Consider the following 72,089-nt stretch of genomic DNA (forward strand, 5'->3'; position numbering starts at 1 on the left):
CTCGAGAGAGGAACCGGAGACCTTCCTTTAAGTTAGCTCCCGCATTTCTAAGTCCTGACTCCACGGTCTCATTGCTTCCTGAACCTATGCAGATAGGCTATACCCGTCTCTCTGAGGAGGAGAGACAGTACAGGAGAAGGGAGGGGTTATGTATGTATTGTGGAGCCAGAGGTCATTTACTCTCGAACTGTCCTAACCGCCCGGGAAACGCTCGCACCTAAGTTTCTCTAGAGGACAGGCCTTGGGTGTTTCTATTTTGTCCTCTACTCCTAATTATAAAGATCACAGGCTTCTGCTACCAGTTTCCTTAACTTGGGAGAGGGAAGTAATAGAGGCTTTGGCTTTGATAGATTCCGGAGCTGCTGAGAATTTTATCGACCAAGCCTTTGCCACTAAACACAATATCCCATCCCAGTTAAGGGAGACACCCTTGGCCGTTGAGGCCATAGATGGTAGACCATTACTGGACCCTGTTATCTTTCGTGAGACCATACCCATTAACTTAAATGTTGGGATCCTACACGTGGAAAATTTATCTCTTATGCTCATTTCGTCCCCTTCTGTTCCCATAGTTCTGGGGTATCCATGGTTGAAGAGACATAACCCTATTATCGATTGGGAATTAGGGGAGATACTCTCGTGGGGTCAGAGCTGCCAGGAGAGGTGTTTACGCAAGGTTTCTCCATTGGCTAATATTAACACACCAGGTAGTTCTACTCAGTCCACAGAGAGACAGATACCGTCCCTGTACCAAGACTTAAAGGCAGTATTCGACAAGAAGAATGCCGATTCATTACCTCCACACAGGTCATTTGATTGTAAAATTAAGCTTCTACCTGGTACTATGCCCCCGAGGGGTAATGTATATCCTTTATCTGTTCAGGAGAACTCTGTTCTAGAGGAATATATTCGTGAGAATTTAGAAAAAGGATTCATTAGGAGGTCTTCTTCTCCTGCCGGGGCTGGGTTTTTTTTCGTTAAAAAGAAGGATGGCACGCTGAGGCCTTGTATTGATTACCGAGGTTTGAATAAAATAAATGCCTATCCTATTCCATTGATTACCGAGTTGTTTGATCGTCTTAAGGGCTCCAAAATCTTCACCAAATTAGATCTCAGAGGGGCATATAATTTGGTGAGAATCCAGCATGGACACGAGTGGATGACGGCGTTCAATACTCGGTATGGCCACTATGAATACACAGTTATGCCATTTGGACTTTGCAATGCTCCTGCAGTATTTCAAGATTTGATTAATGAGGTACTTAGGGAGTTTCAACATGATTGTGTTATTGTCTACCTGGACGACATACTGATACACTCTAGGGAGATTGAGACTCACCATAGACAAGTCAGAAAGGTACTACACAAACTTCTGCAACACGGTCTATACTGTAAATTGGAGAAATGCAGCTTTGACCAGTCTCAGATAGACTTTCTTGGTTACGTGATTTCTGGGGAAGGCTTTAAGATGGATCCTGTCAAACTCCAGTCTATTTTAGATTGGCCGTTGCCTAAAGGACTCAAGGCTATTCAGAGGTTTATTGGGTTTTCCAACTATTATAGGCGCTTCATTAAGGGATACTCTTCTATCATTTCGCCTATTACCAATATGACCAAACAAGGGGCTGATACTAAGACCTGGTCTACGGAGGCTCTTGTTGCTTTCAAGACTCTCAAAGAACTTTTTGCTTCTGCTCCCATTCTAGTCCATCCTGATACGACTCTGCCGTTCTTACTCGAGGTCGATGCCTCTGAGACGGGAGTTGGCGCTGTTCTGTCTCAAAGGTTAGGGGTGGACAAACCGTTACACCCTTGTGGGTTCTTCTCTAAGAAATTATCTGGTCCTGAAAGCAGATATGACATCGGTGATAGGGAACTGTTAGCGGTCATTAAGGCTTTAAAGGAGTGGAGACATTTACTAGAAGGGACATTACACCCTGTTTTAACGGATCATAAGAACTTGTCTTACATTGGGGAGGCTAAGCGCCTGTCCGCCAGGCAAGCTCGTTGGTCCTTGTTCCTCACTCACTTTAATTATGTACTTACTTATAGACCTGGTTCTAAGAACTCTAAAGCTGATGCTTTGTCTCGTCAATATGAACCGTTCACTATAACTGAGCCAGTCCTTTCCTCGATAGTTCCTAAGGGTAACATCATCGCTAACACGAGTCTCAGGATTCACTCTCCGTTGCTTGCTGAGATCATGAAATTACAGCATCTTGCACCCAAACAGACTCCTGGGGATCGACACTTCGTTCCCGGCACTCTCCAACTAGAAGTGTTACGCTGTTTCCACAACAGCAAGGTGGCTGGGCATCCTGGCATTCGCAAGACGTATGCTTTGATCTCTAAAGATTTCTGGTGGCCTGATCTACGGAAAGATATTAAAGAATTCATCGGGGCGTGTGAGGTTTGTACCAAGACTAAGCAACCTCATTCGCTCCCATGTGGATTTCTGCACCCTTTAGAGGTTCCTGAAAAGCCATGGTCCTGTTTAGCTATGGACTTCATTGTTGATTTGCCTATCTCTAAAAAGCAGACTGTTATCCTCACTGTGGTGGACAGATTTACTAAGATGGCTCACTTCATTCCCTTACCTAAACTCCCATCTTCGCCCGAATTAGCAGAGATATTCGCTAGGGAGATCTTCCGTTTACATGGGATACCTTCCCAAATTGTATCTGACAGAGGTTCCCAATTTGTTTCCCGTTTTTGGAAATCCTTCTGCACTCAACTAGGCATCAAATTGAATTTCTCTTCTGCCTACCATCCTCAGTCCAATGGAGCTGCTGAACGCACCAACCAAAAGGTTGAACAATATTTACGTTGTTTCGTTTCTGAACACCAGGACGATTGGGTCGGTCTGATTCCTTGGGCGGAGTTTGCACACAACAATCTCGTTTGTGGTTCTACGCATTCTAGCCCCTTCTTCATGAATTATGGCTTTCATCCTTCCATTCTGCCTTCGGAGGCTTCTTCCCAAGGGGTACCGTCGGTTGATGTTCATGTTGCCAATTTAAGGAAGTTGTGGGACCAGACTCTTCTGCACAATTCTATGCTGGTTAAAAAACACGCTGACAAACGTAGAAGGGCAGCACCGGTGTTTGTTCCAGGCGATAGAGTATGGTTAAGTACTAGAAACATTCGGTTAAAAGTGCCTTCCATGAAGTTCGCTCCTCGGTATATTGGACCTTACAGGGTGTTGACTCAAATTAACCCAGTTGCGTATCGTCTAGCTTTGCCTACTACCTTACGCATTCCTAACTCGTTTCATGTTTCGTTGCTGAAACCACTAGTATGTAACAGATTCTCCTCCACGATCGCCCCTCCTCGCTCTGTTCAGGTGGAGGGTCAGGAGGAGTATGAGGTCAATTCCATCGTCGATTCTCGAATCTCCCGGGGGAAAGTACAATATCTGGTCGATTGGAGAGGATATGGTCCTGAGGAGAGAACTTGGGTACCTCAGGAGGATGTTCATGCTCCCCGTCTCCGCAGGGCATTTCACTCTCGCTTCCCTTCTCGTCCTGGTTCCTTCCGCCCGGTGGGCGTATCTGAGAGGGGGGGTACTGTCAGGGTACCTGAGGTCTCTACCTCCGAGAGAGGTAGAGACTTAGTCGTTCATCCATCCGGACGGCCTGTTTTCCCTCTTCCTCGCGGTCCATCCGGTCATGCAAAGCCGGCCGCGAGGGAGTGACTCCCTTTTATAGCATGACGCCCGGAAGTCGACGTCAGGACGTCAAACCGGAACGACCTGTCACTCAATTGGTTCAGGACCAATCAGGACTCGTCGGAGGTGTGTCTACTTATCTGAACAGGGCATTTAACAGTGCTTCTTTCGTTAGCTCATTGCCCTGTCGTGGTTCTAGCTTGTTCTAGTCACTCAGTGCTCGTGTTTTCTAGTTATCCCTTTTGGTTTTGACCCGGCTTGTTTGCTCTACTCTGCTTATCTCTGTTACCCCTTGATTCGGCTTGTCTCTCGCTTACCTGTCTTCTGTTACCCTCGACCTCGGCTTGCCTTTGACCATTCTCTACTGTACTACTTACGTTAGTCCGGCCATTCTAAGGTCCGGTATACGTATCTGGCTTCTGTTTGTACTCTGCGTGTTGGATCCCTCTCCCGATCCTGACACTGTGGGGTTATGGTATGGGCAGGCGTAAGTTATTGGCAACGAACACAGGTGCATTTTATTGATGGCATTTTGAATGCACAGAGATACCATGATAAGAACCTGAGGCCCATTGTTGTGCCATTCACCCACGACCATTCCCTCATGTTGCAGCATGATAATGCACAGGCCCATGTTGCAAGGATCTGTACACAATTCCTGGAAGCTGAAAACATCCCAGTTCTTGCATGACCAGCATACTCACCAGACATGTCACCCATTGAGCATGTTTGGGATGCTCTGGATCGGTGTATACGACAGCGTGTTCCAGGTCCTGCCAATATCCAGCAACTTCGCACAGCCATTGAAGAGGAGTGGATCAACATCCCACAGGCCACAATCGACAACCTGATCAACTCTATGCGAAGGAGATGGGTTGTACTGCATGAGGCAAATGGTGGTGACACCAGATACTGACTGGTTTTCAGACATACCCTGAACATTTTAGAGTGGCCTTTTATTGTGGCCAGCCTAAGGCACACCTGAGCAATAATCATGCTGTCTAATCAGCATCTTGATATGCCACACCTGTGAGGTGGATGGATTATCTCGGCAAAGGAGAAGTGCTCACTAACACAGATTTAGACAGATTTGTGAAGAATATTTGAGAGAAATGGGCCTTTTGTGTACATAGAAAAAGTCTGAGATCTTTGAGTTCAGCTCATGAAAAATGGGGGTAAAAGTGTTGCGTTTATAATTTTGTTCAGTGTATGAATGAGGTAAATTATGGTTGAACAGGCATATAGCTCAAATACTAGGTTTTGTTTTGATCAGAACTTGTACAGTTGCCTCCGTCCTTAAGGGGTTAAACTAAGGAAATAACAACAGGAAGTGAAGATTTAAAATAAATAAATAAAACACAACCACAAACCTTGTCTAACTTACTTATGTGTCCAGCTCAGCTGCCTTGGCCCAACATTTAAATGTCAATTCCTAGCAATTGCCAGATTAGTGAGTAATGCTAATGGGAAAACACTTAATTGCAAAATGTAGGCTACCACAGACAAACTGTGACTAAAAGTGTGCAAAAAGTGGAGCGCTACTTAATTTCCTAAGGAGGAGGGTATATATAATAGGAAACCTGACAACCTATTGAGTAAATGATATGCAAAATAAGTGAAAAGTATACCCTTTGCCTCTAGAAAAATACACAAATAAAACGTCAATAAAATTACTCATGTAATAAATGCAACAGACTAAATAATAGTACATGAGTAATTTTATTGACGTTTTATTTGTGTATTTTTCTAGAGGCAAAGGGTATACTTTTCACTTATTTTAAACTGTGACTAAAGCCAAGCTGGTGTGTTTGCAATATGACCATTCTTGCTTGCAGCGTTACATTCAATTCATTGGGGTGTTTAATGAGTAAGCTCCTGGCATAATTACTTTATATAATAGATGTTCACTATATTTGTATTTTCCCGCAAACTACTACAAAGAAATGAGCCATTGGCATAGGGGAAATAAATGAGGCATTTAAAGTATTGGAACCCAGAAAAGGTTCTATAAATTGTACTATAATGGTTCCCTAGAGGGCAGTCATTGATTTAAAAAACTGTGACATGGTCTACAAATGGGCTAAATGCTTGGGGCCCTTGCCAGGGGCAAAGGGGCCCTTCAAAAATAAAAATACTAAATAATAATAATAATAAAAGTATCTATTCTGACATGACTTGCAGCCTGGATAACTACTAACTCAATGACATTACATTTATAATCTGATGCTAAACTGTAAATTCCCGTGGCGATTCTAGGCAGGTCTGCATAAACTACTAAAGGTCTGGCACATTGGCACTGCTAGTCAGCATCTTTTTCTGTTATATGCCCCAGTGGCTGAGGGAGGGGGGGGCACTGAAGTAGGGAGGGACCTAAGGACTATATAGTACCAGGAAAATTAGTTTGTTTTCCTGGCACTATAGTGGTCCTATAAATGTTTCTATCATATCCCCCCTGTCTCGTCTTTCCTCCAAGCAATACATGTTAATATCCTTTAACCTTTCCTGGTAAGTTTTATCCTGCAATCCATGAACCAGTTTAGTAGCCCTTCTCTGAACTCTCTCTAAGGTATCAATACCCTTGTGAAGATAGGGTCTCCAGTACTGCGTACAATACTCCAAGTGAGGTCTCACCAGTGTTCTGTACAATGGCATGAGCACTTCCCTCTTTCTACTGCTAATACCTCTTCCTATTCAACCAAGCGTTCTGCTAGCATTTCCTGCTGCTCTATTACCGTACATTGTCTGCTTACCTTTAAGTCATCTGAAAAAAACACCCCTAAATACATTTCCTCAGATGTTGAGGTTAGAACTCGATCAAATATTCTGTACTCTGCCCTTGGGTTTTTACGTCCAAGATGCATTATCTTGCACTTATCCACATTAAATGTCAGTTGCCACAACTCTGACCATTTTTTGAGTTTACCTAAATCACTTGTTCTTGTTATTTTTTTTTAAAGGGGAACTGTTAAATTTCAGAGAAGTGACTGTTCCATGACCCCAGTAAATATTATTTCAATGTTTATTGGAGTAAGCAGAGCAGTTTACTTACGGCCGCTGTATTTCAGGGGCTTTGCCCCTCCTCAGTGCTTTGGGTGTGTGCATATGCATCCCGGCATCTCACAAAGAAAATCTGTATGGCACATGTGCGTTCAAAATTCTCTCTACCAGCGCCATACGAACAAATGTCCTATGTGTGCGGCACTGAAAGTCGAGTTAAGACATTTTCATACTTTTCCCTCCTTGGCCGACAAAGCATAGAAGCTAAAATATAAGGAAATAAAAGGAGTGTTTAAAAAACTTTTAGAACAACCAATTCATAATCTTTAGTCACCTATTTCCATGCATCCCTGTATTTCAAATGGAAAGAGAGACACTTTAATTTTAGGGGTGTTTCAAGGGGAGTCATGGGAGTAGCTGTTCTGAGAAATTTTAGGTGACTTAATAATTTATAGAACTAAACTGTAAGTTAGGACAAGAATGATGTATCTTATTCATACAGACTGATTTCTAAAGAAATGTGTTGCGCTATAAAGACACAATATGGAGTTCCTAGAAAAGAGGGATATTAGAACAGACAGTGCGATTTGGGTCCAACATTGGGACTGTCCATCCTAAATAGGGACACTTGGGAGGTATGCATTTGATTGTGCTTAAAGTGAAGGTGACATTTTTTTCTTTGCGAAGTACGTTGGAAAACAGTACGTGTGTTTAAGTCACACACTATGTTCAGTGACGTTCCTCTGCATACCATTACACAATACTAGAATTTATACTACAAACAGTGAGTTACGGTGAACGTAAAGCAAAATTGCAAAGGTTAGGCCAAAATAATTGCACTGACGAAAAAAAGTTATTTTCTAAACCTAGTCTTTTTACCTAATTTTTGCAATTTGTTTTTCAATTTACCACATGTATGCACGCTTAATTCACAAAACACAGTGACGGATGGTGAAGTTTAAAGATGGTGGGTTGCTCCCCCCTCCGATTTGTTGGGCCCTATTTCCTCAACCCCATGAGATGCCATGCTCTGTTTAAAACCTGGTGCATCTCTACTCATCAATAAATGACCATTTGTAACTGTAGATACAATCATCACAGTTTTATTATTCTAACACACTTATCAGTAGACCTTATAATGCCAATAAATGTGACTTTTTTTTTTTGCAACAAAAACCAGGGGGCGCCACCTCACCTGCTCCTGTGGAACAGCCTCCACTGACCATACAGCAAACCAGCGAAATTAATAGATCACTATAGTGTCAGGAAAACACTATACAGCAAACTAGCGAAATTAAAGGATCACTATAGTGTGTTTTCCTGACACTATGTAACCCTTAGGTCCCCCCCAGCCTCAGGGTCCCCCTCCCGCTGGGCTGAAGGGGTCAAAACCCCTTCAGCCATTTACCTTTATCCAGCGCCGGGCTCCCTTGGCGCTGGTGACCTCTCCTACCCCGCCGTCGTAAGCTCCCAATTGGAGTGGAATGCGCATGCGCGGCAAGAGCCGCACGCGCATTCAAACAGTCCCGCGCGCATTCAAACATTCCACAGGAAAACAGTTCTGCACGCTCTAGCGGCTGACAGGAAGACAGCCACTAGAGGCTGGATTAACCCTGGATTATCTGAAGGCAGGGGTCAAGTCCTGGGGAATAAAGTGTGGGAACTCACTCGAGTTCCACCCTCACCCCACCACCAGAAAAAAACAAAACTTGCATGCATATATAAACACGTACACACACACTCAGGTGCACACATACACTCACAGACACACACACACTCACAGACACACACACACTCACAGACACACACACAGACACACATACTCACAGACACACACGTACACACACACATACATACACTCACATACACATACACTCACAGACACACACTCCCAGACACATACACGCACAGACACACACACACTCCCAGACACACACACACACTCCCAGACACATACACACACACACTCCCAGACACACACACACATACACTCACAGACACACACACACACTCACAGACAGACACACACACACTCACACACACACACACACATCCACTCACAGACACACACATCCACCCAGACACACACACACAATCACAGACACACACACACATACACTCACAGACACACACACATACACTCACAGACACACACATACACACAGACACACTCCCAGACACATACACAGACACACACACATACACACACTCACAGACACACAGACACACTCCCAGACACACACACACAGACACAGTCCCAGACACATACACACATACACTCACAGACATACACACTCACATACACAAAAATTATTTGTATATATTTTTTTAAATTTAAAAATGTCCACCCAGCCTCCCTACCTGAAGAGCTGGCGTGGACCTGTCACTGGGGTCCAGTGGGGCTTCAGTGCGGCCGGCTCTTGTCTCGCTGTCAGACGCGGCGAGGGAGCTGTGTCCTCTCTGCTCCCTCTCGCCGCGCGGGCTGTCTGCTGATGCCGGGAGCCGGAAATTACGTCATATTCCAGCTCCCAGCATCAGCAAACGGCGCGGCGAGAGGGAGCAGAGAGGACACAGCTCCCTGACAGCGAGACAAGAGCCGGCCGGGGGGGATCCTTCAGGTGGCCATTAGGCCACCTCTTGGGCCCCCCATGACAGGGGGAACACGGGGACATTTGGGGGCGGCATTTTTTGAGTGCCTGCAGGACCATCAATGGGAACACCGTTCCCGCACTAGAAAAAGTGCAGGAACGCCGTTCCCATGCGTTCCTGCAGGACTCGAGCCCTGTCTGAAGGGATAAAACCCGGAGGACCTGCCACCCAGACCACTTCATTGAGCTGAAGTTGTCTGGTTGACTAAAGTGTCTCTTTAAACCTGAACTTCAGAATTTATGCTAATATGGTTGATTTGGAAAGTGTAATAATTTTAACTCGAATTTTGGAATTCAACTTTTGTTTCCCTACTATTTCCTGTTTGGTGTTTGAGTTAAAAAAAAAACTAAAGTCTGACTGAGACTGTGGAGTAAGCACATGACAGTCTGCTTTCTTTTTTGAGATGACACAGTTGAAAGAAAAAGATTTTACCCTGTGAAAATGTAAACACACACAGGGATATTCACTAAAATGAGACTTGCCCAAACTTTTAATCTTTTAAATCCTTTTTTTGACTACTGCAGCCCATCTATCCTGCCTTCTCCTTTAAGAGAATCTGGGAGGACCACACTCACTGACTGAGAACAGCAGCTTAAGAACTCTCAGCCAATGAGTGGGGTCCTGGATCGGCCAGGCTTAAAGGTACACTCCACACACATAAAACACTTTAGCTTGCTGAAATGCTTTATACGTGTAGAGCATGTGTGTCCTCTTTATTTGCATTTTACAAAAAGTGCAGATTTCAATAAATTGGCACTTTTATAAATTAACCTTGTTACACCCCTCTGGCATTCAATCAGATAACAAGTCCTGTTTTTTACAGTGTAGCTAAACTCAAGAAGCAGCAATTGCCCAGAGCACCTACCTTGCAAAGACTTCTCATTTACAGTGAAACCTCGGTTCTGGAACAGACCCGTACGCAAACAATTCGGTATTCAAACAAAATATTTGAGAAAAAAAATGTCTTAGTATTAGAACAAAACTCGGTATTAGAACAAAATCACACAGCATTAACCTCGAAGGTACCCCTTTGGAACCTCATTGGTATGACGCATCAGCCTCCTAGCACTAGTCAAAGCGAACATAGCTCCATTCTGTCTGTGAACAGAGCTCCATTCTGTCAGCAAACAGCTCCATTCTGTCAGCAAACAGAGCGGACAGATAACGTGATTTCATTTACATTTGTGTTTATTGGTTTTCTGTATGATTTTATGCATTTAAGGTATTATTAAACTGTAAAATGTGTATTAAAATGGTGTACTGCGGACAGATAACGTCATTTCATTTACATTTGTGTTTATTGGTTTTCTGTATGATTTTATGCATTTAAGGTATTATTAAACTGTAAAATGTGTATTAAAATGGTGTACTGTTGGGGGTCTGGAACGGATTAATCTAATTTACATTAATTCTTATGGAAAAATTTTAAACAGCCTTCTGTAACGGACACTATAGTCACCTGAACAACTTTAGCTTAATGAGGCAGTTTTGGTGTATAGAACATGCCCCTGCAGCCTCACTGCTCAATCCTCTGGCATTTAGGAGTTAAATCCCTTTGTTTATGAACCCTAGTCACACCTCCCTGCATGTGACTTGCACAGCCTTCCATAAACACTTCCTGTAAAGAGAGCCATATTTAGGCTTTCTTTATTGCACGTTCTGTTTAATTAAGATTTTCTTTTCAAATAATTTTTATTAAAGTTTTACATATTTGTATAACAACAAAAATATAAACATTGTATTAGGGGTAGGAAGGGAAACGGAACTTGGAAATGGAAAAGAATAACCATCCAGCATTAAAATAGGCATAACAGTGTATATGGCAAAAAAAAAAATAATAATAATAATAATATGTTTTTACATCAATGCACTTTAACAATAAATATGTCAAAGACCATATGCTGTTTTGATTTTTTCTTCCCACTTATCCCAGTTGTATTTTAATATTGGGAAACCACGCATATTAACTCTATGCGATAATTCGTGTGCCTTGTTTTCTAGAATCAAATTAAAAACTTCTCTGAGAGATGGCACATTTTGGGACTTCCAATGTCTAGGTAAAAAGGATGTAGCAGCGATCAAAATGTGGCCTATGATTATTTTGTCTGATCTATTAATGGACTCCGGGAGTTTTTAAAATAAGGCTAGTTCCGAGGTTAAAATGCTAATGGTTCTGTCCACTTTAATAATTAGGTCGTGAATCATTTTCCAATATTCATTTAGGACAGAACCACCAAATATGGGCCATATTGCCCACACCCCCACAATCTCTCCAACACCGGTCAGAATACATATTGTTCATGTTGTGCAATCTAGACGGGGCCAGGTACCAGCGATATAAAATTTTATAATGATTTTCAAAGTGGTCGGTGCAATACGAAATACCTTTTAAAGCTTTAAAAAAACCGAACCATTTTCTAGATCGTACTGGGCACCCAACTCCGTCTCCCATGACAACATATGTTTTAATTTAACTAGGGGCTTGGCATTATAAAACAAATAGCATAAGGATATCATGCCTTTACTAGTGGGGCTGCATAAAAAAACTTTCTCTAATGGAGATATCTCAAGCGTTTTATAGTTTTTATCTGTTTCAGGTACCTTATATAGTTCTTTCAATTTGTCAATGATTAACATACAATCCAATTCACATACATTCGTTAATCCATACTTAAGTTTCAATTTTTCCAAAGATAGAATAGCATTGCGTAAAAAAAATTGTCAAGATTAGTTATAGAGCATTCCTTCAACAGTTCTATTTTTAAGGATGGAATATAATCTTTCAATAATTCAATAGGCATTGCTCTATATAGGCTGGGAGAATGATCATTTTTAAAAACTATATCCCAGGCCTTAAGCGTAGTCTTGGTAGATAAAAATAACTTTGTAATTCCAGGTCTTTTCTTAGGATTTAACCAAGGTAATTCTGACAATCTAACCGGTAAAATTTTTGATTCTTCTATTTCCATCCATCTGGGTTTATCAACCTGATTATTAAAGCTCACAGCCACTGCAGTGCTAGTGGCGAAATAATATTTGCGTATATCGGGAACACTGATACCGCCATTCGATTTGTGGTGTTGCAGGGAGGTGAGCCTTACTCGGGCAGGCTTGTTCCCCCAGATGAACTTCATCATTGTCGAGTGAACTTTATTAAAAAATGATAATGGGATGGACAAAGGGATGGTCCTAAAAAAATATAGAATTTTTGGTAGTATCGTCATTTTAACAGATGCGACCCTCCCCAACCATGAAAGTTCCATTCCGCCCCATCTCTCCATCTCCTTTTGTAGGTCCGACCATGCTTTCCTCAAGTTGTGATCATGCATATTTACCAATTTTGTGCATAAATTAATGCCAAGATATTCCATATAGTCAGCTCTCCAATCAAATAAATATAATTTCTTAAGGGCAGTGGTTTCCGAATTTTTTAAATGAAATGGAAGGGCCTGAGACTTAGACTCGTTTAATTTGTAGTACGATATCTCGCCAAATTGAGTTAAAATGTCTTTGAGGTGGCTCAAAGATTCTTTTGGGTTTTTGACAGCTAGAATTATATCGTCTGCAAACAGGCCAATTTTGTGAACGGATTCTTTAACAACAATTCCTACAATTTGTGGGGTTGTTCTAATTAGTTCAGCCAGGGGTTCTATTGCTAAAACAAATAGAATTGGAGATAAAGGGCACCCCTGTCTCGTCCCATTGGTTAGAGAAAAAGTTTTGGATGTGAAACCGGAAGCTGAGACATGGGCGAAAGGTGCACAATATAGCGCCTTAATTGCTGTGATAAAGGATGATGGTATGTTGAATCTTTCTAACGTTCTCCATAAATATCCCCAATGAATCCTGTGAAACGCCTTCTCTGCGTCTAGAGATAGAAGCAATGAAGGCGTTTTGGTCATATTGATATGCTGAATCAAGTTTATGAATCTTCTAGTCCCGTCGGGCGCCTGTCTATCCTTTACAAAACCCACTTGATCCTTATTTATTAGCAATGGGATTAATTTGGTTCATCTATTTGCGAGAACTTTAGAATAAATCTTTGAGTCATTATTAATTAGAGAAATGGGTCTAAAATTGTGGCATCTATCAGGAGTTTTTCCCGGTTTTGGCAAGGTGACTATTCGTGCGCACAAGGACTCCTCTGGCATCGTTCCCCCGGACTTATAGGAGTTGAATAATTTGGTCATGTGGGGAATTAAAATTTCATGAAAAGTTTTATACTATAAAATAGTGAATCCATCGGGACCAGGAGCTTTTCCGGATGGCATAAGTTTGATCGCCTCAGCTATCTCTTTTGCTGATATTTCACATTCTAAGCTTTCTAAGTGTCCTGGAGACAGCCGAGGCAATGTCACTCTGTCTAAGAATTTATCAATGGTTGTTGCAGAAGGCTGGGTAAGGTTCGAATCACATTCTAAATTATAAATTTTACTATAATACTCTGCAAACATGTCACTGATTTTAGTAGGATGAAACACTTTTCGCCCCTGATCATCAAGTAAATACGCTATTTTTGATTGGGCATTCACATGCCGGAGTTTGGATGCAAAAAGAGTAGAGGCCCTGTTGCCTTTTAAGTGAAATGTTTTCTAATTAAGATTTTCTTATCCCCTGCTATGTTAATAGCTTGCTAGACCCTGCAAGAGCCTCCTGTATGTGATTAAAGTTCAAATTAGAGATTGAAATAAAATTATTTAAGGTAAATTACATCTGTTTGAAAGTGAAACCAGTTTTGTTTTTTCATGCAGGCTCTGTCAGGGGAGGTGTGGCTAGGGCTGCATAAACAGAAACAAAGTGATTTAACTCCTAAATGACAGTGAATTGAGCAGTGAAATTGCAGGGGAATGATCTATACACTAAAACTGCTTTATTTAGCTGAAGTAATTTAGGTGACTATAGTGTTCCTTTAAGTCTAAGTTCCGAGGTTCCACTGTAGCTCCATTGGGAAGACTGTGATTGGACAACAACAGAAAGTCTGGGCGGGGTTAGAAGGGGAGGGATTGTAAAGACAGAAGACACGAGAACTTCAGCTTTGCAAACTGTTTTTAGATATAACCCCAATGGAAATACGCATAATTAAATGCATGAATATGCTCATTTGGTATATATCTACCAAATAGTGAGGTTTTTTTTTTTTTTGGCAGTGGAGTGTCCATTTAACTCTGCAGTAAAATCTACTTCTTTAGACCAGATGCAGTGCAAATACATTCCTCCCAACATTTCAAATGGACAACGAGGGACAGTTTAAAGGAAAACCATAGTCACCCCGACACGTCATCTCAATGAAATGGTCTGGGCACAATGTCCCTATATCCTTAACCCTACAATGTAAAACATTGCAGTTTTTGAGAGTATGACAGGCACTAGAGGTGCTTCCGCTGCACTGACTGACTCAGTAAAACAAAAAAAAGTGCATTGGGTCCCCAATGCTACTCTATGAAAATTGCCTCTATCAGGACCATGGTACAGGAGGCCCTGTCTCCTCAATGACCTTGCCAGGGGAGGAAGAGGAGAGTGTTGCTGTGGGGAAGTAGGGACAGGAGCACTATAGCAGTAGGAATACAGATTTGTACTCCTAATGCCATAGTGTCCCTTTAAATTTAAGAGTGTGTATGAGAATGTAGCCGGGTGGGCTGTTCTGAGAAATATTTTGTGACTTACTATAACAATTTATGCAACTAAAATGTTATCAGAAAAAAAGAACTACGGTAAATATATTATTTACATATATTAGCCAAATAGTCAATACCCTCTGAAAAATTCCTTTCCACTTAACCAGTCAGAGGCCGGAGTAGTGGAAATACAGGACCATGTCTTTATTGCAAATAGAGAGAGAATGAGTCTGAACTGATTCTGATTCACAGAGCTTGGAATTTTGCATATACACACGTTATCAGTTACAAACATAGAAATGTTTAGCTACCATCCCCTCTCTACCATTTCTCACAATATATTACACACACGCTTTGTTAGCGCTTATCTAGCAAGAAGGGGAGCTGTAGCGTCTGTTGCCCTTGAAAATCTTAGTTACTAACAGCAATAGTTTCTTACAAATTATACAAGCAATTTAAACTGCTGGGCTTAGAAGTTTTTTCTATTAACCCTTCTATTAAAGGATCACTATAGTGTCAGAAAAACAAAGCGGTTTTCCTGACACTATAGTGCCCTGAGGGTGCTCCCACCCTCAGGGTCCCTCTCCCGTGGCGCTAAAGGGGCCACTTACCTTAATCCAGCGCCGGGTTCCCTCGGCGCTGGTGACCTCTCCTCCCCGTCCGATGTCACTGGAGCCGAATGCGCATGCACGGCAAGTGCCGTGCGCGCATTCAAAGTGTCCATAGGAAAGCATTTCTAAATGCTTTCCTATGGACGCTCTGCGCTATATGGATACTTGCCATATGGGGACACCTGTGACTTATACAGATGTCTTGGGGACCCAGTAAGTTGTGTTAAAGAGTATGTGGCTTACCACAGTGGCGTACACACAACCCATGGGGCCCCGGTGCGAAAAATGATCCGTGGGCCCCCCCCCCGCTCTTACTCTGCGCGGGCTGGGGCCGCAGCACATGGCGGCGGGCACCTGGTCGCAGGGCTGCGACCCGTGCGACCGCGGTATGTACGCCAGTGCATGCATAAACACATATACTTAAAGGACCGCTACAGACACCCAGATCAAATCAGCTCAATTAAGTGGTCTGGGTGCCAGGTCTCTCTAGTTTTAACCCTGCAGCTGAAAACATAGCAGTTTCAGAGAAACTGCTATGTTTCACTGAGGGTTAATCCAGCCTCTAGTGGCTGTCTCATTGACAGCCGCTAGAGGATTTTCTGCGATTCTCACTGTGAAAATCACAGTGAGAAGACGCTGAACGTCCATAGGAAAGCATTGAGTAACGCTTTCCTATGGGCGGTTTGAATGCGCGCGTGGCTCTTGCCACGCATGTGCATTCGGAGCTGAGAGGCGGATCCGGACGGAGAGATCCCCAGTGCCAAGGGAGTCCGGCGCTGGAGAAAGGTAAGTGCTTTAGACACACACACACACACACACACACTCTCATGAACAGACGCACACATTTACTGACAGACACACACTCACACTCACTAACACACACACACACACACTCACTAACACACACACACTCACTAACACACACACACACTCACTAACACACTCACTAACACACACACACTCACTAACACACTCACTAACACACACAATCACTAACACTAACACACACACTAACACAATCACTAACACACACTCTCACTAACACACTCTCACTAACACTCACACTAACACACTAACACTCACACACACTCACTAACACACACACACTAACACACCCACTAACACACTCACTAACACACTAACACACTCTCACTAACACACTAACACACTCTCACTAACACACTAACACACTCTCACTAACACACTCTCACTAACACACTCACTAACACTAACACACTCACTAACACACTATCACTAACACACTCTCACTAACACTCACACTAACACACTCACTAACACACTCACTAACACACTAACACACTCTCACTAACACACTCTCACTAACACTCACACTAACACACTCACTAACATTAACACACTCACTAACACACTAACACTCTCACTAACACTCTCTCACTAACACACTCTCACTCACACACTCTCACTCACACACTCTCACTCACACACTCACACGTTTTTTTTTATTTTTTATTTAATCCCCCCAGCCTCCTTACCTGTGGGAGAGCTGAGGGGATTCCCTGGGGTCCAGTGGTGTCACCCGGCTGGCGGGCGCGCGAGGGAGCACTGTCCCCTGAGTGCTCCCTCGCGCGCCGCGTACTGATACCGGAGCCGGAAGATGACGTCATCTTCCGGCTCCGTTTTCAGTGCGGTGCGCGAGGGAGCTGAAGAGGGAGCACCCAGGGGACAGTGCTCCCTCGCGCGCCCGCCAGCCGGGTGACAGCAGGGCCAGCCTCGGGGGGCCCTGAGGTGGCCAGCTCCTGGGCCCCCCAGCAGAAGAGGCTGGCCCTGTGGGTACATACCTGGGTCGCAGGGCGGCCGGGCCCCCTGGTGGGCCGGGCCCGGTCGCAGCCGCGACCCCGGTATGTACGCCACTGGCTTACCATCGGACAGTGCTGGGGCAGTCCAAGCTCCCTAAACACTACAGAGGGTTGCAGTGGTTATGGTGTTTGGAGTATTTACCTTTAATAAACCATACAGATTATATAGAAACACCTGGGGATCTGTAACTTTAAGGTCAATTTTGCAATTTTATTTTGCTAAAATCTGGAGTTTTGTGAATAACTCTCACTAAGGTTAAAGTTGCTGGCAGTTCTAGATACAGTCTAAATTTTACATTTAAGGCCAAAATAGCCAAACTGAAATCAGACTATATTTGTAGAACTGTTCTAATGTGACTATTTTGACCTAATTTTTTAAAATGTGATTTCACGGCAATTTTCGTTTTGGTAAATATAGTTTTGCCGTCCTGATTTGCATTCGATACGAGTCGGAGAGAAGTGACGAGCGTTTTGTTGCCCTTATCCAAGATGGCGGCGGGCAGATCTTTGCCCTTCGCTTCGCAGCAGTCGCCATGATTGGCTGCGCCCCCTGACTGCGCGTCACGTGACCCCCTGTCATTACGTCACCAAGGCTGTGGATACCAGCGAGTCGCAGTGGTTGGTCAGAGCGGCGGCTGGAGCGGACCGAGCACCATGAACCTGAAGCGGACCAGAGACCGTCTGTACAGCACTCGGTGCTGCGGCTGTTGCCATGTGCGCACCGGGACCATCGTGCTGGGCATCAAGGAGATGGTGAGAGCCGGGCAGCATGTCAGGGGGTGCTGGGCAGCGGGCACAGATGGCAGGGCTCGGGGGGCGGTTGTTTGTAAAGAATCCCAGCCAACTATGGCACCCACAGCTTCTATTAACTACTATAGCTGAGCCTGCTGGGAGTGAGGCCAATAGCAGTGTGTCACAGGTGGCTGAGCCTGCTGGGAGTGAGCAGTGTGTCACAGGTGGCTGAGCCTGCTGGGAGTGAGCAGTGTGTCACAGGTGGCTGAGCCTGCTGGGAGTGAGCAGTGTGTCACAGGTGGCTGAGCCTGCTGGGAGTGAGCAGTGTGTCACAGGTGGCTGAGCCGGCTGGGAGTGAAGCCAATAGCAGTGTGTCACAGGTGGCTGAGCCGGCTGGGAGTGAAACCAATAGCAGTGTGTCACAGGTGGCTGAGCCGGCTGGGAGTGAAGCCAATAGCAGTGTGTCACAGGTGGCTGAGCCGGCTGGGAGTGAAGCCAATAGCAGTGTGTCACAGGTGGCTGAGCCGGCTGGGAGTGAAGCCAATAGCAGTGTGTCACAGGTGGCTGAGCCGGCTGGGAGTGAAGCCAATAGCAGTGTGTCACAGGTGGCTGAGCCGGCTGGGAGTGAGGCCAATAGCAGTGTGTCACAGGTGGCTGAGCCGGCTGGGAGTGAGGCCAATAGCAGTGTGTCACAGGTGGCTGAGCCGGCTGGGAGTGAGGCCAATAGCAGTGTGTCACAGGTGGCTGAGCCTGCTGGGAGTGAAGCCAATAGCAGTGTGTCACAGGTGGCTGAGCCTGCTGGGAGTGAGCAGTGTGTCACAGGTGGCTGAGCCTGCTGGGAGTGAGCAGTGTGTCACAGGTGGCTGAGCCTGCTGGGAGTGAGCAGTGTGTCACAGGTGGCTGAGCCTGCTGGGAGTGAGCAGTGTGTCACAGGTGGCTGAGCCTGCTGGGAGTGAGCAGTGTGTCACAGGTGGCTGAGCCTGCTGGGAGTGAGCAGTGTGTCACAGGTGGCTGAGCCTGCTGGGAGTGAGCAGTGTGTCACAGGTGGCTGAGCCTGCTGGGAGTGAGCAGTGTGTCACAGGTGGCTGAGCCTGCTGGGAGTGAGCAGTGTGTCACAGGTGGCTGAGCCTGCTGGGAGTGAGCAGTGTGTCACAGGTGGCTGAGCCTGCTGGGAGTGAGCAGTGTGTCACAGGTGGCTGAGCCGGCTGGGAGTGAGCAGTGTGTCACAGGTGGCTGAGCCGGCTGGGAGTGAGCAGTGTGTCACAGGTGGCTGAGCCGGCTGGGAGTGAGCAGTGTGTCACAGGTGGCTGAGCCGGCTGGGAGTGAGCAGTGTGTCACAGGTGGCTGAGCCGGCTGGGAGTGAGCAGTGTGTCACAGGTGGCTGAGCCGGCTGGGAGTGAGCAGTGTGTCACAGGTGGCTGAGCCGGCTGGGAGTGAGCAGTGTGTCACAGGTGGCTGAGCCGGCTGGGAGTGAGCAGTGTGTCACAGGTGGCTGAGCCGGCTGGGAGTGAGCAGTGTGTCACAGGTGGCTGAGCCGGCTGGGAGTGAGCAGTGTGTCACAGGTGGCTGAGCCGGCTGGGAGTGAGGCCAATAGCAGTGTGTCACAGGTGGCTGAGCCGGCTGGGAGTGAGGCCAATAGCAGTGTGTCACAGGTGGCTGAGCCGGCTGGGAGTGAGGCCAATAGCAGTGTGTCACAGGTGGCTGAGCCGGCTGGGAGTGAGGCCAATAGCAGTGTGTCACAGGTGGCTGAGCCGGCTGGGAGTGAGCAGTGTGTCACAGGTGGCTGAGCCTGCTGGGAGTGAGGCCAATAGCAGTGTGTCACAGGTGGCTGAGCCTGCTGGGAGTGAGGCCAATAGCAGTGTGTCACAGGTGGCTGAGCCGGCTGGGAGTGAGGCCAATAGCAGTGTGTCACAGGTGGCTGAGCCTGCTGGGAGTGAGGCCAATAGCAGTGTGTCACAGGTGGCTGAGCCGGCTGGGAGTGAGGCCAATAGCAGTGTGTCACAGGTGGCTGAGCCGGCTGGGAGTGAGGCCAATAGCAGTGTGTCACAGGTGGCTGAGCCGGCTGGGAGTGAAGCCAATAGCAGTGTGTCACAGGTGGCTGAGCCTGCTGGGAGTGAGCAGTGTGTCACAGGTGGCTGAGCCTGCTGGGAGTGAGCAGTGTGTCACAGGTGGCTGAGCCTGCTGGGAGTGAGCAGTGTGTCACAGGTGGCTGAGCCTGCTGGGAGTGAGCAGTGTGTCACAGGTGGCTGAGCCTGCTGGGAGTGAGCAGTGTGTCACAGGTGGCTGAGCCTGCTGGGAGTGAGCAGTGTGTCACAGGTGGCTGAGCCTGCTGGGAGTGAGCAGTGTGTCACAGGTGGCTGAGCCTGCTGGGAGTGAGCAGTGTGTCACAGGTGGCTGAGCCTGCTGGGAGTAAGCAGTGTGTCACAGGTGGCTGAGCCGGCTGGGAGTGAGCAGTGTGTCACAGGTGGCTGAGCCGGCTGGGAGTGAGCAGTGTGTCACAGGTGGCTGAGCCGGCTGGGAGTGAGCAGTGTGTCACAGGTGGCTGAGCCGGCTGGGAGTGAGCAGTGTGTCACAGGTGGCTGAGCCGGCTGGGAGTGAGGAGTGTGTCACAGGTGGCTGAGCCGGCTGGGAGTGAGGAGTGTGTCACAGGTGGCTGAGCCGGCTGGGAGTGAGGAGTGTGTCACAGGTGGCTGAGCCGGCTGGGAGTGAGGAGTGTGTCACAGGTGGCTGAGCCGGCTGGGAGTGAGGCCAATAGCAGTGTGTCACAGGTGGCTGAGCCGGCTGGGAGTGAGGCCAATAGCAGTGTGTCACAGGTGGCTGAGCCTGCTGGGAGTGAGCAGTGTGTCACAGGTGGCTGAGCCTGCTGGGAGTGAGCAGTGTGTCACAGGTGGCTGAGCCTGCTGGGAGTGAGGCCAATAGCAGTGTGTCACAGGTGGCTGAGCCGGCTGGGAGTGAGGCCAATAGCAGTGTGTCACAGGTGGCTGAGCCGGCTGGGAGTGAGGCCAATAGCAGTGTGTCACAGGTGGCTGAGCCGGCTGGGAGTGAAGCCAATAACAGTGTGTCACAGGTGGCTGAGCCTGCTGGGAGTGAGCAGTGTGTCACAGGTGGCTGAGCCTGCTGGGAGTGAGCAGTGTGTCACAGGTGGCTGAGCCTGCTGGGAGTGAGCAGTGTGTCACAGGTGGCTGAGCCTGCTGGGAGTGAGCAGTGTGTCACAGGTGGCTGAGCCTGCTGGGAGTGAGCAGTGTGTCACAGGTGGCTGAGCCTGCTGGGAGTGAGCAGTGTGTCACAGGTGGCTGAGCCTGCTGGGAGTGAAGCCAATAGCAGTGGGTCACAGGTGGCTGAGCTTGCTGGGTGTGCAGTGTGTCACAGGTGGCTGAGCCTGCTGGGAGTGAAGCCAATAGCAGTGGGTCACAGGTGGCTGAGCTTGCTGGGTGTGCAGTGTGTCACAGGTGGCTGAGCCTGCTGGGAGTGAAGCCAATAGCAGTGGGCCACAGGTGGCTGAGCTTGCTGGGTGTGAAGCCTGTCACAGGTGGCTGAGCTTGTGTAGAAGTGAAGCCCACCATAGTGCCGTTGGTATTTGAACATGATGTGAAGCCCACCACATAAAGTTGTTGGTGGCTTAGCATTCTTGGGGAAGAGAAGCCCAATGGCAGTGTTGCAGGGGGCTGCAGTGGGCATCACTTCCCAGAATGCTCAAAGTTTTATAGGTAGCTAAGCATGCTGGGAAATGAAGCCCACGCAAAGGGCCATTGGTGGTTGAACATGCTGTTTTCCAGAATTGGTTGAGCATCATGTTACGTTTAGTAGAGGCTTTTAAGGTTGGCTGAATCTTATGGAAAGATAAGCTCATGACTGTTGAAATGCTAGAGACATCACTAAACCAGTCTCTTCTACCTGGCGCCACAAGACTGGGGGAATGAGGGGAATGCATAGTGACATCAAGATGTGTGGGTGTCAAAGAATAGTTGGTCACCAATGGCTGGGATTTAAAAACAAAGCTGGTTATAGCCGAGGAGCAAAGACTTTGTGGTCCTGGCTGGGCACAGTGTTGACAATGAGTTCTAGATGTAGGGTTTGTAAATAATTTGCAGTGGTAGCAAGGATGCAAGGTGAAAAGTTTGTGGGTTAAAACAGAGCGGGACTGGAAATACTGGAAATGGCAGCTTGTCACCTGACAATTTGTGCTTTACCTGACACAAGAACCAGTTATGCTTTTACAGTAGATTGGCCATTACATTATATCATTCTACCACGCTGCATTTTTTTCTGTAGATTTTAGAACCTCGAGAAACAGTACAATTTTTTTTTTTTTTTTTTGCAGATTAGGATGCTAAAGTTCTATCCATGTGTATTTGTTATGCTAACAATGTTTCAATTATGGTAATACATATTTTTAAATTAATTTACTAGAAATCAGACAAGGAATAGGGGGGATTGCATATAGTGTTTAATTAAGAATTCCTTATCTCCTGCTCTGTTAATGGCTTGCTAGAGACCCTGTTTAAACCATTTTGTTTTCATGCCTTTCATGTCAGTCACAGCCAGGGGAGGTGTGGCTAGGGCTGATGAACAGAAACAAAAGTGATCCTGCATGGCAGAGAATTGAGCAGTGAGACTGCACGAGCATGATCTTTACACAAAAACGGCTTCATTAAGCTAAAGTTGTTTTGGTGACTATAATGTCTTTTATTGTACTTGATTCACATTTTAGTTATCGTTTTGATGATACCCTGACTATTCTACTGTCTTGGCTGTGCTTTATGTATGACTTATTGATATATAGTGACCCATAATGATACCTTCTTTCAACGTTTCCTATGGCATCATCTTCCCTAAGCTTTGTGTACTCCAGGAAGTAGGCCAATAAAAGCCAGTCCATGGTCTGAACTGCTCGGCATATTTAACACTGGTTAGGGGAAAAATCAGTCTCAGTTCTGTTCATAGCTGGAGGACCTGGGATTTGTAGTTTAGTTACAATCTTTGCACTAGCTGTTGGCTGAACTACAACTCCCAAAAAGCTTTGCTTATCTTTTGGATAACATTACATGTTAGGGGGAAACCAGGAAAGGGTTCAGTGCTCAGACAGAAATCTGCAAAGAAGTATTTGAGTGGGAGAGATAAGTTAGAAGAGGAAGGCTTAGGATACAGACTACTGCATCACATTTTTGTAAAGGGGGGGGGGGGGGGAGGAATTTCTCTGAAACTCCCACCCCATCAAAAGATTTACCAAGACAAAGTAGGGACAGTAATTTTCCTCCACTTGACAAAAAAGTAGAGTTACCGCTGTCAAGCTTTTTTTCATTTGCCCCAGCTGTTACCAGGTTGACTGCTGTAGAGGGGGGGGGGGGGAAAGCCCTTTCTATGAAGGAGTTTGCAGGATTCTCTATAGACTTCAATGATCTACTCTTGCGCATGCACGATTGTACAGTGCTAAAGATGGCTCCTGGCAGCTGAAGCACCAGGACCTGAAGAGGAGCAGACAAAAGAGCATGACAGCGCCTGCTAGGGACAGGTTCAGGTCAAATTAGGCAAAGACTCCAAACAGTGACAGAACCGCTTTAACTAAAATAAAGGGATCTGGGTGCGTATAGCGTCCCTTTAATAAAATAAAGTTGATTCTCATGAATGTATCTCCCTGTGAAAACCTTATTAAAAACACAGCGTCATTTCCTCCAGCTGTCAATTGTGATGGTTGTGTGGAAAAAGGCATTATCTATGGAAGCTCCTGTGACATCAGTGTTGTAGTCTAACACATGTACAGCACTGACATGGGCTCCTGGAAGATAAAGCCAGGTACTGAGGAGGATAAAAATGGCAGTGGCCTCGAGGGACGGCTTCAAGTAAGTAAAACTTACCTTCCCGTGGGCTACCGCACTGCAAGTATTGAAGTCCTCATTGGGGTATTTGCAAAATATGCAACAACCCCCGTAGGTAACAGAGCTGCTTTAAGAGAAATCTTATGTGAGAAGCAAATACTCTACACCAGGCTTCCCCCAAACTCCGGCCCTCCAGATGTTGCTGAACTACAACTCCCATGATTCTATGAATTAAATAGGCTGAGAGTCATGGGAGTGGTAGTTCAGCAGCATCCGGAGGGCCGGAGTTTGGGGAAGCCTGCTCTACAGTGTTGGTAGAAGATCCATACTACAGTGACCATTTATTTGCCAGTGATGAAGGTCAATAAAAACTGCCCTGTGATATAGGTTAGTCCAATATAGATATGTGAAGGGTTGCACTGACTTATTTCCGGGATGTGCAAAGAAGCCTCTTAGCGAAATGTGCTCTGGGTCCCTGTTGTCATTGGAAATGCAAGTTTTTATTGGTAGCAGGTGATAGTCAAACAGTTACACATAGCATTGGCAACATGCCCCTGCATTAAGCAATATGGAATTCTTGAAATGCAACAGAGGTTGAGAAATTTTAATTTTACATCTTAAAGCTTTGCTGAGTATTAGGCCACTTCCTGTATTAAAAATAAAGCACTTCTTACCCTTCTCCAATTTGATGTGACCATTGAAATCGCATTTTGAGTTTTGCCCTAATTATCAGGACCAAGATTGTGCTTTATTGATTTTGTGGCTGTAGTAACGAACAGTCCATTATTTTTTTTGAGGAGTAACGGTGATGGTTCTGTGTGACTTTTTATTCTCCATTATACTTGAAAAGAGAGGATCATTTTTGTGAAATGTATCGCAGAGACTCTCTTAAATTGAACTCAACAGACTCATGTTAAATTATAGCAGCAAAATTGTCAGGGAAAAATATACAGACTGTTCTGCATGTTTTATTTAAAGGGACGCTCCACACACCAGAACCATATTGTATTGGTTATGGTTCCAGGATTTCCCTGACTCCTTCCCAGTCTAACAATATAACTTACTACATGGGGTCTGCAAGGTCACTTCCTCTATGGACACTGGAAGCTTCCTCGTAGAGCTTCTGTTAGCTCTTGTGAACGAAGATCTGCACTGCCAGGATTAGCTCAATGCAGGGAACGTCTTATCAGGGCACTCCAGAGTACCATAATTGTTATAGCTCACTGTAGTGGTTATAGTGCTATGTGTCTATTGTCGTTGTCCCCCAGTTTTCTGACCATTGTTTTGAGGAGTCTTTCTGTCTGCCATTTTTACATAAACAGAGCAAGTAAATCATCAGAAAATTACGGTGTTTGGAAAGGAAATAAGGGCCAGTAGTGACACTCTGTCTTCAGCAAATTTGACTTGAGAGGATTAAAATTATGCCTTAAGTAATCCGCTAAAATGGGCAGTTTTGAGATGTGAAGTAGACTAGAGTTTGTGCTAGGAAACGTGTTATTGCCAAACTGTAGCGTACCATGACGTGCATTCATTCAGTGTGGAAGTTAACCCTGCTGCTTCACGATAAGCGTTAAATATACATTAGTGGTGGGGTGTTTTTTTTTGGGTCTCTGCTACTGGGCCCACCTTGTGTTTTTTGGTGGTGGTTGTTGTTGGTTTTTTTTTTTTTTAAAGGAACACTATAGTCACCTAAATTACTTTAGCTAAATAAAGCAGTTTTAGTGTATATAGATCATTCCCCTGCAATTTCACTGCTCAATTCACTGTCATTTAGGAGTTAAATCACTTTGTTTCTGTTTATGCAGCCCTAACCACACCTCCCCCTGGCTATGATTGACAGAGCCAGCATGAAAAAAACAAACTGGTTTCACTTTCAAACAGATGTAATTTACCTTAAATAATTGTATCTCAATCTCTAAATTGAACTTTAATCACATACAGGAGGCTATTGCAGGGTCTAGCAAGCTATTAACATAGCAGGGGATAAGAAAATCTTAATTAAACAGAACTTGCAATAAAGAAAGCCTAAATAGGGCTCTCTTTACAGGAAGTGTTTATGGAAGGCTGTGTAAGTCACATGCAGGGAGGTGTGACTAGGGTTCATAAACAAAGGGATTTAACTCCTAAATGGCAGAGGATTGAGCAGTAAGGCTGCAGGGGCATGTTCTATACACCAAAACTGCTTCATTAAGCTAAAGTTGTTCAGGTGACTATAGTGTCCCTTTAAGCCATTAAATGTATCTGTAATTCGGGGCTGAGACAGTCTTGCTTCTTCAGCCTTATCTTCCTGTTACATGTTCATTGTTTATGATGGTCTCTCTCCATTCCAGTGGTTCCCATAGGCAACAATTGCTGACCGTCAAACCATAAATGGTTCTCACTGTGCTTGGCCAATCCAGCACTTATCAGTGTGTGGCATCATCATGCTGTGTGTGATAATTTTATAATTATTGTATATTTACTTTACTGGTATGGCTAGTATCTCCCTTATTGGTGTTATTAGGCATCAGATTAATTGTTTTCATTTTTTTTTAATTTTTTATATTTTTACATTCTGGTATTTTATCATTTGTTTGTATTCATTCCACATCCATCAATTAATTTATCGTCTTCAGTGCCAGCTTCTGGTATATTTCAAAGTTTTTACATTGTGTACTTGGTTATTTTAACTCTGTTTGTGATAATCTTGAATGTAAAGGTCTTCAAAAATTAAAGCCCTAAAAGGAACATTCAAAGCACGATAGCCACTACAGCCCCTGTCACCCTCCCACAGGAAATAATCAAGTTTAAGGCTTGGCCTGGGTCGGCTCTCTGACTCCTCCGTCTTTCGACTATAGGACCTAATGTGCATGATCCGTGAGCGATTTAGACCCTCATCACAGGAAAGCTAGGATGATGCTGCCTGCAAATGAAAATCACACTCTGTTTTAACAGTAGGATGTTATAGAGCAAGCAGGTGTAAATAAGAAGATATTCATGCAGGTCCTTAAGGTGTTAAAGTGCACCCACGTTACATATCATGCTTTCATGTCAGGTATACATTTACGTAATGGGGAATGTCGTACCTTTTTAGCCTGTGTGGCAACATATTGTATTTTAAAATAAGAGAACACGTGCACTCTTACTTTGTCAGATTAGATCGTAAACAGTATGCAGGAACGGATTGTGAATGTAAAAAGAAATAATTAAATACAATAGTTCAAGTTCTTAAAAATGTAGAACTTCCGGGTTGTTTTTGTTTGTTTTTTATAGGGGTGGGGGCACTCCTTTAACCATAACCACTACAACACACTGTGATTTTAAAAAATCCCAATTTTTTTTTATTCATTGGTGTAATGTTCAGAGACATTACAGTTCTTCTATAACAGGTATTTTTTTTCCATGTTTATTTTTCCCTTCAGATTAGAGGCAGTGCTTTTACCAATGGGATTTCTAATCTGGAGGGAAAAAACAGGCATGCAATTCTCCAAATTTTTAACACCCTCCCCCTAATTAAATCCTTTCCGTTAAATAGCATCTCATCTTGAACATACCCAGTTCTTTGCCTGCCTTCGGCAGGGGAGGTTAGACAGGAGGTTCTCCAAGGAAGCAGGTGAGAAGGGCTGAGGCTCAGGAGGCTCTGCTTCCTTTCTCGGGTAAGTAAAAATTAAAACGCCGGACGGCGTGGTCTGCCTTCATTTATGCCGTCTCGTTCTGTGCCGGTCTGACGAAGGACGCAGGCGTGCGTCGGCTGGTAGGTCCTGTCGGTGGAACGGACGCACAGGTTGCGTTACGTTCCACCGGGGGTTCGCAGAGCGCTATGCACATGCGCAATGCGAACCTGGATTCAGGCGCCAAATCTGAACTCGGCGTTTTTTTGGTTCAGTGGCTTACAGGACTTAAAGGAGCAACTTACCAGCAGCAACCTCTGTTTGCCAAGTGCTCTCAGAACTGTTGCAAGTGTGTTTCTCACCTGCCCTCCAACACACTGTGAGGCCATTTAAGGTAAGACATCTTCGCTTTTATTTTAAATGACTTTAGCCTGAATCTTAAAGGGGAAAAAATATTATGTCTAAAAAAAATTTTTTTTTATTATTTTAATTTTCCCTTTTTTTTCTTGTCTTTCCTCAGTATGTCGAATACTGAGATTCTGGATAAATCTTCAGAAAAGGGGAAATGTACATCAAAAGCCAAGCATTTAAGTTGCTCTGTGTGTTGCCATCCTATGCCAGATGGCTATAAAAAGAAGCTTTGCTCATTATGTTCTAAAGAAGCTTCAGAGGAAGCGAAAAGAGCAGAAATGTCCATTTTTCTCAGCTGGTTACAACAGAGTATGCAGCAAACTTTGGTGGTTTATGCAGTCGGCAGCTATGCAGACAGCCCAGGCTTCGGTTGCCCAAGATTCACAGATAGTGAAACTAAAATAGATATATTAGAGACTCACCGAGGTGAGGCTCACAAACTGGGTTTAATACAATAAATACTGAATAACTTAATACATATAATAATGACTAAACCAGACGCACTGTAAATAGATGCGGTATCTATATTAATCTAATTGGTAACTCCAAGTATGGGGTATTGGGTTATAATCAAAATACTTTATTATGTTCTTAGCAGAACAGAAATCCAAGAGTACACACAAATACCAGAGGAGTACCAAAGAAATTGGATACAGGAAAAGAGAAGATAGAATATTGAGGCTGGAGTAATAGTGGTAGATTCTCTAAACAGTGAAAAAATAGAGTCCACCAAAGTATAGATGGTACACTTACCGAGATGGTACCATATAGAGTATAAATCCTGAATCTTAAATCTCCTAAATAAGACACCTCCAAGGGTGTACTGGGCTGTCAATGTTAAATCAAAGGATCTATATACAGATACAAGCCACAGAAAGGACAAAGTAGGTGACGAAGGTGCCTTAGAAAGCACCGAAACGCGCGTCGGGTTAATTCCTTTTTACTCACTTAACACTATGGGAACACTAGGTGGTTAATTTTGTTTTGGTTCACCCATTTTTTGTCCAGACAGCACAGAGTGATGCTATTTAGAAGATATCCGTTATAGGCATTTTGGAGCAGTATTATCTTTTTCTCCTCTTCACTCCTAGGGACAGTATAGAACACCCTTGAAGGTGTTTTCTTAGGAGTTGTAGGGATATATATTTGTTTCTTTCTACTTTGTCCTTTCTGTGGCTGTATTTGTATATAGATCCTTGAATTTAACATTGATAGCCCAGCACACCCTTGGAGGTGTTTTATTCAGGAGATTTAAGATTCAGGATTTATACTCTATATGGTACCTTTTCTCCTCTTTACTCCTCGGGACAGTATAGAACACCCTTGAAGGTGTTTTCTTAGGAGTTGTAGGGATATATATTTGTTTCTTTCTACTTTGTCCTTTCTGTGGCTTGTATCTGTATATAGATCCTTTGATTTAACATTGACAGCCCAGTACACCCTTGGAGGTGTCTTATTTAGGAGATTTAAGATTCAGGATTTATACTCTATATGGTACCATCTCGGTAAGTGTACCATCTATACTTTGGTGGACTCTCTATTTTTTCACTGTTTAGAGAATCTACCACTATTACTCCAGCCTCAATATTCTATCTTCTCTTTTCCTGTATCCAATTTCTTTGGTACTCCTCTGGTATTTGTGTGTACTCTTGGATTTCTGTTCTGCTAAGAACATAATAAAGTATTTTGATTATAACCCAATACCCCATACTTGGAGTTACCAATTAGATTAATATAGATACCGCATCTATTTACAGTGCGTCTGGTTTAGTCATTATTATATGTATTAAGTTATTCAGTATTTATTGTATTAAACCCAGTTTGTGAGTCTCTAATATATCTATTTTCTGTTCAATACTTTATTTCGGGTACAAGCCCTATATGGTGGAACTGGAACCACCAAACTGACCTCAGTTTGTCACTCACTCTCATAAGTATATGAGGTGTCTGACACACTTCTCCTTTTTCACAGATAGTGAAACATTCAAAGAAAAGACAGAGATTGTGGAAAGATACAGATACGAGTTCAGGTACTTGTGGTTCTGATTCTGGCGAAGATTCCGGTAGTGACTCATCGGATGAGGAATTTGCATTTCCAGAAGAAGCTATTGGGAAACGTATAAAAGAAGTGCAGTGCATTTTTGAGAATGGGGAATCAGGAAAAAAGTCTAAAGTGTTCCCTTTACACCCACAGCTTAAGGAGTTGGTTTTAAAAGAATGGAAGTTCCCAAGCCACAAACCTTTTATTTCAAAACATTTTAAAACCCTTTTTTCCATAGAAGCGGACCAGGACTGTAAGCTGGATACGGTCCCTGTAGTGGACGTTCCTATTGCACAAATAGGAAAGAAGACTACATTACCTATTGGGGACTCGAGCGGTCTAAAGGATGTCATGGAAAAACGCATGGACTCATCCTTTTAAAGAAGATGTTTGTCTCCTCAGCGGCCTAAGCAAGAGCTCTGATTACTGGAACATCCATGGCCAAGGCCCAAAAACTTTGGCTGGAAGAGCTAGAGAAGATCTATACAGGAGAATCAAAGGAAGATCCAGTAAAGCTGTTAAAAAAAAAAAAAATGTCAAAATGGCAGCTGATTTCTTTTTAGTAGATGCCTCTTCAGAAAGCCTGAAACTATCTGCCTAGAATTTGGGTCTTTCAACAGTTACTAGAAGAGCTCTTTGGCTTAGAAACTGGTCAGCTGACGCAGCATCTAAAAATTCATTATGTGAATTAGCCTTTGAACCGGGAAGACTGTTCGGCTCTAAATTGGATGATCTGTATTAAAACAGATGAAGGAAGGCTTTGCTGGAATCCCATAGGAAGCCGTTTTGGAACCGTAAATCGGAGACTCATCCCTCATTTAGAAGTTCCTTTCGCAGGAACAACTACAGGGGTCAACAAAAAAGGGTTTTCGATTATAGGAAGAAAGATTCACGGACAAGAGAAATAAAAGATTGTGACGCCATGCCAGTGGGAGGAAGGTTGAGGCACTTCCTAAAACACTGGAAAAGGAAAACATCAGATCGCTGGGTTCTTTCAGTAATAAAGGGCGGGTACGCTCTGGAATTGTCAATTACCCCAAAGAAAATGTTCTTATGTTCCAAGGTTCATTCTCAAGAAATGGAATTTACTCTTATGCAAGAAGTATCAAGTCTCCTACAGAAGAGAGTTGTGGAAGAGGTTCCTCTAAGGGAAAGACATCAAGGCACGTATTCAAGGCTATTTTTGGTGCCCAAACCAGATGGCTCGTTCAGACCCATTTTAGACCTAAAAACCGTAAACAGGTGTATTATAAAAAAGAAGTTCCGGATGGAAACAATAAAATCAGCTGCTCTTCTTATTCAACCGGGAAATTGGTTTGCGTCCCTGGATTTAAAAGACGCCTATCTTCATGTGCCCATAGCAGAATCCAGCAAAAGGCTTCTAAGATTTGCGGTGTGCATCCAATCGGTAACCAGACATTACCAATTCAGGGCCCTGCCATTCGGCCTGTCATCTGCACCCAGGGTATTCACAAAGCTTCTAGTAGTCGTCTCAGCATTTCTAAGAGGTTTGGGGATTTATGTCATCCCTTATTTGGACGACTGGCTGTTGATTGCAGAGTCACAAAATCAGCTAAAAGTAGACCTTTGTACAGCTATACAAACTCTTCAAACGCATGGCTGGCTAATAAATTTCAACAAATCGGAATTAGTGCCGGTTCAAAGGATTCAGTTCTTGGGTCTAATTTTGGACTCAATCACTATGAAGATTTTCCTGCCAGAAGAGAAGAAGCTAAAGATCAATCTATTAATCCAGAACTTCAGGGGAAAAAGGTGTTTTATACAGTCAGGGAAGCAATGAGTTTACTGGGTCTGTTTACAGCTTCAATCCCTGCAGTCGGTTGGGCAAAAGCCAGAATGAGGCCTCTTCAGAGAAACATTCTGCAAGTCTGGAATCGACAGACAGACGGCCTGGAAGGGATGATGAAGTTCAACAATCTAACATTGAGGAGTCTGCATTGGTGGACCTCTTCTCGATTCCTGCAAGCAGGTCTTTCATTCCAAATGAAGTCCTTCAGAATAATAACTAGACGCCTCTGCACTAGGCTGGGGGGCCCATTTGGGGGACCTAAAGAAGCATGGGTGTTGGCAAGAGAAGGATACGAGAAATTCCTCAAATTTCAAGGAATTGAAGGCCGTATGGATGGCGCTCTTGGCATCTCAGTTCCTCATCAAAGATCAGCATATTCAGATTCGTTCAGACAATCGAACGACAGTGGTGTTTTTGAACAAACAAGGAGGTACAAGATCGACAAAGTTGGAAAGTCTATGTTCAAAGATCATGCTGTGGTCAGAAGTTCACCTTCTATCAATCTCAGCGGTTCACATCTTAGGAAAATTCAACGTGTTAGCAGACGCCCTGAGCCGTCATCATTTTAAAGCAAACAGATTGGTCCCTGTCATGCAGTATTTCCAAGCTCATTACAGACCGCTTCGGTTGTCCGGATATAGACCTGATGGCCTCCAGGACAAACAGGAAGACAAGACGTTTTGCATCTCTGAATCCAGCAGACAATCCGGATATCATAGATGCTCTGTCAGTACCATGGAAGTTCAACCTTGCATATATCTTCCCACCAGTAGTTCTTATTTCCAGAATACTTCAAAAGATCAAGTTGGAAAAAGTAAGGATTATCTTAATCCTTCCCTGGTGGCCAAGACGAAGTTGGTTCTCAGTTCTTCTAAATGTTCTAGGGGCCACTTTTTGGAAGCTTCCTCTATCAGAAGAAGTTTTAGAACACGCCATGGTGCCTCTTCCAACCCTTCGGAGATACCAGTTGACGGCCTGGTATCTGAACTCCAGATTTTAGAGAGTAAAGGTCTAGATCCTGAAGTTATAAAAATTTCATTAGCTACTAACAAGGAATCTACGTCTAAAATCTACGCTAGGATTTGGAAGAAATTTTGTCAGTGGTGTTGTAGGTTTAAAGTCAACCCTGTTTCCGCATCCATCCAGAAGATTCTCAGTTTCCTTCAGATGGGATTTGCAAAAGGTTTAAAACCTGCTTCGTTGAAATTACAAGTTTCTGCGATCAGTTTCTTTTCTTTCAGATGTTTAGCCTCAGCCTCAAACATTCTGATATCAAGGTTCTTCAGAGATCTGACCCGTCTGGTTTCCACTGTTAGGGAAACCTGTCCTCCCTGGGATCTAAACTTAGTCCTTTCTGCTCTTTGTGAGCCACCCTTTGAACCAATAGAGAGTACGTCCCTGAAGATTGTTTCATTAAACGTTTTTTTTGGTGGCAATCACAACAGCCAAGAGAGTGGGTGAGATCCAAGCTCTTCGGGCGAATTTTCATTTTTTTGTTTTTCATCAAGACAAGGTGGTTTTAAAGCTCGACCCATCGTTCATCCCTAAGGTTTTGACTGCTTCTAACATCAACCAAGAAGTTGTGTTGCCTACTTTTTGTCAGAATCCTTCTAACGCCTTGGAAAGTAAATTTCACTGCCTAGACGTGAAGAGATGTCTTATGCAATATCTTAAAGCTAAGGAATCCTTTAGGAAGGATAAGTCTTTTTGTCTTGTTCAATGGCACAAGGAAGGGTATGAAGGCTTCAAAGAGTTCGCTGGCTAGATGGCTGAAGGATTGTATTCTTTTGGCATATACCACAAGTGGTGCGGAGATTGCAGGCACTATTCTACTATAAAGGCCCATTCTACTAGAGCTGTTTCTACGTCATGGGCTCTGCGAGCAGTAGCTTCACCTTCTCAGATTTGTTCAGCGGCTACTTGGTCCTCACTGCATACGTTCTCAAGAAACTACAGGTTAGACATACTGGCCTCGGAGGATGCAGCTTTTGGGCGCAAGGTGCTTCAAGCAGTGGTGAAATAAAACCCGCCCTCAGGAATTGCTTTGTCATATCCCATTGGTAAAAGCACTGCCTCTAATCTGAAGGGAAAAACATAAATTTTTACTTACCGTAAATTTATTTTTCCTGAAGATTAGAGGCAGTGCTATATTTCTCTCCCCCCCCCCCCCCCCCTTTTTTTTCTAATAAACTCATTGTTTTGCAGGTATTTGGCTTGTGTATTTTCTGGGTATGTTCAAGATGAGATGCTATTTAACGGAAAGGATTTAATTAGGGGGAGGGTGTTAAAAATTTGGAGAATTGCCTGCCTGTTTTTGGTAATACAAGGATACTGCGCATCCAGGATACTGCGCATCCGCTGATTATTGGTGGTTTGGTTACCCTCTAGCCCACCATTATTATTTGGCCACCGCCTCACAAGCCAGGGGTGGAGGAAGAAGTTAGGGAGCAATACGTTGGGGCCCTTCCCAATATCACCTCACATTAACCTCCTGCATCCAATTTGGAGGGGAAATGTATTTGTCAGTCCCTCCAGTGCCAGGAAAACCCGTTTTTCTGGCACTGCGCTCATTAGACCTCCCCATTGGAAAGCATTATTTAAAGGACCACTATAGACACCCAGACCACTTCAGCTTAATGAAGTGGTCTGGGTGCCTGTTCCAGCTAGGGTTAACCCTTTTTTCTATAAACATAGCCGTTTCAGAGAAACTGCTATGTTTATATTAGGGTTAATCCAGCCTCTAGTGGCTGTCTCATTGACGGCCGCTAGAGGGCTTGCGTGCTTCTCACTGTGAAAATCACAGTGAGAAGACGCCAGCTACCATAGGAAAGCATTGTGAATGCTTTCCTATGAAACTGGCTGAATGCACGCGCAGCTCTTGCCGCACATGCGCATTCAGCCGAAGAGGAGGACAGGAGGAGGAGAGCTCCCCGCCCGGCGCTGGAGAAAGAGGTAAGTTTAACCCCTTCCTCTCCATCCAGCCCGGCGGGAGGGGGTCCCTGAGGGTGGGGGCACCCTCAGGGCACTATAGTGGTCCTTTAATGCTTTCCTATGGGGAAGCTGGCAATGTCTGATAGACCGCCACTAGAGGAGGACTTAACCCTGCAAGGTAATTTATTGCAGTTTATAAAAACTTCAATAATTACACTTGCAGGGTTAAGGGTGAAGGGAGTTGGCACCCAGGCCACTCCAATGGGCAAAAGTGTTCTGGGTGCCTGGAGTGTCCCTTTAATCTTGAGGTTACACATGGACTTGTGATGAGGTCTCACAGAGTCCAATTGTCTTTTTCAATATAATCGGTTCGATTTATTATTTATTTATTTTTTACCTTTCTACATCTCAAAAAAAGGGTGCAGCAAGTTAATTTTACTGCTGGTACTCATGGCTCATAAGGGCTACTTTAGCTAGCCTGACTGGGTAAGCGGGACTTGATACAATGTCCTGTAGCTGTAGAATTTACATTTTAACCACTTAACGACCACATGGTGGTCTATGCTATCAATCAGTGCAGGGCTTTACTGCCCATGGACGGCATTGAAAATCCTGCAAAATACCAGATGATTACATATCTGCTGGTGCCTAAAAGTAAGCACTACATAGGTCTTTAAACAACCACTGTAGGTCAGGAATACACATTAGTGTTAAAACCACTATTTAGGTGGCTGCCCCCTCTCCTCCTTGCCCTCCTTAAATAGGTTAAAATCTTGCTGTATATACTTGTGTATATGTCAATACATTTTAGTCGTAAACTCAATTTTACAACGCAGAGTCGACTTATCCACAGGTCACTGCTAGTTCTGTACATTGAATGCGGGGCAATGTCGACTCCCGACTGCCGTTCTCCTAGCTGGTCAGGAAGTCTAACGGGCAGGGATACAAGTTTCACTGGGGTTCGCGTGCTTGCGTAGCCAACTCAGAGATCCATGCCGTTGACGACCATGTACCGCTGCCTGCGTTCGGGAGACAAGTTTGTTTGAACACGTGCATTCGGATATACGAATGGTGGCTACCCAGGGAATGCACACAGTCTGTTCGGTAAACAGAACAGAAGGGGAACAATTCAATTTTAATGCAGGGGGGTATCAGACAAAACAAGGTACAAATAAGGGAACACGTACCCTCAACTTATACACGAGTCATGGCATGTTTCACAAATGTTGGTCAAAAAACTGCATATGACTTATAGACAAGTATATACAGTACCTTTTATTCCAGTACTGTGTAAGTCTGCCAGCACAGGCCTTGCCCTCGCACTGAATCCTTGGCTGAGATCATCAGAATTTACTATCTCAGCCAAACCAGTGCTTTCGCATTGGGAAGCTATGGCGCATGAGCGGCAGAATACTGCGCTGTGCCAATAAGCATCTCCTCATAAAGATGCATTGAATCAATCCCGTTGTGCAGCACTGACCCAGCAAGCACCTCTAGTGAGAGGTGTTCCTAGGTAGCAATGTAAACACTGCCTTTTGTCTGAAAAAGCAGTGTTAACATTAAAAGTCCTGAAGAGACTTACTATACACACACCAGTACAACTGCATTAAGCTGTAGTTGTTCTGATAACGGAGTCCCTTTAAATCTTTTTAAAGGGACACTGTAGGCACCCAGACCACTTGGTGCTGTGACCCTTTTGCACTTAATGCTGCAATGTTCCAGAGAACTGAAATGTTTACATTGCAGCTCTAAGTCTGCCCTCTGTGGCTGTATAACAGACAGCAACTCGAGGGCTTCCGGAATTCAGAGTTTTGGTCCATTATCTGACGCTGGACATCCTCACGGACCTCCAGCGTCAGATTTTCCCTCTAGGAAAGCATTGAATGCTTTCCTATGGGGAGGTCTAATGCGCGCCCGCCATTGCCGCGCATGCACATTAGGTCTCCTGGGCAAAAAGACATAGGTGCTGGATTTATGTAAGTGGCTGAAGGGGTTTTAACCCCTTCAGCCCCGCGGGGGGGACATGTTTTCCTGGGACTATAGGATCCCTTTAAATCACCATGGTTGAGTGACCATGCTCAGCAGCGGTGATTCTGAGTCTTTCTCCAGGTTGAGAGAGACCTGGTGATGTTCCCTTGCATGACCCTCTGCCTGGGAAAGGTGGGTTTTTACTTTTATTTATTTTTTTAACCTGAACCTGTCCCTCTGCTATCTTGGTTTTTTGTTTGTTTTTTAATTAACAGAAGGGTGGCACATCCAACTTTTGTGCATGTATATACAATACGACTTTACTTACTGGTCATTTTTAAATTAAATTAGCACACAGTTGCTGCAGTAATGTAAAAGAATGTTACGTACTAGTTATTTCTGAGAATATTTCTCATGGCAGTACTTTATTTCTGTGTAGTGGGAAAGTTTTTTTTGTTGTGTATTTGTGTAATCTTGGCAGGTGTTGGAGCTTGGTTTCTGTATCTAGTTTATCATGTTGACCTTGCTTCCCTAACGATGCTTACGAATGTCTGGTTAGGAAACATGTATATTCAGATGTCTAGTAACCTTTCCACTGGCATCTTTGCCATTTATGCACATTGTTATAGTGTACCTATCATAGTACAGACAACTTTACTTTAAATGAATGAGGAGAAAAGGTAACGGATACATTGTTCTAGTTGGAAGTTTTCCCAAACTGAGAAACTCTTGGAGGAGGAAATCAGTATTGTATGTTACATACCCGGCATGATGGAAGTAACGTTTTTGGAGAGGAGGTAATTATTATTTTTTTTATTTTTTATGGTGACTAGTGCTATAAAGTATATACACTTTTTTTTTTTTTCTTTTTATTATTATTATTATTATTATTATTATAATTAACTATAGTGTCCCTCTATGCCCAAGCCTCCCACCCCCTACTAGCAAATAAAGGGGTAAAAAATGTTTCACTTGCCTGATTCCAGCACATGCATCCCTCAGTGCTGGATGGGGCTCCTCCACCGCTGACATGATGACGATCGGGAAACGTAATACACAGCAAGCACCGCACACGCATTAGGCCTTCCACGTAGGAAACCACTGAATCACTTTCTCTCCTATAGGGATTTTTAAAACGTTGGACATCCTCATGCAAAGAGTTACATCCATTTTTGTTTCATGTGGCTGAGCTCCGTGAAACTGCAGGAAGAACCTCTAGTGGCTGTTTGGGAGACAGCGAGTAGAGGCAGTCTTAACCCAGCAATGCACAAATTACAGTTTATCTGAAACTACGATGTTTTACATTGCAGAGTTAAAGGGACAGAGACACTGCACCCAGACCAGTTCAATGAGATGAAGTGGTCTGGGTGCCTAGTGTCCCTTTAAGATGTCGGCAATGAAGCTACCTGTGTCATCTTATTCTATATCTCGCAATGTGAAGAACATTATCAGGAAGTATTACTTTACTGAGAGGGTAGTGGATGCATGGAATAGCCTTCCAGCTGAAGTGGTAAAGGTTAACACAGTAAAGGAGTTTAAGCATGCGTGGGATAGGCATAAGTCTATCCTAACTATAAGATAAGGCCAGGGACTAATGAAAGTATTTAGAAAATTGGGCAGACTAGATGGGCCGAATGGTTCTTATCTGACGTCACATTCTGTGTGTGTGTGTGTGTGTGTGTCTGAATGAATTGTATAATAGGGAGAGGTGGGTGTGGTGAACAGCGTGCGTACGGCAGGTTGGAAGGGGGGGGAGTAGCATTTATATGGAACGCTTAACTCCTCCCACAAATACAGGCCTAACGGCCTTAAACTTGTGGTCGGTTAATATCGTATAGTGAAATACCTTGTGATTGGAATTAAGTCGGTGTGGTGTGCCGGAACCGACGTAGAGGGTAGGCCTGAAAAAGAAGGCAAAAGGAAATGCCAGAAAACACACTTATGGCACTATAATCATCATATAAAATCCGTTGTCTTACTACTTATGCGTTGGGAATGTTCCTGTATAACGTAGCTGATTCCTAGTGACTCTAATTGTTTGTACCGGCGTACTGCTACTGGATGTCGTGCTCATAGAAAGGATGTGAAAAATAGGAGCCAGTGGTCCTACCTACTCTAATGACAGGAGTGTGAATGTAGAATCGTATTTAGAAGTAGTTAGGGAATGATTAGTAGGTCAAGTATCTTGATTGTCTGGTTTGAATGTTGGCGTGACGCGGTGTAGTGTTTGTACCTTCTTAAATTTTCCTTGGGGAGACATGATTTACCAGTCTGATTAGTTTTGATCGTGGAGTTGTAGGGTTCCAGAACCCTTGTATGGTTGCAGGCACATAGATTTAAGACCTGGTTGTGTGGCGCGAATGCTGTTTAGGGAGTCTGATACTGCCCAGTATTCCCATCTGTGTACGTACGTTACTGTAGAGCGATAAACCAATTATTTATCTTTTGATATCTTATGTTAAGATGGGGTATGGTTTGAAAGGCTTGTCAGAAACGTGTATGTCAGTTCGGTATAGTGATCGTGTGCGTATGAAGGTTTGAATAAAAGGTGGCAAAAATGTAGAAAAGACTACAAGGTGATCAGTATGCCTGTAGAAGTCATGCTCCACTGATTCTTTGAAGAATGTCACGACTCTGTTATATGTATCTTAGAGCAAACGAATAATGTTCTAGATGATAACTTGTGTCGAGCCCCAATAGCCGAGTGACCGGAAGGGGATGCTGAAATGCGGATTATGCTTGAGAGTTGTGAGTTGGGTGAGGTACGAGACTGAGCGACTCTTGGTTAGTCGACCCTAATAGATATGAAAATGCTGCAATCCCTTGTCCGGTGTTGCCTTCCTAGGACATCCTGAAAAAGAACATGACAACAACAATGAACTCAAATAACAACAATACGGTTAAGTAAAATAGAACTGGCTGGCTAACTAGTGCCGAAGCGAAAAGCTCACTACCCCGTGACAAGTAAGGCCCTGCTAGTAGCCAAGCGGCTGGTAAGAGGCTCTACCTATGATTTGGGCGTGGGGCTCGAGCCACTAGTGTGGTGGCGGGGTGGTGGCCTCTCGGTGACAGTAAAGATCCAAAAACGTGTGGCCGTGTCAGGTGAGGCCCTAACTATAAACCCGATAGGTGGGTGAATGCGAGGCTCTAACTATGATTTGGGCCGAGGGGCGAAAATCTCCGTGTTGAGATTGGGGAGTTGGCCGCGCAGGACCAGCTACGTTGTACTCCTACGTTGTACTCCTAACCTTAGATAGCCAGTTCTCTGACCCTAGACGGGGGCTTGATAAGGGGGTAACGTAACGTGCTTGGTAACCCAAGTTGTGGTTAATGATAGGTACCCGGAGATTCCCAGACAGAGACAGAGGTAAAGAAGGGAGAGAAAGGAGGAAGAAAGAAGAGGAAAGGAACTGAAATCGAGGGAAGGATATGGAGATATAGTACTATGGAGATATAGCTGATAGTACAGTATCGATAGACCCTGAGGGTGCTAAAGATTCTCATGATGGTTACTATGGAAGATTGGCTGTCACTGAGTGAACAGCGTGCGTACGGCAGGTAGGAAGGGGGGGGGGGAGTAGCGTTTATATGGAACGCTTAACTCCTCCCACAAATACAGGCCTAACGGCCTTAAGTGTGTGTGTGTGTGTGTGTGTGTGTGTGTGTATATATATATATATATTTATATTATTATTATTATTATTATTATTATTATTATTATTATCTGCACCATAGCGCTACTGTTTATAGGACATGTATGGTGTTGTCATTGATTTAGAAATGGGCGTGGCTTGGATCTCACTGAGAGCAGTCGCATGTCTCTGGTGCTCCTAGGTTACAGCGGCAATAAATGCAGATTGATAGATCCACACGGCGACAATCTGACTACTTTCTGGCTTCCACACCCGGTAACAATATGGGGAAACAAAATAAAAAGTAAAAAACTTATCCAGAGGAGGATCCCGGAAAATCTGCGATCTTTTCCTGTCAAGGCCTAAACCTAAAATGGCGTGACCCCCAGATCCCCAAAGCTCATCTTATGAGGAGGAAACACTGGGTGCTCTGGACCCCATACCAGAGGCTGCCGACTACAGTTTGAACCTCTCACTTGGAGACCTGGCAGCGCCGACTACCAAAGGAGATATCCTGAACATACTTCAGAACCTGCGCACCCTGTTCCGCTCAGACATAGCAGTTCTGCAAGAAGAGGTGACCACTGTTACAGACAGCATGAGAGCGTCTAGCGTCTGGGATTTGTCAGCCTTTTACCTAAAGTGGCCGGCTGGACAAATAATGGAGCTGGCCGGCTTCTCGCCCGCCCGCTCAGGAAGCTGTATGGAGGCGGCAGGCTGGGGCAGTGTGCGAGGGAGTGTTGTAGCCGCCCGCCCTGGGAGGTATGGAGGTGGCCGGCTCGGGAAGCTGTGTAGCCGGCCACCCGCAGGAGCATAGAGGCAGCCAGCTCAGGGAGCTTTGTAGCCGGCTGTCTGCACGCCCACAAGAGGTATGGAGGCGGCAGGTTGGGGCAGCGTGCGAGGGAGCAGTCTTCTCTGAAAAGGCAGCGTTTACATTGAAAAGGCTACAGGGACAGGCTATAGGCACCCAAACAAATACATTAATCTGTAGTGGTTCTGGTGACTCCTTTATAAAAAAAAAAAAAATGGTTCCTAGATTCCAAACAAACTTGTCAAGCCCTGCTCTATGCTACATACAGCGGCAACCCAGGCCCCTCCGTTCTTACCGGGGAGCCAACCCACTCCTAAACGGAGGGCGTGCAGCTACTTACCCACGTCGAAGGCCATACTGACCTTTCCATCCCAGACCAGCTTATAAACAAATCCTTAATCAAACGCACCACCTAGGCTGAAAACTTCCTACCACTCTCCCTCTCTTGGCAGTATTGTGACGCTAAACCTGTACTATGTCTAACCCCTATGTTATGTTTTGCCTTACGTATTATTTTATATATGCCTAGTGAGAGAGAGATATCCTCCCCCTTTAAATTGAGGATAATAGTCTACTATTGCTTATTCTTATTAACAAAATGTGCACTGTTAATACAAAAGACCAAGTGTACACTCAGTATAGGAGATTAATAATAAAAAAACACCACTGGTGTGCATGTGGAGCGCTTACAATTTTACTGACTCACCCATATGGGTTAACATACATATGTATGAAGAACGTATCTCATAGCAGTGTATCCGAAACAGATATAAGTGCAAAATGGTGCAAGTAACGTTTTTAATAAATGCAGTGAGAAAATATTCTATATGGTCTCACTCACGTAGCAGAGCCCTATAGAATAGGCTCAGATCTCAACAGTCTGCGTGTGCTTATGGTGACACAATACCCAATCGGTCCTTTAAGCGTCAGAAGATCCTTATGCATACATGAGAGAGAAATAAGGGGAAGAGGAGAACCCCTAGGGTAGTCAATCCCAATATATAGTGCCTAATAGCAAAGAAATGGCTTCTCACCTGATAAGGAGCCCTAAACCTGGCTCTTGGTGTGTAAGTATCTGTGCCTTTAAGGAGGCTACCACCCTTCTTTCAGCCGCAATAGTGGAAGATGGATTCCAAATATAAAACAAAATGTATTGAATAAGTAGTAAAAACTTACAAATTAAATATAAACAAAATTATATGAGTATAAAAAATGGAATCGATGTACTCAGACAACTTTCTCGATCGGTAATGTGTTTGCTGCTATTCTTCGTTTAAATACCGTGTTCTTCCTCCTGTATGGTCCTCCAATTATACCCTCCTCCAATCAGCTGTCCTTCTCTTTTGTGAACAGCTGTGCTTCGCTAGTGATGAAAGTGCTCTGGTCTCGGAGCAAGGCCACGTGACCTGGGACGTCACGTATCGCGTCACAGATTGGACGTGTTCTCAAATCAAAGTTTACAGTTCCATGTCGTCCATTTTAAAGTTGGGCAAATGCCCTTCCTTTATCAAAGTCCGTTTCGATTTACAAATCAACAGCTCAATTTGAGCAGTATACAGACAAAAAATTAAAGGGAGAAGGGAAGATAGTGTTATTACATATTCTTCACAGGCTAATTTATAAAATATACATCTCAAAATAGAAGCCATCTAATATTCTTCATTTAAAGTGCCAATGCATGCATACAAAAATGGGTGAAAAAGAGAAGTGTACTCATCTAGGAAAATACAGATTATTAGTGAGTGAATCTCTATTATGCTAGCAACCAAGTTCAATGATGATATCAGTATTAAAAATATATGTACCGTATAAGTCGACCTGAATATAAGTCGAGACCCCTAATTTTACCCCAAAAAACTGGGAAAACGTATTGACCCGAGTATAAGACTAGGGTGGGAAATGCAGCAGCTACTTGTAAATTTCTAAATAAAATTACCGTATATACTCGAGTATAAGCCGAGTTTTTCAGCACATTTTTTGTGCTGAAAAACCCCAACTCGGCTTATACTCGAGTCAGTGTCTGTATTATGGCAACTTACATTGCCATAATACAGACAATGGGGCTGTGGGGGCTGCAGAGAGTTTACTTACCTCTCTTGCAGCTCCTGTCAGCTCTCTTCTCCTCTGCGCCGTCCGTTCAGCACCTCGGTCAGCTCCCAGTGTAAGTCTCGCGAGAGCCGCAGCTCTCGCGAGACTTACAGTGTGAGCTGACAGAAGAGCTGAATGGACGGCGCGGAGGAGAAGAGAGCTGACAGGAGCTGCAAGAGAGGTAAGTAAACTCTCTGCAGCCCCCACAGCCCCCCCCACTGAACTGCCAATGCCACTGGACCACCAGGGAAGGAGAGCCCCCCTCCCTGCCATGTATTAGCAGGGAGGGGGGACGAAAAAAAAAATCTAAATAATAAAATATTAATAAGTAAAAAAATATTACAAATAAAATAAAATAATAAAAAATAACAATAAAAAAATATTAAAATAATAATAAAATAATAAAAAATAATAAAATAAAATTGCCCACCCCCACCAAGGCTCTGCAACACACACACACACTGCACTCATATACACACACTGCACTCATATACACACACTGCACACATACTCATACACACACTGCACACATACACATACACACACTGCACACATACACACACACTGATCACACACACTGCACTCATATACACACGCTGCACTCTCATACACACGCTGCACTCTCATACACACGCTGCACTCTCATACACACGCTGCACTCTCATACACACGCTGCACTCTCATACACACGCTGCACTCTCATACACACGCTGCACTCTCATACACACGCTGCACTCTCATACACACGCTGCACTCTCATACACACGCTGCACTCTCATACACACGCTGCACTCTCATACACACGCTGCACTCTCATACACACGCTGCACTCTCATACACACGCTGCACTCTCATACACACGCTGCACTCTCATACACACGCTGCACTCTCATACACACGCTGCACTCTCATACACACGCTGCACTCTCATACACACGCTGCACTCTCATACACACGCTGCACTCTCATACACACGCTGCACTCATACACACGCTGCACTCATTATATACACACACTGTAAATAAATATTCAATTAATATAATTTTTTTAGGATCTAATTTTATTTAGAAATTTACCAGTAGCTGCTGCATTTCCCACCCTAGTCTTATACTCGAGTCAATAAGTTTTCCCCGTTTTTTGGGGTAAAATTAGGGGCCTCGGCTTATATTCGGGTCGGCTTATACTTGAGTATATACGGTATATCCCCAAAAATTGTATTGAATATTTACAGTGTGTATGGGTTGGGGGTGGGCATTTTTATTATTATTTTTTAATTATTATTATTTTAATATTTTTTTATATTTTTTTTTTATTATTATAATTTGTATTAATATAGTTTATTTAAATTTGTATTTATTTTTTTTGTCCCCCCTCCCTGCTTGATACATGGCCAGGGAGGGGGGCTCTCATTCTCTGGTGGTCCAGTGGATTGGCTGTGTAGGAGGGAGGCTGGCAGGAAGCGTTTACTAACCTTTCCTGCAGCTCCCTTCTCTTTTGCGCCATTCCGGTCAGCTCCCCTGTAAGTTTTGAGGCCGTGCGGAGCGTTGCCACTGTAAACCGTGGCAATGCTCTGACCCCGCGGCTCTCGCGAGACTTACACTGGAGGAGAAGGGAGCTGACCGGACCAGCGCGGAGGAGAAGGGAGCTGACAGGAGCTGCAGGAGAGGTAAGTAAACGCTTCCTGCCAGCTCCCAACAGGACCGCCGGGCTTGTAATGAGCCCGGCGGTCCTTGTCTGTATTATGGCAATGTAAGTTGCCATAATACAGACATTGACTCTAGTATAAGACGAGTTGGGGTTTTTCAGCACAAAAAATTTACTGAAAAACTCGACTTCTACTCGAGTATATACGATATATATATATCTATATAGATTATATAATATATATATATAAATGAATTCTTGCATGCACCACAATACCCGCAACCATAAAATCATTTTGTTTCATTAAAAAAAAAATCCCTATTACACCTTTTTGGGGGTATGTGGTTAGATGTTAAGGAATTTCTTAAATTCTTTACTCCTCTATACACAATCTTTGGTTTCTCCGGGAGAATGCTATTAAGGAGGGGATCATTGGCCATCTTAAAATTGGCCAATATTCAGAGACTATTTTCCTAAATTCTGCAAGAATTCAAAAAGTAAGAAAAGACTAGTAAAAGAATTTCCACATCCCCAAAACAAAAAAGTTCAGTTTAAAATCAATGAGCTAATTATTTGTCAATCCACGAGAATCATTTACCTCTTGATATGTCCATGTGGACTTGCATATGTAGGACGTACTAAAAGAAAATTGCATATTAGAATACAAGAACATATTGGGAATATCAGGAATAGTTTAGAAAAACAGTGTCTTCTTACATTTTAAAAATAAACATAATAGTGACCCTACCTTGTTGGAATTCCATGCGATCCAGAGGATATTAACCGATTGGAGGAGAGGAGATTTTATAAAAAAAAAATTGGGCCGAAGGGAGATGCAATGGATTTTTAATTTAAACACTATGCAGCCCAATGGTCTTAATGATGATTTTGAGTTATGTCATTTTTTTTAACTTAAATGTTTTTAGTAGTCTATTCCATATACCTTTTTATATATATATTTAATTTTTATATACATAGATTTTTAATACTGATATCATCATTGAACTTGGTTGCTAGCATAATAGAGATTCACTCACTAATAATCTGTATTTTCTTAGATGAGTACACTTCTCTTTTTCACCCATTTTTGTATGCATGCATTGGCACTTTAAATGAAGAATATTAGATGGCTTCTATTTTGAGATGTATATTTTATAAATTAGCCTGTGAAGAATATGTAATAACACTATCTTCCCTTCTCCCTTTAATTTTTTGTCTGTATACTGCTCAAATTGAGCTGTTGATTTGTAAATCGAAACGGACTTTGATAAAGGAAGGGCATTTGCCCAACTTTAAAATGGACGACATGGAACTGTAAACTTTGATTTGAGAACACGTCCAATCTGTGACGCGATAAGTGACGTCCCAGGTCACGTGACCTTGCTCCGAGACCAGAGCACTTTCATCACTAGCGAAGCACAGCTGTTCACAAAAGAGGACAGCTGATTGGAGGAGGGTATAATTGGAGGACCATACAGGAGGAAGAACACGGTATTTAAACGAAGAATAGCAGCAAACACATTATCAATCAAGAAAGCTGTCTGAGTACAGCGAAACGTGTCTCGGCTGGAGGACTGAAGATCCATTTTTTTATAATACTCATATAATTTTGTTATTTGTAAGTTTTTACTACTTACTCAATAAATTTTGTTTTATATTTGGAATCCATCTTCCATTGTTGCTGCTGAAAGAAGGGTGGTAGCCTCCTTAAAGGCACAGATACTTACACACCAAGAGCCAGGTTTAGGGCTCCTTATCAGGTGAGAAGCCATTTCTTTGCAATTAGGCACTATATATTGGGATTGACTACCCTAGGGGTTCTCCTCTTCCCCTTGTTTCTCTCTCATGTATGCATAAGGATCTTCTGACGCTTAAAGGACCGATTGGGTATTGTGTCACCATAAGCACGCGCAGGCTGTTGAGATCTAAGCCTATTCTATAGGGCTCTGCTACATGTGAGTGAGACCATATAGAATATTTTCTCACTGAATTTATTAAAAACATTACTTGCACCATTTTGCACTTATATCTGTTACTTGCTCCACATGCACACCAGTAGTTTTTATTATTAATCTCCTATACTGAGTGTACACTTGGTCTTTTGTATTAACTCATAGGGTGGAGAGTCCCTGTTTCTAGTGGTAGCTGCTACTATTGTTCACTTTATTAACTGTAAGTGCCTTGAAAACACACAATTTTTGCTTTTGAAAATGTGCACTGTGCTCTTAGCCACACAAATGTTATACTATGCCTAATACCCAGTTTGCACCAGCTGTTGTGGCAGTGCAAACCTGCTTGTTTAACATATGCACAAATACATGTTTTTAAAAAATACTTTTTTTAAGTATTCCTTTAAGATCGGATCTTAATGAAATACTCTGTGTTGGAATTTCACTGAAAATACATTGCTGTGAAGCTTGTGATTTCCACTAGCCTGATGCAGGAAAATTAGGCTTTCTAAGCAGGATCCTCCATAGACCTCAATGCTGTACTTTCAGTTGAAATGCCAGGAGCTGAAGAAGACCAGACTGGGGGGAAGAAGGCGGCACCCACGAGGGATGGGTTCGGGTGGGTAAATCTTGCCTTTTCCTGGCCCCCAGCAGCGATTTCACCGTCGGAGGTCTTTGCAAAGTATGGAAAGACCCCAGGCGATTACAGAGCCGCTTTAAGGAATTAAAAAGGATGTCAACTCAGCCTGGTCGTGACCCTTTAACCTATGAAATAAACCCACTGTTAAGGTCTCCTGTTGCAGACATAAGCCACTTATTAGAAGTAATTATTTCCACCCCGCATAATCATGCCTATTTCTAACTTGGGGATCCGCAAAATCAGTGTGTATGTTTGGCATTGATGTTATTTACCATTAGATGGCCATTGACTTCTGCTCATGGTTTTGTTTTATAGGTGGTGTACTTGCTGTTTGGCATTCTTCTCACCGTGAAAGTTACCCATCCTGATACCATGTCATCAGTTGATATTCAGTATGAAGTCATCGGAAACTACTATGGCACAGAGAGAGTGGCCGGTGAGTCGTGAAAAAGAACACCTTTCACAGAGGGAAATATATACATAATTTATTTTTTAGCGAATTCGGGAGCGGGGATGAATGATAAACAGTGATGGTGTTATTACTCAATGTGATGCAATTTAAATGTGGCTAATTTGTGCATGCTTGGTGGGTTTGATCCATATGGAAGACTATCACAAGATGTCTACAACCAGTAATGAGGAATTGCGTGAGAGACTGAGTGAGTCACTTGGATGATCATGGTACCAGCAGCAAAAAGGCCAGGATCTTACATGGGGATGGCTTGATTCACTAAACTCTGAATTGTAGACAAATGAAAACAGAATTGCAAAATGTCAACTAAAACCAGCCAAGCCCGTGATGACGGTATTATAGTCAATGAATTTATCCAAATGTTGATTTATGCTGAATACATTTAGTGAATAAATCCATGAATAATCTCCACTATATCTTGTTGCTGATCAGTCATTTTGAGATGAAACATTAGGCTGGGTTTAACTCCCCTTAACGTTACAGGGTTTCCCAACTGAATGCTGTTTTTTCCAGTGCGTCACAGGTCAGGTTGGATAAAGAATCAAGGCATTTGCAGGTCATGTTTATTGAGCAGCTGTTAAATGATCGAAAACCATATCTGGAGAACAGATTGTGATAATTAGTGAATGAAGAAAGCTGCCTCTGCCTAATTATTAAATGTAAAGGAAACGAGGAGATCCAATGCTTTTGATGGCAATGTTTATCCAAACTTCTATATTAAAGGGACACACTAGAGCCCAAATACAAAAAATAAATCACTGTTTAGTAGATATAACAAGTGAAAACATGCATTCATTAAATTTTTGATTAATTGGTGTATATCTGTAAACGGATTGCAAAATCTACAGATCTCTCATCTCCAGTCTTTGCAGACACTCCCTTGTTTTTATTTATATATTTAAGACTTTCAATCACAGACTTCCCAATGCAACTCAATGAGAAGTCTTTGCAAGGCAGGTGCTCTGGGCAATTGCTGCCTCTTGGGTTTAGTTCCACTTAGCTAAACAAACCAGGAAGTAACAGGAATAATTGACTGACAACCAGGGGGTGTAAAAAAAGACACAGGAAAGTGTGCAGCGCAAGAGACTCTTATAGGTGTATATCACATTACTTAATACATGCAGTGCAGTATGCATGTATGTATTAATGTGAAATAGGTGGAGCAATAAAAAAAAAAATATAACCCAATGGAGATATCCGCCTAGATATTCCTAAAAAGTAAAACAAAAGGTCGAGATTCTCAGAGCAATGTTGCAGTTATTTCTTTTGTGGAGTCTAATAATTATGTGGTCTAACTCACATTGTTATAATAAACTGGCTCAGGTAGTACAGCTTTGCATAATGCGGTAGTGCAGCTTTAAATGACACAATAGATCCACACGTATTGGTAGCTTATAAATACGGAGATTCTCATTTTGTCTCAGAATGTGCCAATGTCTATTGAGGGTCTGGGACTCTGGGAGTTGGTCACAAATAAAGGGGATATTTTCATTCTGACTGTTTTAAATGTTCTCTTTAGAAGTTGAAAGGTCTTCCCTCGGTTTCATTTGTACTTATCTAAATTGTTTTCCCACATTGTGTCTCTTATATCCCTTTTGATAAAATTGATTTTTTTTTTTTTTTTAAAGAGTAGACTGTTCCATAAAAATGTCTTCCTCTGTGCAATTTCTTTTTAATCTGATATTTGATAACCACGATTTAACGTGACAGCTATCGCTATTTAGAGCAACCGTTTTAAAAAAGGTACTCGTTTTAATAGAATTGGTCTCGATAGAAATTCTTAAATCTAAAAAGTGTACTTCCTGAGTGCTGATTTCTGATGTAAGTTTAATCCCCCACGAATTAGTTTAAAAAGGCTAAGAATGTGTCCAAGGAGACTCTCTCCCTTCCAGATAAAAAAAAAAATACATCATTGATATATCGCATGTAGAGTACCACTGGTGTAAAAAGGTTAATTTATAAAATTGCCAATTTGTTTTTATTGGAAATTGCACTTTTTGTAAACGTGGAATAAAAAACGTTCGGCATTTACAGATGAAAATGAAGGAAAGGGACCTCAGTTAAGAAAAAGGATAAATGAGTCATTTATTACATGTGAGTTTACAGAGGAAGAGGTTCTATTTCAACTGTCAAAAGTAAAGACAAATAAGTCAATGGGACCTGATGGAATACACCCAAAGAGTGTAAAAGAGCTTAGTGGTGTACTAGCAAAACCATTAACAGATTTATTTAACCAATCATTGATAACAGGAGTAGTCCCAGAAGATTGGAAGTTGGCAAATGTTGTGCCCATTCACAAGAAAGGTAATAGGGAGGAGTCAGGCAACTATAGGCCAGTAAGCCTTACTTCAGTAGTGGGGAAAGTGATGAAACCATGTTAAAGGATAGGATTGTTGAACATCTAAAAACACATGGATTTCAAGATCAGAGACAACATGGATTTACTTCAGGGAGATCATGCCAAACTAATCTTACTGATTTTTTTTGATTGGGTAACTAAAATTATAGATCAGGGTGGTGCAGTAGACATTGCTTACCTAGATTTCAGTAAGGCTTTTGACACTGTTGCACATAGAAGGCTTATCAATAAACTGCAATATTTAAGTTTGGATTCCAATATTGTTGAATGGGTAAGGCAGTGGCTGAGTGACAGGCAACAGAGGGTTGTCGTCAATGGAGTATATTCGAAGCTTGGGCTTGTCACCAGTGGGGTACCTGGGGATCTGTACTTGGACCCATTCTCTTTAATATTTTTATTAGTGAAGGTCTTGATGGTAAGGTATGTCTTTTTGCTGACCTGTAACAGGGTTGATGTTCCAGGAGGGATAAGCCAAATGGCAAATGATTTAGGTAAACTAGAAAAATGGTCAGAGTTGTGGCAACTGACATTTAATGTGGATAAGTGCAAGATAATGCATCTTGGACGTAAAAACCCAAGGGCAGAGTACAGAATATTTGATAGAGTCCTAACCTCAACATCTGAGGAAAGGGATTTAGGGGTGACTATTTCTGATGATGTAAAGGTAAGCAGACAATGTAATAGAGCAGCAGGAAATGCTAGCAGAATGCTTGGTTGTATAGGGAGAGGTATTAGCAGTAGAAAGAGGGAAGTGCTCATGCCATTGTACAGAACACTGGTAAGACCTCACTTGGAGTATTGTACGCAGTACTGGAGACCGTATCTTCAGAATGATATTGATACCTTAGAGAGAGTTCAGAGAAGGGCTACTAAACTGGTTCATGGATTACAGGATAAAACTTACAAGGAAAGGTTAAAGGATCTTAACATGTATAGCTTGGAGGAAAGACGAGACAGGGGGGATATGATAGAAACATTTGAATACATAAAGGGAATCAACACAGTAAAGGAGGAGACTATATTTAAAAGAAGAAAAACTACCACAACAAGAGGACATCGTCTTAAATTAGAGGGACAAAGGTTTAAAAATATCAGGAAGTATTACTTTACTGAGAGGGTAGTGGATGCATGGAATAGCCTTCCAGCTGAAGTGGTAGAGGTTAACACAGTAAAGGAGTTTAAACATGCGTGGGATAGGCATAAGGCTATCCTAACTATAAGATAAGACCAGGGACTAATGAACGTATTTAGAAAACTGGGCAGACTAGATGGGCCGAATGGTTCTTATCTGCCGTCACATTCTATGTTTCTATGACACGCTATTCGCACATAAAGCACTTTATGTGCTTTAGGTGTTTGGAGTGTTCCCTTAATCCTATTTTGGGGGGGGAAATCTTTTGTATTTATATCCATTTGATTACAGTGATGTGGTATTTTGTGTGTATTATGCTCCTGTTTTTACTGTGCTAAATCTGCAATGTGAATGTGTTTTTTGTTTTTGCAGAGAATGCATGTGTACTCTTCGCCATCTCCCTTCTTATGTTCACCATGAGTTCCATGTTGGTTTATGGAGCAATCACAGTGAGTAGCGATAATGCCTCCTTAAACAAATCTGTTCCTTACCAGCACCAGCACCACTGTAACTTATTGTAGGGGTTGTGGCATATAGCCTGTGTGTTCTGCCGCTTGTAGTCCTTCACCTCTACTGCTGCTCTTCTGAATCCACTCCATTTTAACTTCACAAGTACATATTCGTTAAACATAGGGATTAATAAACATACTACAAATCTTGGGGTGTTACAATTCTCCTCTAATGTAGATGCATTTCTTTAAATTTCACATCTTATTTTCACCACTTTGCACGAACGCATTCTTTTTCAGATCTCACAAATCGTTTCACCCCTCTACCTACTAAGGCTACTTTCTGTAGTCTTCTTTCCAATAGTATTCTTACAGATATAATATCTGTTTGCATTTTCCTTCTATTCTTTACTTGTTGAGCTAAACTTGTTAGGCAACATGGTTGATGTTGCAATTTCCCCTGCAGTCATATATTGTCTAACTCAGCAAGTTCTTCCTGTTTCACTTCTGCTATTATATTTTACAAAACCTTGATTTGCAGGCAATGCCTACATAGTAAACTTGAATTTTGTAAAACTCAAACAATTACAAATTAGTTTTGCTTTTTTTTTTTTTTTTTTTTTTTTTTTTTCTCTTGTTTTTGATTTTGTGTGATTGTGTGTACATGGATGAAAAGCATCTGTAACAAAAACTGCTCCCTCTCCTTTATTCCCATAGCATCGAGGAGGCTGGTTGATTCCATTCTTTTGCGCACAGCTCTTTGATTTTGCTCTCACGTGCCTTCTTGCAATCAGTTCTCTCACATACCTGCCTGGAATCAAAAACTATTTGGAGCAACTGGTAAGTTTTGCGACAATTGTAATAAATCATTTCAACGTCACCATGTCATGTTCCTGATTAAGAAACTGATATTCGAGTTATATTTATACATTCTCATAAATACAACCTGTAATAGTGTTTTGAATACAGCACAAGGTAAAGTAAACCATTTAAAAGGGAAAAGTACAAATGTGTGAAAATATGCCACATGGAACATTACTGGTTTTAAAACACCTTATCTTTTTTTTTATTTGCCGTTTGTACTGTAGAGGTGCTTAGAATGTTCCTTTAAAAGGCACCGGTCATGGCGCAACAATGGTGCTCATTTTAAAGAGCTTAAAATATCATGCATACATTGTGCTAGCTGTTTTGCTAGGAAATGTAAAGATTGGGAGAATAACGTATTTAAAAACAGGTCTTTCTCCCACTTCTCAGTCAAATCTTTTACAGACGTCATGCCAATGCTTTGACTGAGCAGAGAACCTCCCACATGTGTTCAGATGCTGGCAATGAAGCCTTGTCGGGGCCACACAGGAGATTTGCCCTGCTCGTTAAGTGTCTCCAAACGGGACAAATTAAAGAGACCATGGGAGCATGGCAGACCAGTGATGGGTATTTAAAGTCCAACACCCACAAATAAAAGTAAATGGCAGCTCTAGATCGGGGTACAGTGAGAGACCCCTCACAATCTTACAGATGCATGATGCATTCAATGTATTTGGGGCTGATTTGGTCTCACAGCAAGTTTACTTTAATGACTTGTTCATACAGCTTTATTCATAGTTTTTAAAACTCTTTGTAGCCAGATCAGCCGCTAGCAGCCTGGGCTGCTCTCTCACCAACAATACCCTGCCCCTAGAACCACCCCCTCCATATTTTAGTTGTCTGAAATTTCTTTTAGGAGTGGGCTCCCACAGGTTGATCTAAAGTTGCAAGTGTTTCTACATTTATTTTACAGAAAACCTGTCCTACTAAAATAAATTGCTGTTTGGATGCAGTTTTACGTATAACATTCAGAACATCTGTATATTTCTTTTACTGATATACACTGGTTCTTTGAATTTACCTTTTTAGAGCTGCATTGACCATACAGGGACATGTAAAGAAAAGGCCGTGGCTATGTAGTGAGGTATTCAAATCACAATCCTGTGGGTGTATGTAAATCATTAAACAGGATGTGAGTCTGTTCCTGAAAGTAAATACTGCAAAGCTTTTTGGAGTATATATACAAAATATGGAACTGTGGAGCCTTGGTAGAGGAATTGCAAATCTTAGTCTGTGTTAACCAGTTTTAGTGTTGCGCTAGTAACTTCATAAAAGTGAATCAACCATAAAGTGCCACCTGGGGCACTAGAAAATATTTATGAAATAATTGAAAAAAATTAAAGTACCTATAAACGCATTCAATCCTCCCATATCTTTAAAAAAAATATTTAAAAAATGCACATATCCATAGTGCATACTGCTTATGAGATTTTATGTTAACACCCATAATTAGTTCACTCGCATATATCAAAGCCTCTGTCTGGCTCTGGGTAAAAAACGCTTTCAAGGAGAGGGTTAAATACCCTACTTGATTCCTGGAGCTTTCCTGCATAGGCAAAGCAGCAACAGAATAAAAGGAGAAACCAATGGTGACCCAAATAGTGTTACACTGTTTATTGCATATATAAAAAAAAAAAGCTAAAGTCAAAAGCTTACATAAAGCTAGGGTGATCTCACTATGAGTGAGAGCAGAGAAACTGCTCTGTTGATTAGTAAACGCTCTAATCAGCAGCCCAGGTAAACCTTGTATTTCTGCTCACACGATATAAGCAGGGACACTCCTCCAGTGTAATGCGCTTTGCCTGATCACGTAGGTTTCATCCGGATGGTGGTCTCTGTAATCAGAATCACTGTGACTTCCTATCATTCCAAAGCAATGAATACTAACATTAAAAATATATTTTTCACGTTAGAGGCTTAACGTTGCAGCCGCCCAGTCCACTAACCTGTCAACAACAACTGGCTGTTTTTGTAGGAAGCGACAGAATATAGTATAAAGAAAGTTTACATTGTGTTGTTCCCTCCAATTTGCAACCCTAGGCCCAGGACTTGGTGTCCTAGTGGAATACCCAAAATGCTTGCTGATTTGAAGGAAAGTCTTGGTTTCTTCTTTTGCCATGCAAATCTGGATACATTTCTCTGTATAAATTGAGACTTGGAGAAAAATGTTTAAAGGGACACTCCAGGCACCCAGACCACTTCTGCCCGTTGGAGTGGTCTAGGTGCCAACTCCCACTACTCTTAACCCTGCATGTGTAATTATTGCAGTTTTTTATATAAACTGCAATAATTACCTTGCAGGGTTAAGTCCTCCCCTAGTGGCTGTCTACTAGACAGCCACTAGAGGGCACTTCCTGCTCTATAGCACAGAAAATCTGTGCTAGAGTGTCGCTGGATGTCCTCACACTATGTGAGGACCTCCAGCTTCGCTCAATTCCCCATAGGAAAGTTTCCCTTTAAGTGACCTCTTGTTTTTAGGGCATTGGACGTCCAGTGTCTGCTAAAACCCCATAGGAAAGCATTAATTCAATGCTTTCCTACGGGGAAGGCCTAATGCAATCGTGGTACTCGCCGCGCATGTGCGTCAGGTCCACCTTTCAGCTGTGTATTCTTAGCACTATAGTTACACTTTAATATGGTTTACTGACATTTTTATTCCTGTTATTCCATGTGTTAGTGTCTATTATTTTTATTTTTCCTTCTTTCTATGCCACAAAATAAACTTAGTATTTCTCATTTTGCAGCCAGAGTTTCCTTACAAAGAAGACATGCTTGCAATGGATTCCAGCTTGCTGCTCTTCTTTGTGGTGTTTGTGGGTACATTTGTCATTCTCCTAAAGGTAAGTCTGCTCTTTTATATCCTTTAGGATGAGGGGATTTCTCTTAATAGGACTTCTCAAATGAGCTAAATGTTTAATTATCTGACTCTACTGAAGTCCTTTTTATTTGGCGTGCTAATATAAAGTAATCTATTTTTTTTTTTTCTTTCTTAAACATTTCAGCAAATACTGGACACATTCCAGTGCTTCTGAATTCAGGGGTATAGTGTGCTGTTTTGAGAGTCCTGTGTTCTAGCTCCTTGGCATACTGATTCAGCCATTGGAGTAAAAGTCTTCATTCTCCAACAATCTGTTTTCTAGAAAGCCCAAGTCTGACATAAAATCTCACAGGGAGAAAGGTGCTTTAAAAATTGCTAATTATTATTCTAGTTTCTATTGTTTTTGTACCTTATTTTTCCAGTTTTGTTTTCCTGCTGCACCCAAAATACTGGATACTTTGTTTTGAGAAACATCTAAATTTACCCAACTTATTCCTTTATTAATATAATTTCATGTCTATAAATAGTGCTACACCCAATTCCTTTTAATACCTAGATGGTTCTCTTCTTGATTTCTAAATTTGGTAATTTAGGTACTTTTTACTGCTGCCCAAGTTGGTTAGTCACTGTGCAGCTTCCTTTCAGCTTGATGATCTCTCCATTTAGTATTTTGATCTGTAAGTAAACAATTTATTGTGGGGGAAGCAAAACTGGCCTTTTCATTATTCTCTGGTAGCTTCATGTAATCTATCAGCCTGTGAAGCCGGTTCCTCAGCATTCCACGGCTAGTTTGAACTTTGTGTTGTAAAGATTCATTTAATTTGTGCGTAATTAAGACAAATAAAATCCACTGCTCTGAAGATAGGATGCACGGTGCTTTTCTGTTTTTAGAACATGTTTAGCACCATCATGGGCGCTCCCAATCTCTCGTTATCGCTAACTTAAGAGGCTTGTGTTTTTCAACTTCAATACTGAAAGCTATTTTTTTTTCAAACTCCTTTTAGATGAATAAATGCCTGTTCAAGACTTTATTTTTTATTTTTATTGTTTATTTTTTATTAACTAGCATTTGTGTCTTTCAGGCGTATCTAATCAACTGTGTGTGGAACTGCTACAAATACATAAACAACAGAAACATGCCTGAAATTGCAGTGTACCCAGCTTTTGAAGCACCCCAGAAGGTAACATTCTGGAGCATTCTACATTACTGCAGACACCCATTGCAAAATGACGAGAGTTTTGTATTGAACAATGCTCGGGGAGTGTTTATGGCCGAATGTAAATATTGCCGTTACTCAGAAATGGCAAGATTTGAAATTGTTAGAGAAGAGGGGCTGCATCTGTGCTCCAAACCACTACATTAAGATGTTGTGTTTTTTGTTTTCGTACTCATTATACCTTTAAATAATGATTTCCAGGACTATGATGACAGATGGGCATTTCCATGTTTTTTAATTGCTGATAGTTTTCCAACCTCACTCACAGAATCAGAGCTTTGAACATTCCACTGACAGATCAGGCGTTACTTTTCTTCTTCTTCGCATGAAATCTTCATATTAAATGTATGCAAGCGGAGTGAATGAAACGTGGTTTAGGAATTTCTTTTTGTCACTTTTATTCTTGTTGATTGTAATTCATACTCCACTTACAAAAAAAGAACATTACTGTGAAAATGACATTTTGGAGCACTTAAAATACTTCATTTGGCGTTTGCATCCATTACATACGTAGAAGTAATTATAAAACTTACCCTTTCTCCTTCCATTTTATCATGCTTAAATGAACAACCCAGACTGGAAGTGACCCCCATTTTAAAAACATGATCTATAATTCATTAAGCTGACCACCCCAGCCCAACCTTTAAGAAGATTTATCAGGAGCCTCTTGTATTCCTATAAAGGATCTGATCTTAAATGTTCAACAGCGGTTTATGGAACTAGCACTTATCTGATGTTATTCGTGCAATAGGCAGATGACCGCTTATTGACAGGTGTGCACAATTCTTGCTCTAGCACTTTCTACAAAGAATGAGGAAGCATTGAACTGAAAATTGTTCCAGGGAAAGCTGGTTATTATGCTGCGTTAGATTACAACCAAGGGTTTTCTCAAGTTTTTTGGTCACTTATTTTATTTATTGCATTACTTACATGTTGGCTACAATATGAAACTAATTCCCTGTTTTTTTTTTGTTGACAGTATGTCCTTCCCACATACGATATGGCTGTGAAAATGCAAGACAAGGAGAAAGACCCCCCTCCTCCATACAACCCTGTTTAGTTCCTGAGACTCCTAAGAACTTGGTTTTAATTTCTCCTTTATATTTACTTTAACTGGAACTCTTGTTACCACTGTTCCTATTTTGTTTGTGTTTTTTTTGTTTTTTTTCTTATATTGTTTGCTTTTCTTTTTGCTAAACATTTGATTTTAAAACTAAAAAAAAATGTTTGTAATGCCTTAACCTTTTAAAAACTAGATACATATAATTAGATTAATTATTTACCGAATGACAATCTCTTTGATTAACTTTTATGTGGGAAGTTAAGATTTAAAAACATTTGTTAGTGGTACTTTTTATTTTATTTTTCGTATTTGTATTTTAGTATTGTTTGCATCTTATTCACATGCCTTTAACTATTTGAGACCCCAAGGGGTGCGCAGAATGATTCATCAGGTCACTGCTTCTGGTAGTATGCACTGTCGCAGGAATCTTTTGGCACCTAAAGAATAACGTGATATTTTTATGAGAGTGATGCTTTAGTTGGACATGTTTAAGTCATGCCAGCAGCATGTTTAAATGAATACACATGTAGGAAATATTTTACTATTGGCGTGTGACAGAATGGAGCACTAATCTTATCTGCATATAACTTGTCTTTTACCTGTGACATGATCATACATCAATAAATCTTTATAGAAACCACTGCTGGTTTGTTCATGGTTTATGTTTTGTAATTTATGCTGTTAGTTGGTCCTTTTATTCCTTGGTCGTGCGTGCGCGTGTGTGCGTGCATATTACATATTCCATTGTCTGGGGACCAGTTAAAATTATAGCAAGGTATCTTTGCAGAAATTATATGGGGTGTATTCAGTAGACAATGAATTGATTAGTAACCTGCATGTTTTTTGGCAAAATTACCTGCATTGGGGAAAAAAAAATAGTCCCAAAATATATATATATATATATATATATATATATATATATATATATATATATATATATATATATATATATATACTCATTGAAGCGGTGGGGGGACCCAGAGGACAGGACCAGAGGAGCCGGGGACCCAAGGTATATAGTGTTGTGGATCAGAATGTTGATCTTTGTTATATTCAGAGGAAGCCCAAATTGCTGTTACAAGTGCACTTGGAGAAGCGAGAATTAGACACCAGTCACGTGTTGGTATTCAAAATAAGCCTCTGCCGTTTTATTCATCAGTTGTGTTTTATACATTAAAAAGTAAGTGCTTACGTACAAATACTCATAGAACAGTAATAGGAAGGGAGTACAGATAAGACATAGGGATGAGCGTCATGTACACATAACACATAAGTTTCAAGGTAAGGGAGAACAAAAAGATTAGAGTAGAGACATCTTAGGTGGGGGCTCTCTGCTCCCGGAACTTAGACATAAGTGTTGCCTTAAGTGTCTTAAGTGTTGTTTAAGCATCAAGCATTTCCTGAGTCCAAGTTGGCCAATTTTAATATAGGATTTTAATATAGGATTTCATTATATTCATTATATGACTCCTATAAGCTTGAGCCTTGGAATTAAAGCGGCACTGTCATGCCGAATTCCGTTTTTTTTTTTTTAACCCCCCTCCCGTCTCAACTACATCCAATCGACCCCCTAGTCATCCCCAAATGCCCCTATGCCCCCCACATTACCTATTTTGTATTCTTTATTTTCTGCCCCGATCTATATTCAGGGCGCCGCCATCTTTGTGTGGGTAGGTGAAGTCCCTGTGGGACACGTCATCTACCCACACTACACAGACTGTGAGATTCCCGCACATGCCCAGTGAAACATCTGGACATGCGAACGGGAATTTCATCTATTCATTCATTCATCAGACAGACGAATGAATGAATAGAAAAAATCAAACGAACAAACTAACACTGAGTATCAGTGTTCGTTTGTTCGTTCGGTTTATTACAAGGAGGGATGAAAATGTTACTTGCGCTTTTTCCTTAATCCCTATGTATATTTAGACAAATGGAGGTCATTTAGTTGCTCCAATGGCCATTGGAGGGATGCCCGCCTGCCAACGTCAAGGCAGTCCCTCCCTAAGCGGGTCCTAACACTGACCCTTCAGCCTGCTTCCTTGAGCTTCTGGCAAAGATATCTCTAATGAGACAGAAAGGGGTATTTTTTATATACACCCCTTTACTTATTAACCCTTAATAGGGAACACATGGGATGGGTAGCAGCATTGTAACCAGGCTGTGTGATACAAAGTAAATACAAATTCAAAAAGAGAAGTCCTGCGCTTAAGCTGCAAGGACCACAACACACATCAGCCCCAATATATAGTAAAAACCAAAGAAAAGAAAATGTTACTTGCGCTTTTTCCTTAATCCCTATGTATATTTAGACAAATGGAGGTCATTTAGTTGCTCCAATGGCCATTGGAGGGATGCCCGCCTGCCAACGTCAAGGCAGTCCCTCCCTAAGCGGGTCCTAACACTGACCCTTCAGCCTGCTTCCTTGAGCTTCTGGCAAAGATATCTCTAATGAGACAGAAAGGGGTATTTTTTATATACACCCCTTTACTTATTAACCCTTAATAGGGAACACATGGGATGGGTAGCAGCATTGTAACCAGGCTGTGTGATACAAAGTAAATACAAATTCAAAAAGAGAAGTCCTGCGCTTAAGCTGCAAGGACCACAACACACATCAGCCCCAATATATAGTAAAAACCAAAGAAAAGAAAATGTTACTTGCGCTTTTTCCTTAATCCCTATGTATATTTAGACAAATGGAGGTCATTTAGTTGCTCCAATGGCCATTGGAGGGATGCCCGCCTGCCAACGTCAAGGCAGACCCCCTTAGGACCCGCTTAGGGGGGGTCTGCCTTGACGTTGGCAGGCGGGCATCCCTCCAATGGCCATTGGAGCAACTAAATGACCTCCATTTGTCTAAATATACATAGGGATTAAGGAAAAAGCGCAAGTAACATTTTCTTTTCTTTGGTTTTTACTATATATTGGGGCTGATGTGTGTTTGGTCCTTGCAGCTTAAGCGCAGGACTTCTCTTTTTGTATTTGTATTACAAGGAGGGAGCTACCGGCGTGCAGCTCCCTCCTTGTAATATGTAAAGACAGAAGCGGTGGGGAGCTGTGCTCCCCACCACTTCATAAGCCCCCCAGGTCCCCCCCTCACTCTATGGGGGTCAATATGACCCCCATAATAGCACAAGGGAGATTAAAATCTCCCCAATGCCCCTACTCGCTATATCGCGAGTAGGGGCATGTCCACTAAACAGTGAGCAGCCTGTGGCTGCTCACTGTAAAAAAAAAAAAAAGGGTAATAGGGGGGGGGGGGGGGACCTACTGGCCTCCCCCGCCGGCCCCCACCCCTGGACGGCGGGTGGGGGCCATAATGGGAATGAGGGGGGACCTACTGTCCTCCCCTCAGGCCCCCACCCCTGGGCGGCGGGTGGGGGCCATAATAGTAATAAGGGGGGGGGGGACCTACTGTCCTCCACCCCCCGGCCCCCACCCCTGGGCGGCGGGTGGGGGCCCTAATGGAAAAGGGGGGGGGGGGACCTACTGTCCTCCCCCCCTGGGCGGCGGGTGGGGGCCATAATAGTAATAAGGGGGGGGGGATCTACTGTCCTCCCCCCCCCCCGGCCCCCACCCCTGGGCGGCGGGTGGGGGCCATAACGATAATGGGGGGGGACCTACTGTCCTCCCCTCGCCCCCACCCCTGGGCGGCGGGTGGGGGCACTAAGTAAATTCCCCCCCCCCCCATATCAAGGTGACTAGGGGTGCCCAAGCCCCTAGTCACCCACCCCCCACCCAAATAAAAAATGCCCCTACCTACCCCCCTCACCCTAAAAAATAGTGAGGGGGGAATAAAATTGCTAACCTGTAAAGTAAAATTAAACTTACCATTCGACGTCTTCTTTTTTCTAAAATCTTCATTTTTCAGCCCCAAAAAAGGCCAAATAAAAAACCATCATAGCCGTCGAACTAAAAATAAAATAAAAAACCCGAGCGCAAAAAAAAAAAAAAAACCCGACGAAAAAGAAAAAACCCGAGCGCACAAAAAAAGAATCCATCTTCACCCATGGAGGGCTCCGCGCAGACTGAGCTCCGCAGGGCGGGGCAAGGCTTATAAAGCCTTGCCCCGCCCTGCAATTAGCCTAAGAACACTCTGATTGGTGGGTTTAAGCCAATCAGAGTGCTCTTTGTCATTTTACAAGCGTGGGAAAGTTCTTTGGAATTTTCCCACGCTTGTAAAATGACACAGAGCACTGTGATTGGATGGCTTGAAATCCATCCAATCACAGTGCTCTGTGTCATTTTACAAGCGTGGGAAAATTCCAAAGAACTTTCCCACGCTTGTAAAATGACACAGAGCACTGTGATTGGATGGATTTCAAGCCATCCAATCACAGTGCTCTGTGTCATTTTACAAGCGTGGGAAAATTCCAAAGAACTTTCCCACGCTTGTAAAATGACAAAGAGCACTCTGATTGGCTTAAACCCACCAATCAGAGTGTTCTTAGGCTAATTGCAGGGCGGGGCAAGGCTTTATAAGCCTTGCCCCGCCCTGCGGAGCTCAGTCTGCGCGGAGCCCTCTATGGGTGAAGATGGATTATTTTTTTGTGCGCTCGGGTTTTTTCTTTTTCGTCGGGTTTTTTTTTTTTTTTGCGCTCGGGTTTTTTATTTTATTTTTAGTTCGACGGCTATGATGGTTTTTTTATTTGGCCTTTTTTGGGGCTGAAAAATGAAGATTTTAGAAAAAAGAAGACGTCGAATGGTAAGTTTAATTTTACTTTACAGGTTAGCAATTTTATTCCCCCCTCACTATTTTTTAGGGTGAGGGGGTAGGTAAGGGCATTTTTTATTTGGGTGGGGGGTGGGTGACTAGGGGCTTGGGCACCCCTAGTCACCTTGATGGGGGGGGGGGATTTACTTAGTGCCCCCACCCGCCGCCCAGGGGTGGGGGCCGGGGGGGGGGGCAGTAGGTCCCCCCCCTCTTATTATTATGATGGCCCCCACCCGCCGCCCAGGGGTGGGGGCCGGGGGGGGAGGACAGTAGGTCCCCCCCCTCTTATTATTATGATGGCCCCCACCCGCCGCCCAGGGGTGGGGGCCGGGGGGGGAGGACAGTAGGTCCCACCCCCTCTTATTACCATTATGGTCCCCACCCGCCGGCCAGGGGTGGGGGCCGGGGGGGGGGAGGACAGTAGGTCCCCCCCCCCCTACTACTATTATGGCCCCCACCCGCCGCCCAGGGGTGGGGGCCTGGGGGGGGAGGACAGTAGGTCCCCCCCCCCCTATTACTATTATGGCCCCCACCCGCCGGCCAGGGGTGGGGGCCGGGGGGGAGGACAGTAGGTCCCCCCCCCTACTACTATTATGGCCCCCACCCGCCGCCCAGGGGTGGGGGCCGGGGGGGAGGACAGTAGGTCCCCCCCTCTTATTACCATTATGGCCCCCACCCGCCGGCCAGGGGTGGGGGCCGGGGGGGGGGGGAGGACAGTAGGTCCCCCCCCCCTACTACTATTATGGCCCCCACCCGCCGCCCAGGGGTGGGGGCCGGGGGGGAGGACAGTAGGTCCCCCCCCCCTTTATTACCATTATGGCCCCCACCCGCCGCCCAGGGGTGGGGGCCGGGGGGGAGGACAGTAGGTGTCCCCCCCCCCTTTATTACCATTATGGCCCCCACCCACCGCTCAGGGGTGGGGGCTGGGGGGGGGGGCAATAGGTCTCCCTCCCTTATTTTACTTTACGGCCCCCACCCGTCATTTAGGGGTGGGGGGCAATATTTTTTTTTTTTTTCTACAGTGAGCAGCCACAGGCTGCTCACTGCTTACTAGACATGCCCCTACTCGCGGTATAGCGAGTAGGGGCATATTATTTACTAATACCAAGTCATTTTTACTTGGTGTTAGTAAATTTGGCTGAAAGACCAGTTTAGGTCTTTCAGCCTTTTAGTAGATAGCTCCCTGATACCGTGGGAATTAGGGAGTTATCTACTAAGCGGCTGTAAGATGCAGCCACAGCAATGAATAGGATCGGAGTTTCATTCATTTGAATGAAATTCCGATCCGAACAAAGTACCGAATTGCATCCTAACACCAATGGAGAAACAGTGCTCATTCTGTTAGGATGCAATTCGGCAGTTTTGCCGGCGTTCTGTCTAAGTGACAGGACGTTCGGCAATACTGACAAGAAGCATTGTGGGAACAGGGAGGAAAGCTAGGGATCATGGGAAAATTGCTCTGACCAGCGGAAATGAAGCACACTTTGCTCCTCCGCTGGTCAGAGCTGGTCAAGCGGAGGAATCCTCCATAAGACAGAGTCCCTACTTTGTCTTATGATTTTAAAGAAAACTAAAGAAGACAGGAAGAAAAGAATAACAGATCCCGAGAGAGGGGGAGGAGAGGAAGATATTGAGGAAAGGTAAGTTCGGCATGACAGTGCCGCTTTAAGATACATTTTATCACAATAGTGAGTGAGCTCTTATTAAGGCTCCCTGTAACTACGGGAAATAAGTGGAGGGTGTGCTTTAGCAGAGCATTATTCCCTCTTCTATTAGCTCTGTCAATTAGGAAACCAGGGAGGTGTTACTCAATTGTTTTCATAAAAGTACCCATTTTTCAAAGTACAATTAAGACTGGATGCTCCTCACACATAAAGCCCTGAAATGTGGAGTATGGAGCTGACATCTGCTTTCTGCTAATTAAGGGCTACTCAAACCGTAAACCAGTATTTCAAGAGAAAACAGTTTTTGGTCAGTTTAACCTTTCCCTCTTCGTGCTAAAACCTGCCTCTGTTCCAGTGCCAAATTCTATTAGCCCGATCTATTACTGCTTACGTCCGTCCCTCTCAATGTCTAGCTGGAGGGGGATGGATGTCAGGGAGACGTGGGGGCATGCCACAATTGGCTGGCTGTTGCCAGCATGGTGTGTACTTGCAATAGGTGCCAAACAAGCACAGCATTGGTGTTAGCCAGCCTGGAACGTTTGGCTAATGACACCCTGATGATGATGATTGAGCCGGAGGGGATAACCAGTGGTACCATGACCACTTTAAATAACTGAAGTGATCATAATGCTTGGAGTAAGTATTTGACGCTCATTGAATTTTTACAAGTAGGTGTCAACAAAAGTGTTTTTGATTTTTGGTGTAAAAACCTCCAAATGTAGTACTTATTTCCCTAATTTCTTCAAGTCACCTATTTATGCTTAAATTTTGCCATTTCCCATTCAGAGATTAATCATTAAACCCCACAGTGTCAACTTCTTGCCCATCCACAGTTGGCCATCCGTCATGTTCTATTCCGAACCTTCATAAATCACTGAAAAAAATGGGTTTACCTCACACTTTACTCCATGGTGGGGTTATGATCATCACAATTTTATAGAATTTATAAATCTGGAATGTTAACTAAATCTCTGCCTAAAAATGTCACTAGGATGCTATTAAAGTACTAATGATCAAAACTCTCTGGCCATTTGTTAAGCTTAATAGTTTTCTTTTAACTCCCCCAATCCTTAATTTTTGCTTTATCGTTTTCTAAACCTGGGTGGCCTTGCAGTGAGAGAATGCCTTCCTGCGTATACTGTAACTCATGGCTTTTCAGTCACATTCTGTCTTTCTTTGTGTCCTAGTGTAGTTATTGTGAGGGAAATCCGTGTGACTGTTGCAGTTGCATATTGGATATTTCAAATAGCTAATGTTCAGCTGTAGGGGAGGAAAAAACAACTGTGCTATCTAAATGCAGCTCCATAGACTGTATTTTTCCATGTATAAGACTTTACTTTTTATTTTATTTTTTTTGTCTAAAATTGAGGGTAGTCTTACACAATGTGTCACTGCAGGGGTTAAAAAAAAACAAAAAAAAAACACTTGTGCGCAGGGCCTAAGTTAAAATGGCACCTGATGCATATGTGTTCCATGGCCCATACACATACCTGGCCTTCCTCCAACAAATCCACTTCTGAATGCTGTGGCAAGGAGGAAGAGGTCCACATATGCTGCAGCAGACATCAGCACTTGTCACCAATGAAGCTCCAGAGACATGCCACACCATAAAAGCAGCCATATTAAGGTTTGCTCCACCTCAGGTAGGTCTTGCTTTCTGATTTATATGTATGTGGGATGAAATTGGGATCAGGGAGCAGAGGGAATACTACTGTGAAGTCCCGGACCCCACTGGCTCGCACAAAGCACCACCGTGAGTAGTGGAAATAGCACCTGCCTGCAGTGTGGTCACGCAAAATAGCACAGACACTCAAAACACAGCAAAGTGGATTGAACCAACCCCAATATCCCTTTTATGCAACGGTTAGATTAGGTTTTCACCTGTTTTCTGGGCCTCACTGGAAGCATGGCAAACTGCTATGCTGCACCAAAAGCAGGATGAGGATCGGACGGGTGACCGCCGGACGGCGCATGGGCCCCTGCAAGGCACTCACTTCAAGAAGGCACGGATGACGCTACTGGCTCCCCTGGGCCAAAAGTCAACAGTGGCACAGCCCCACAACACTGGCGGCATGGACGGAAGACAACTCGCATGTGGGGGAGACGGCCACCCGGACCTCCCATCTAACCCTTGCGGGTAAGGACTTGGCCAAAGGTCCCAGGTCCCTGGCTTGAGGTTACAGGTCTGCACACAGGCTCGGGGCGGGAGGATGGCCATGCGTTGCAACTCTGGGGCTGCTACTGATGTAGATTAATTTAGAAATAAACAAATATGTTTAAATGTCTATCTGTTCCTGTCCAAATCTGAGATGATTAAATTGCGTATACGCAGAAGTAAGTTCACACTGACACATGGAGTTCAGGTTAAAAGCACTTCAGAAAATTTAATGGCATCTGGTTAGAAAACGGGTATGCAGACCCTTTTAACCCCTTCAGGACGGAGTCAATAGTGCACGTTCTGATCAAAACAAAACGTAAACAAAAACTGGAATTTGCGCTATGTGTCTGTTCACCCGTAGTTCCCCTCTTTCAAATTATATGCACCCACACTTATTATATATCATTTTGTTCAGGAGAAACAGGGCTTTAATCTATCATTAACTATTCATATATGGAACATCATTTATTATGAATAAAAGTAAAAAAAATGTGAGAAAATAAGATTTTTTTTTAAATTTGCATTTCCGTCTGACATTTTAACTGTGAATGTCATAATACTGTTAGGTTTTACTGCAAAAAAAATGCACATATTTGTAATCAGCGATGTCTCACGAGTACAACAGTACCCCCCATTAACAGGTTTTATGTTGTTTTGGAAAGTTACAGGGTCAAATATAGAACATTACATTTTCAAATTGAAATTTGCCAGATTGGTAATGTTACCTTTGAGACGGTGTGGTAGCCCAGGAATGAGAATTACCCCCATAATGGCATACCATTTGAAAAAGTAGACAAGCCAAGGTATTGAAAGTGGGGTATGTTTAGTCTTTTTTAGTAGCCACTTAGTCACAAACACTGGCCAAAGTTAGCGTTCATATTTGTTTTTGTGTGAAAAAAGCAAAAAACAAATATTTGGCCAGTGTTTGTGACTAAGTGGCTACTAAGAAAGACTGGACATACCCCACTTGCAATACCTCGGGTTGTCTACTTTTGCAAATGGTATGCCATCATGGGGGTAATTCTCATTCCTGGGCTACCATACGCTCTCAAAGGCAACATAACCAATCTGGCAAATTTCAATGTGAAAAAAATGAAATGCAAGCCTTATATGTGACTCTCTAACGTTCCAAAACACCATAAAACCTGTACATGGGGGGTACTGTTATTCTCGGGAGACTTCACTAAACACAAATATTAGTGTTTTAAAACAGTAAAACATATTACAACAATAATATAGACCATAAAAGTGCAGTTCGCTTGTAAAAAATGCAAAAAACGTCACTTTTACTTAAAATATCATCGTTGTAATACAATTTACCAGTTTGAAACACGAATATTTGAGTTCAGCGAAGTCTCCCGGGTAAAACAGTACCCCCTATGTACAGGTTTTATGGTGTCTTGGAGAGTTACAGGGTCAAATATAGTGCTTGCAAATTAAATTCTCTGCACTTTCTCCCTGTGTTGTCATGCATGTCAATCAAATTTTAATTAATCAAATCACATAATTACATTAAAAGATTATTTAAATATACATGTAGAATTTTAATATATATGCATTTATAGGTATTTAAATTCTACGTGTATACTGATGTAATCTTTTATGTAATTATATGTATTTATCTATATATATATATTTGCGGTTATTTGCATTTTATATATAGATAGATATATATAGAATGTCATTCTAAGTGTATTTTGTTACCGATATATATATATTAATAACAAAATACAGTTAGAATGAAATTACATATGCATATATAATTTATATTAAATTTTGTTTCAATATTTTATTTATTTATTTTATTATTTAATTTATTTATTATTTTAATTATACGTATTTATATATAATATATATATGTACATCTATTATATATATAATATATATACATATTATATATATGTAATGTCATTCTAAGTGTATTTTAATATTAATATATATACTTATATTAATATTAAAATACACTTTGTATGACGTTACATATATATAATATGTATATATATTATATATATAATATATATACATATTATATATCTATAAAAATGCATTTATTTTATTTTTACACATGTCTAATTATTTGTTTTAATTCTTCCCACCAGCAGGGGGACTGTCTGATATTTCAAACAGTCCCCCTGCTGGCATATCCACAGCCAGCTATAGGGGGCCATGTGATCGCTCTTTGAGAGCGATCACATGGCCCCCGGGGGCCTCATTTGCCGTGGGAGGGCTGCCTGGGCTGTGAGGCAGTCCTCCCGAAGCGGATCGCGGCGGAGGTAAGTATAACTTACCTCCTGGGGCTGCAAGCCGTTACGGCGTGCTATGCCGTCATAACGGCGTTAAAGCCCACTTAACCCGTGACGGCATAGCACGCCGTAACGGCGTTAAGGGGTTAAAGGCAAAATGAAATCATCATTGAATATCAGATAATAACAAATAAACATAATTAATTGGATTAAATGTTAAGTGGCTATATCAGTGTCCACCCATCAATATTATTAATTGGCTCAGGGATTTGAGTGACTAGCTAGGTGTCCTCCCACCGGGAGGTGGTATTGTTCTGGACACGGGTGTGGACAGATGGCTCAAGCGCCATCTTTCCCAGCATGAGGTTTACTCGGTGGAAAGGGGGGCTTGGGCGTCATTTTACGTAGTTAGTGATGTCAGTCTTGTGGTCAGGTGCAAGGTTCTTTTATGAATAGAACATTTCATTAGTACAGTGTTCTCATGGCCTTGGCTATACTTTGTTGCATGTTACAGGAGATTCAATAATTCCGGAGTCAGCTATGTCTTTTTAGAAAATACAGTCTCTATTCATTATACTAAATGCTGTTAGGAAATTCTGTCATGTAATGTAGACAAAATGGAGGGTCTGTCATAATGTGAGGTTATGTGAGATTAAAATGGAGTTAGTACAATAATTCAATACAGGTGCAATAAAGATTTTTAAATAATTCTACATCAGTCCCCCCTATGAAATGTTAGATTCTAAAAAAGATAAACTTTATTGGTTAGTTCCAGAAGACAGGTTAGCCCAAAGGCACAAAACCCTATGAAGTAACGGTTCTTAAAGTCTTCTTAGTTCTTCAGAGGGACATCATAAAATAGACAAGCTTACATTACCATATGGACCTGTGTTATCTGGAGTATAGGCACAACAAGTCATGGTGACAGGTAAACGTTGTTGGTTGCAATAGATATAATAAATAAATATTATTATTATTAGCAGTGACGGTTGGGAAAATGGACTCAAACTTTCCTTTTACTGCAAAATCATCTGGTACCCCCCTTGGCACACCTATGGCATCAATATATATGTGTCAAACTTTCCCTTTAGAGGGGTGCTCCTCTTTGTGTTCTGAAGCATGAATGTGGTGTGTCAAGAGTACCTTGTCATGTATTATGTGTATGGACATAATAACCTTGGCTATGGCACATTTGCTTATGCATTGTAGTATTAAACCTGTCCCACGCTACATCAGCGTAGGTGGACTCGGATCATTTAGTCAATATTAATATCACCACAAACTCAGGATGGGCAAATAATCCTGAGGAAGCTTGGCGTTTGGATCTTTTTAGCTTCACGAGGTCTCCTTTTGGGGTCCTCGGCTTTCCATCGATGGCAGGTGGTCAGGCATTATTATGGCCATCAAACACCTACTTGTTGGTATCTTTTTATTTTTTTTTAACAAGTCATTTTTCCTTTAGAGTCAAAAGTGTGTCAAAATCAACAAATGTTACTTCCCATGTTGCAGAGAGTCTTGAATCTGGAACAATGAATCCACTGAGTGATCTCTGCAACTTTCACAATGCACTATTGGGTATATGGTCTTGGTTGTCACATTGATGACCGGCTAGTGCATATTTTACCCAGCAGCTCTTTGGCACCTGGATATAGTCACTTGGATTCTTGAAAGGGATAGTGAGAGTTAGCTAGGTGCTTAGGATTCTCCTTCTCTTCTGCCTGAGCTGTCCTTGGCACAAATGACACAGGATCGGCAGTAACTGATGATTAGAGGAGTAATTCTAGGTGCTTTAGAGTATTTAGAGATCAAAGAGTTCATGAGGGTCTTGGATAGGTATAAAGTTCCATGGGCCCACTGCCCAGTACATGTTTTTGGGTAAACAGAACTTGAGAGTGTTGGAGTACAGCCCGTCTTCAAGGGTTGCCCCTTTCTGTTTTTCCAGCTTTGTATTTCTTCAGGGTCAGCAGCTGCTTGTCATTCTTTCAGAAGCTTGAGATCTGTGGGTAGGATCTATATGGTGAGTATAGAAGTTTCTTTAGCGGACACCCTTCTGTCCACTTCCCTTGGTGCACTTGTGGCTTGGTTGGCAGCTTTTGGTCAGCTGAGTGGTGCTTCTTATCTTCCAGATTGATCCAAAATAATGTGTTGCACCCAGGGCATATATTGAGTCAGTGTAGGTATTGGCATGTCTTCCTTCAGGCATTTTGTATGCCACTGAGAAGGCTGTCAATTCAGCGTCTTGAACAGATGTGGGTGAGGAAAGTGAAGATGCTTGATGTACCTGATCTTCTGTAGCAACAGCAAATCCAGTATGGCACCTTTCCTCTTTATCTGCAAACAGAGTGGAGTCAGGATCTGGTAAAGCTACTGCATGCTCTGTTGAAAGGTGTCTTGTTTCTTCTTTCATCTGTTCAAAGCAACCATGAGGAGCAGTAGAAGAGGTTTCCTCACCTATTTCTGTGTGAGATTGGGGGGTATTTGTCTTTCTATTTACAGTTCTCTTGCTGACCCCCCTCTGTAGAGAGTTGTAAATTGATTGTTCATGTTTTGTTCTAATGAGTCAGGTTCCTTTCATGAGATTTCTGGGGACTTAGTGAAGAAAAAACATGAGGGACAGCCACCTCCCTTACAGGTGTCTTACTTCCATGGGAATATGGGTCAGGACCGCACTATTTCCTTGAGAGTGCCCAAAACAGTTCTTTCATGATGAAGTGCACCTCCACCAGTCTGAATAATGTGTGGTATTCCCCCCTGGGAAGTGGCGGAAGAGTGGCCAGAGCAACTTTTCTTCAAAATATAATGTCAGGTAGAGGCAGAGTTGTCTATGAGCGGAGGAAATTGGTAAGGAATAAAGAGGGAGGAAGCATATAAAGGATATAGATATGGTAGTGGGGAGATGGAAGAATGAGTAGTGGATAGAGCGAGAGGGGAAGAAAGTGGAGTAGGAGGGGAAGAAAGTGGAGTAGGAGGAGGAGAAGGTGGAGTAGAGGGAGGAGTAGAAAGAGGAGAGAGGAGTAAGAGCAGGAAGAAGGAGTAGGAGGAGGAGAAGGTGGAGTAGAGGGAGGAGTAGGAGGAGGAGAAGGAGGAATAGAGGAGAAGTAGGAGGAGAGAGGAGAAGGTGGAGTAGAAGGAGAAAGTGGAGTAGAGGGAGGAGTAGGAGGAGGAGAAGGAGGAATAGAGGGAGGAGTAGGAAGAGGCGGGAGGAGTAAGAGCAGGTGGAAGGAGTAGGAGGAGTAGAGGAGAAGTAGGAGGAAAGAGGAGAAGGTGGAGTAGAGGGAGGAGTAGGAAGAGGAGAGAGGAGAAGGTGGAGTAGAGGGAGGAGTAGGAGGAGAAAGTGGAGGAGAAGTAGGAGGAGAGAGGAGAAGGTGAAGTAGAGGGAGGAGTAGGAGGAGAAAGTGGAGAAGTAGGAGGAGAGAGGAGAAGGTGGAGTAGAGGGAGGAGTAGGAGGAGAAAGTGGAGTAGAGGGAGGAGTAGGAAGAGGAGGGAGGAG

At 43.0% G+C, this 72,089-nt stretch overlaps 1 protein-coding gene across 1 annotated transcript; it reads left to right on the forward strand.

The window, feature by feature from the left end:
• The first annotated feature begins 17,951 nt into the window (after nucleotides 1-17,951).
• Nucleotides 17,952-58,454, forward strand: LAPTM4A (lysosomal protein transmembrane 4 alpha). Its single transcript, XM_063442124.1, has 7 exons — nucleotides 17,952-18,130; nucleotides 47,756-47,876; nucleotides 51,776-51,852; nucleotides 52,570-52,692; nucleotides 55,461-55,556; nucleotides 56,617-56,715; nucleotides 57,731-58,454. Exons 1-7 carry the CDS (start codon nucleotides 18,032-18,034, stop codon nucleotides 57,809-57,811), a joined length of 696 nt encoding a protein of 231 aa, XP_063298194.1. The 5' UTR covers nucleotides 17,952-18,031; the 3' UTR covers nucleotides 57,812-58,454.
• The last annotated feature ends 13,635 nt before the right edge of the window (nucleotides 58,455-72,089 follow it).

Source organism: Pelobates fuscus, chromosome 2 (genome assembly GCF_036172605.1).
Source record: "Pelobates fuscus isolate aPelFus1 chromosome 2, aPelFus1.pri, whole genome shotgun sequence".
In the NCBI taxonomy this organism is placed as follows: Eukaryota; Metazoa; Chordata; class Amphibia; order Anura; family Pelobatidae; genus Pelobates; species Pelobates fuscus.

Bases quoted from the DNA above. Each gene is read 5' to 3' on its own strand.
- LAPTM4A (XM_063442124.1), top strand. From the start codon at position 18,032: ATGAACCTGAAGCGGACCAGAGACCGTCTGTACAGCACTCGGTGCTGC. The intron at 55,557-56,616 runs GTAAGTCTGCTC...TGTGTCTTTCAG, and splicing joins CATTTGTCATTCTCCTAAAG to GCGTATCTAATCAACTGTGT. The intron at 56,716-57,730 runs GTAACATTCTGG...TTTTGTTGACAG, and splicing joins CTTTTGAAGCACCCCAGAAG to TATGTCCTTCCCACATACGA.